Source organism: Moschus berezovskii, chromosome 14 (genome assembly GCF_049115385.1).
Source record: "Moschus berezovskii isolate FMDL1 chromosome 14, NW_MosBer_1.0, whole genome shotgun sequence".
Classification (NCBI taxonomy): Eukaryota; Metazoa; Chordata; class Mammalia; order Artiodactyla; family Moschidae; genus Moschus; species Moschus berezovskii.
Window position 1 is genome coordinate 53280775 of NC_142473.1, and position 72089 is coordinate 53352863.

At 38.4% G+C, this 72089-nt stretch overlaps 3 protein-coding genes and 3 pseudogenes across 3 annotated transcripts; 3 read left to right on the forward strand and 3 right to left on the reverse strand.

Moving 5' to 3' along the window:
- Nucleotides 1-1016: 1016 nt before the first annotated feature.
- Nucleotides 1017-1976, reverse strand: LOC148775603 (olfactory receptor 51G2-like). The gene has a single exon (XM_088843476.1). It carries the CDS (start codon nt 1974-1976, stop codon nt 1017-1019), a length of 960 nt encoding a protein of 319 aa, XP_088699602.1.
- Nucleotides 1977-9707: 7731 nt separating this feature from the next.
- LOC148775604 (olfactory receptor 51G1-like) lies at nt 9708-10798 on the reverse strand (annotated as a pseudogene).
- A 2298-nt stretch (nt 10799-13096) lies between these two features.
- On the reverse strand, nt 13097-13979 carry LOC148775605 (small ribosomal subunit protein uS5 pseudogene; annotated as a pseudogene).
- Nucleotides 13980-27741: 13762 nt separating this feature from the next.
- LOC148775606 (olfactory receptor 52D1-like) lies at nt 27742-28682 on the forward strand (annotated as a pseudogene).
- Nucleotides 28683-51674: 22992 nt separating this feature from the next.
- LOC148775607 (olfactory receptor 52M1-like) lies at nt 51675-52700 on the forward strand. Its single transcript, XM_088843478.1, has one exon. It carries the CDS (start codon nt 51675-51677, stop codon nt 52698-52700), a length of 1026 nt encoding a protein of 341 aa, XP_088699604.1.
- Nucleotides 52701-64361: 11661 nt separating this feature from the next.
- On the forward strand, nt 64362-65306 carry LOC148775608 (olfactory receptor 52D1-like). Its single transcript, XM_088843479.1, has one exon. The coding sequence runs from the start codon at nt 64362-64364 to the stop codon at nt 65304-65306; it is 945 nt and encodes a 314-aa protein (XP_088699605.1).
- The last annotated feature ends 6783 nt before the right edge of the window (nt 65307-72089 follow it).

Sequence of the window (72089 nt, forward strand, 5' to 3'; positions counted from 1 at the left end):
AGTTATAAAGCATCCTTAAAGGCTTTTTTTTTCTTCATTTATTTGTCTTTGAACAAGTGTAGACATGTGAATTAAGAAATTTCAACTAGAATTACAAGTTTCTTATACAACCCTATGCATAGCCATGCACTAGATCATTTGAATAATATGAAAAGACAGTTTATAACCCAAAAAAACTGTAGAAAAAGATTTATATTTCATGATTCATACTGTCACAAACATAAGTAGTTGTACTTCAGTCAGATTTTTTTGTGTTTGAATATTATATCCTAAATTATTGTTAGATACACTTAATCCAGTGAATTATAATTACTGGCTTCATAAGACATCTCAGGGATTTCAAAAACTACTGAGTTTCAGCTTTCTGTAAGATTAAAATTATTTCTGAAAATTAAGTAAAAAAAAAAAAAAACTATGAAGGTTGCCCATTTCTATACCTTGTGAAATTCAATTTCTTGAGAAAATACAGAACATGTGTATAAAATTTTAAAAGATGCTGCTGATGCACCGTGAAGATAGATAAAATGCTGTGAGCTCTAATATATACTTTTATATCAAGATATGGTCATTACCATCTTTAATAAAAGTAACTTCAGCAGATTTACAAACACACTTATAACAAGAAAGGTAATGAAAGATTCCCAGACAAATGCAGTATGTCAAGAAGCACAGAAATATGGGTTTAGAATAATCAAGGAAAACTTCATGGACAGGAAACCATGAATCAGGGTTAGGATTAGAAATGAGAGACAATAGATTTAAATGGTATCTAACACATTGCATTCCAACATATTCATGCCTAGAGGAGATATAGGAAACATGTGTTAAGTCAGTCTGTATGATCCCAGTGGACACCAACTCTGTACTTTAGGACATCTGCATGATGTAATGTCAATTTTATTTCTGTCCTTCTCAGTAATATTTTATTGGCAATTCTGGTGGCAACATAGCATGTAGAAAAATCACTATATATTTACAAACTTAATATTGATGTCATCATTGTCTTGAGGACAAACCTACATCACAGAAGAATTGAGTTTTAGGGGGAAAAGAAGGCGGAGAACTCCTTGGCGGATCTGCTTTGTCTTCACACTATAGATGATTGGGTTGAGCACAGGTGGAACTAGCAGGTAAATATGAGCCATGAAGATGTGGATGAGAGGGGATGAGTGTTTGGCAAAACGATGGACAATAGAGAGCCCAATCATAGGCACATAAAGAATAAGTACAGCACAGATGTGGGATGCACATGTGTTGAGGGCCTTAAATCTCCCCTCCTGAGAAGAAATTTTTAATACTGAGTGAAGGATGAAAACATAAGACACAAAAATACCCAGAGAGTCCATTCCCCATAGCAAAGTGATCAGAACTAACCCATAGATAACATTAAACTTAGTGTCAGCACAAGCAAGGCGGATCACGTCCTGGTGCAGACAGTAAGAATGAGAAAGGGTGTGAGAATGGCAGAAAGGAAAGAAGGCCAACCGGGCCAGAAGTGGAATCACAGGAACAGCACTTCTAAGCAGGGCTGCAATTCCAATTTTAGTGATAAGTGTAGGAGTGAGAATGGTGGCATATCTTAGTGGGTGGCAAATGGCCACATATCGGTCAAGGGCCATGGCCAAGAGCACAGATGATTCAGTGAAGGAGAAAGTGTGAATGAAAAACATTTGCACCACACAGGTATTGAACTGGATCTCCCTGGAAATGGACCACAGCACCCTGAAGAGTGATGTCATTGTGGGCAAGGACATGCCCATGTCAGTGAGAGAAAGCATGGCCAAGAAGTAGTACATGGGCTCATGGAGCCTGGGGTCTGTCCGGACAATATGTAGGATAGTACAGTTACCCATGATTCCAACAAGGTAGAGGAGACAGAATGGGATGGAAATCCAGTGGTGAAATTCCTCATATCCAGGGATACCTGTGAGATAGAAGGTGGAGGACAGGATATTGCTGGAGTTTGCAGTTGCCATAGGGCTTACTGTTAAACCACAATCCAGATTCACAATCACACTCCAGAAGGGGAACAAATGAGAAGATCAGCACCTGTGTCACAAAATCAAAACAAAACTTCAGAGTGTCCTATAATCTTTCCTAAATTAACCCTCTCAGTTTTGCTTTGTCTTTCTTAATTTCTTCACTGAGTATTGTCAGTTAAGTAAAACATCCACTTTTATAACCACAAGGATCTTCCCCTCTTCTTCTCAAATCAAATGTATTATCATGTTCTATGAATATGGGTAATCCCCTTCTAAAGACACTACCCAGAACAGTACACACGAAACCCATTCTAGACCGTGTCTTTAATTTCATACTTTTCTTCAGAAAGATCCTCAACCAGAGTCACTGGTCATACATTAGCACTTTTTCTTAAAAAAAAAAAAAAACCCTTTGGCAGTGACCTATATGAAATGTCTTTCCTGTCTTAGCTTGATAGATTTTTCAGGAATACTAGAACACCATGCAAGGCATATGATAGAATTCAGGTAAGTATTGATCAGCATAGTTTGTGCTCTTACTAATCTATCTCTGGCTATATAAGTGATGCCACAGGGTTGGTACCCAGTGAAAATCAACTCTAATATCAATTTAGTCTCAGGCTAGTATCCCCAAGAGCTAAATATAAGTTAAGATAGACAGAAGAATGTATGATTTTTAAAAATTATAACTATGTAATTTTTCTATGTAATATAAGCAAAGTACAATTGACTGACTCTATATTTAAAGATTCAAAACCTTCTTCCTATTATGTTTAGGAGCTGATTTATTATTTAGAGGCTCTATCTGCAGAAAAACACAAAATAATAGATATATAAGGGTTGGGGAAAGATCGAGTAGAAACTCGTGATTCAAAGCAAAATCAAGAGAAAACAAAATAACAAAAAGATTGAATGACCAAAAAAAAGCCTACTGTGTCTAATCGTGACACTAAATATTTTCTACTTGGATGAATGAGTTAATATATTTTCACCTGTTAGATTCCAGTACTTCTTCTGTAGTCAATAGCAATACCTCTGAGGTAAGAAGATGAGCCACCACTTGCCCTTCTTTTGACAGGCATCCATGCTTACCAAAATTCTAATCCATGGGACAGATTGCCTCTAACTGTAAATTAATAAATTGTCATCATGCTATCTTGGAAAGTCTACTTTGGCTTTTGGGAGATCAAATCCTCCCAGTCTCCTGTTGCTGTTGTTATTTTAGTTGCTAAGTCATGGCCAACTCTTTTGTGACCTCATGGACTGTAGCATACCAGGCTCTGTCCATGGGATTTTCCAGGCAAGAATACCGGAATGGGTTGCCATGTTTCCCTTCAGGGGATTTTCCTGACCTAGGGACTGAACCCATGTCTCCTGCACTGGTACGAGGATGCTCTACCACTGAGTCATCTGGAAAGACTGCAGTCCCTTCTGCTGCTGCTGCTGCTGCTGCTAATTCGCTTCAGTCGTGGCTGACTCTGTGCAACCCCATAGACGGCAGCCCACCAGGCTCCCCCGTCCCTGGGATTCTCCAGGCAAGAACACTGGAGTGGGTTGCCATTTCCTTCTCCAGCAGTCCCCTCTAGTTACATGTAAATAAACCCTGATTGCAAAAGATTCTTGCCTTGTATTTTTAATAACTTTCTAGGAACTGAAAGATTTATAATCAAGACACCAAATATGTATATTACAGAAACAAATTCAGGTTTTTAAACTCTTATTACAATTAAGTTCTACACACACATAGTATGAACTGATACCTCTTATAGCCATGCAGTTTAACTCGCCAAATTCCTATCTACTTCATCTTCCTGTCTACACCTGCATTATTATTACCTTTAATGCCCAGATTTTCCAATATTATCCCTTCTTCTGTTCTTTTCTAATTTCTACACCATAATCCAAATTTAGAAATCTGGTTTTCCTTTCACTGCCCACTTGATTTAGATACTTTTTTGATTTCAGAAGGTTTCTTTGAATCATCAAAAAGAAGTAAACATGAAGTTTCATTGAAAACTGGAAAGATACACGATCTAGAGTATGTCTTTTGTCATCTTACTGACACTTCACCGAGATTTAAGGAGACAGTTATTCAACATCTTCCTTATTTAGAATCTGTTTCTCTCCTTCTGCAATCACTTTAACCTAAGCTGTATTCTGGTTTCAATGTTTTGCTCAGTTTAATTTTGACCATGTCACTTTTTCTTCTCGCTGTACCAAAGTTGCCTCCTCTCTGAACTGAAGAAAGTAACAATTTGAAAGGATGTGCTAAGGTAAAGGATATATTGTGTGTAAAATACTTAGCAAAGAGCCTTTTGGATGATGTTGATAATGACAACAATGATGATGACAACAGTAACACCAGCAAGAATTGTTTAAAGTATAATGGGAGGAGGAATATATGGGGAGAGTATGAAGTATCCTCCTTTAGAAGAAAACATATAAACAGGCATCTCACAAGTGACCTAGGTAGCCTGAGAAGTAGAAAGTGAATTGTATCAGTTTCATTTCCTTTTCATCCAGTAAATTTCAGTATAGCCAGAGATATAAATTGCTTCTTAATATTTTTTTTTTCTATCCAGAAACTCCTCTGATATTCACTTCTCATTTTATTCAGTGTCAGATTTGGAAAAAGCAACAAAGAAAGCAGAGTCCAGGATAGAATGAGAAGGCTCATCAAGAGTAAGCATGAGATCTTTGGGACTTCAGTGAACTAGGAATTTAAGAAGTCATATTAGCATTCTGAAGTTACCACGACATAAATATTCATTATAGTCCATATTCACTAGAATCTGGTCTGTTATTTCACAACCCCCTTTAGGTAGCACCTGTTCATTTTGCTAATCCAATTCCTATTGTTCCTGATCTTACAATTTTAAATGCATTCACATTGCCCTGTGGTATCTTCCACATCTCCAGAGAAGGAGGATGGAGTTTGTGGAGTTAAGTTTATAAACTTAGAAATCTGAAAGTCTTAATGTGAATTTAGACCATAATTAATTTCATATTAAAAATCACTGGTAATTAGAATTAGAAGGGACCTCAAAGGTTATCTGGTGTAATCCCACCCATATTCTGGAATTCCTCTTTATGTCTGATAATAGTCCTTCACCCTGTGTAAGCAATGTGTCATGCAAGTCTAGGGTATACTAGGCAAGTCCTATCTGAAAACTCTGAGTCTGGCTTGAATGTTTTGCACAGGGAATGGATAATAAAGATATCTGGAGAAAGGATATCCTCTAATAAACTAAGAAACTTTTCCTTCTTGAACCATTCCCTTGGTGTTTCTTCTCACACTTTGGGTGTCTGCCCTTCTCCCTCTTGTCTCTCAGGCCCCACTTTGTGTTTTTCTATTACTTCCCACTCTCACTTTTCCCAGTCCTTACCTACTTGGAAGAATAGTTCCTCTTCACATGAGAGATTGTTTTGATTCTCAAAGAAAGATGCACGAGTTAATAAGTCTTCCTCTAATCCTTAGAGATATGAGTTACCGTGAGAAAGGCAAGACTGTGCCTGTAATGCTGTCACTGTCACTCTTTCAGTTTACAGCCCTTCCCCAAACCCTCCCTTTACCATTCCAGATACTGTAGTTTGGAAATTCAAAGGCAAAAAGGCTACAGAGAGTCTCAAGTATTTATCACTTCAATGTCTGGAACAAAGTAAGTAGTGAAACATGAGATGAAATACCAACTTGTATCCAGAATATGGTAGAGTAGTAAAGGCTGTTAGCTATGGTGTAGCCAATGAGAACAACTTATTCAGGACATACAGGTGCGAATGGCTCTAAGTTGGTACTGTTACCACATACTAGATAAAAACGAAACTTACTTGCGTGAATTGCTTCCTTCAAAACTATTGTAATAAGGAGTATATGGGAAATCTCTGTAGCTTTCACTCAAATTTGCTGTAACCTTAAAACCACACTGAAAATAAGAAACCCATTTTAAAGACCGAATGCCATTGAAACATGTATATTATCATATGTGAAACGAATCGCCAGTCCATGTTCGATGCATGATACAGGATGCTCAGGGCTGGTGTACTGGGATGAACCAAAGGGATGGGGTGGGGAGAGAGGTGGGAGGGGGGTTCAAGATGGGGAACACATGTACACCCAGGGCAGATTCATGTCAACGTATGGCAAAACCAATACAATAATGTAAAGTAATTAGCCTCCAATTAAAATAAATAATTTTTTTAAAAAAAGAAAAAAAATAATAAAGATCATAAGCAATAATGCCAAGTGTGATTCTCTGTGCCATAGAGTTTTTGCTGATGAAAGAGACTGTATAAATTTGATTTGATTATGTATAGAGGCTTTCATTCAATGAATGAAGGCCATATGTCTGTCAATGATTTTGACTTCTAAATGTCTACTGGTGATTAAGCTATGTAGCAGAGTTGGCCGGAGAAGGCAATGGCAAGCCACTCCAGTACTCTTGCCTAGAAAATCCCATGGATGGAGGAGCCTGGTAGGCTGCAGTCCGTGGGGTCACTAAGGGTCAGACATGACTGAGCGACTTCACTTTCAGTTTTCACTTTCACACATTGGAGAAGGGAATGGCAACCCACTTCAGTGTTCTTGCCTGGAGAATCCCAGGGACGGGGGAGCCTGGTGGGCTTCCGTCTATGGGGTTACACAGAGTCGGACACGACTGAAGTGACTTAGCAGCAGCAGCAGCAGCAGAGTTGGCATGTAGACTACTGAATGATAAGAAATCTCCTCTCAGGGTGAAAAAACCTGTCTTAAAAAATATTGATTTCTAACTGTTTAGTACAGGAATTTCTTTTAAAAATGTTTTTTACTGTTAATCTTTTTTGACTCTGGCTTTGAACCTTGTAATATTAATTTAAATCTTAACAAATCTATCATCGATTCACTCAAATAAGATATTGCAGATTATACATGTCATAGCTTGCTAATCTTCCTGTACTGTTATATTTAAGATATTCATTGACAATCAGCTTTTTTGGGAGTTGAAAAATACAAGTAATTACTACAACAGAAGTAATAGTTCTCATAAATAATATTTACTCAGTTATTAAAATAAATTCACCATCCAATAACCGTCCATGAAAATAAGAGGCTATTTATATCCCAATGCTAGAAAAACCTTCACACTTCCATCTTCCCATATCTTGTTGTGAAATTACCAGAGAAATGATTTGAACTTACTTCCTCCACTGGCATGGGATGCCTCAGAAATTTCCTTACACTTAACTTTTTGTAATATTATCTTAAATCATTGGAGAAGGAAAAGGCAACCCACTACAGTATTATTGTCTGGAAAATCCAAAGGACACAGGAGCCTGGGGGGCTAGAGCTCATGGAGTTGCAAACAGTCAGACACAACTGAGCAACTGAGCACAATTTAAATCACTTTGACATCATCCAAGTTGGATATGTTCAAAGATCTCAGATTTAGAGGATTGTTATTAGTCAGTGAAACCATTCTCCTTTACTATATGTCTGTATATTTCTCATGTAAAAAAATAGGAACACATTTTTAAAAAAAGCAATTTCATCTCTAAATTCTTTGACAACCAAGATCATTTTGGATAATTTACTTTAATGGTAAGAAAATGGTTTACAAATATTCACATTTACAGCTATAAATAGAGCACTACCGAGACCACAAAGCTTGAATTATACGTTCATAGTTGAGAGCAGATACAAATATGAAAGGCAGACTGCTTTCAGAAGGGCATCCTTAGGCTGTTTTCCAGATCTGCTCTGCTCTGTCTTGACCACAGTGAGCTGAATCAACAGGTCCCTTTGCTCTCTGACTTCTGGTTTGACTTGATCGCTAATGGAAATGCAGGAAGCAAGAATCCAGAATGTAAAGTTGGAATGTTTATCCCCAGGACTCCCCAACAACCCTCCATGTGGCTTCCTCATGGTGGCTGCATCTTTCTACAGAAAGAGAAAGCTCGTGCTGGGTGTCCTTCTCTACATGCTGTCCTTCCTATGATCTGGTAAAAAGTTTTGTTCCCTTGCCACTTCAGGACTAACGCTGGCATCAAATTCCTTCTGTAGTACTATATATGTCAATGATTTATTTATAAAATATGTATAAAAATATTTCTTCTTGGTTTCACCAAATCTTGTCCACATATTTTCAATGACCCCTGAAGCCTGTATCAAAGTCTTCATATTACCCAGTTTGAGAACAATTTTATTTTTTCCTGACAGAACCTTAACTAAGACAAAGGAGAGGTGTTGACCTCATACACATATGTAAACCTCTGTTACTTCCTATCTATTTGTATTTATCACCATCACTATCACTATTGGCCAACTTAATGTATGTTGAAGTTCTAATATGTATAATTTTTCCCCATTTTTACAGAAAGCCTGATGTTCATTTTTTGGTTAATCAAATGAAAAAGTCTTTTTTCTCCCAGAATGGGGGATTCACCTCAGAAATGTCAGTTGCTCAAGTGTAAGAGAGAAAGCTTCAGGTAAATCTTTGCATATTTAGTTTTTTTTTTAACACAGTTGAACACAGTTCAGTGGATCCCTTTGCTATAAAATCTACATTCATATCTGATTTAATGCTAACATAATTTTCACAGATTTTTTTTTCTCTTTCTGTTTTCAATTCACTTGGAACTGCAGAGTTTGTTCTCTATTTTTATTTTTATTCTGTTCCCTAGGCTGGTTTACTTTCTAAATGAATTTTTAAAACTATGATTCCTAATAGTTTTAATATTTAAAATTATATTATGTATTCTTTCTTTTCAGAGTATCTAGCCATAATCCTGAAAAAAATGTTTATTATGTCTTTCAGCTTCCCTTTATTTAACCAAGGGGGAGTCTTTGAGGGTGATTTAAAATAGTATTTATACAAAACAAATGTTTTACCTTTGAGCCCTCTTTCTAACTACCTTAGATATATTTCTATTCTCCCATTAGAATACATACTTTAATCTTGGGTGTTGAAAACGCGTTTCCTCTTATTTCCTAGGGAATTGTGTAAGACAACAAGATCCTTGGACGATTACAGTTTATCGTGATGGGGGGAAGGGTTCTCTCTTGCTCTATTTTTGTTTAAAGTTTTGTACATGAGATAGTACACCTAACAGGAGTGTACACTGATCAAGGGATTTTGATGTTTTCACTACATTTCATGAATATGGAGTCCCTCTATTGTGAAGTTGGGATTTCTCTTCTAATTTTCTCCATTGAAGAAAACTAACTTTATTCATTGCCCAGATTTTTTTCCGACAATCATTTCAATAGAAGTAAAGGAAATAAAGAAATGCAATGGTTACATTTATTTCATCTCTAAATTTAAACATCCACTTGCTTACAACCTGACTCAAAATGTGGAGTGTGAAGTCTACTTTGACACAATGGAAAGAAAATGTAATGAGTTATCAACATCAATTCTGCTGTGTATTACATCTTTTACCATTGAGTTGTTAGTGAATTTCTTTATTTTAGTTATAACATAGAAAACGGGACTTCCCTTCAAACTTGAAAATATCTCCATAAAATATTTGAATAAAATTATTCCCTCTTACTAATTATCCTGACACAAGGGTTTTAAGATGCTTTAAAGCTGGGAAATAATGATAGAAACTGAAATGTTTTTCTTGAAGGGACGTGTGGAATTTGAGAACTATCACGGAATTATTATGTACCAAATGTATCCAAGAATTTCTAACAGGTTAATCTTCAGAGTGAAGGTGATGGATGCAAAATTTGAAATATCAGACAATCTAAGTGTGAGCAAGCCCTATCCTTTTGGATAATAATATCCCTAGGAAGCCTTGGCGAATCTGCTTTGTCTTGATGCTATAAATAATTGGGCTGAGAACTGGTGGAACTAACAGGTAAATATCTGCCATGGTAACATGAATAATGGGAGAGGAATGTTTTGCAAAACGATGCACTAAGGACAATCCTATCATTGGCACATATAGAATGAGCACAGCACAAATATGGGAGACACATGTACTGAGGACTTTGAGTTTCCCTCCCCGGGATTCAATGCGCAACACAGAGCGGAGGATGAAAGCTTAAGAGAAAAAGATTCCTAGAGAATCTACACTTCAAAAGTATGCCACAACAAACAAGCCATACAAAACATTGAATGAGATGTCAGAACAGGCCAATTGGATGACATCTTGATGTAAGCAGGAGTGGGAGAGAACATGGGAGTGACAGAAAGAAAATGTGGGGATACAAACAAGAACAACACGGAGGACAGCGGAGCATCTATCTGATTACAATGAAGACCCCTATGTAGACAGTGCATTGTGGGGTAAGTTTGCTGGAATACCTCAAAGGATTGCAGATGGCAAGATAGCAGTCAAAAGCCATGGCTAGGAGCACAGCTGACTCCATTAGAGAAAAAGTGTGAATAAAATACATCTGGGCTACACAAGTATTCATCTCAATCTCCTTAGAATCAAACCAGAAGGTTCTCGTACCGTGGGCAGGGTGGAGATGGACATGCCCATGTCCATAAGGGTCAGCATGGCCAGGAAGTAGTACATGGGCTCATGGAGACTCTTGTCATTGTAGATGATGTGAAGATCTATACAGTTGACCACTATTCCAATCAGATAGAACACACAAAAGGGGATGGAAATAAAATGTTGAACATCCTCGTAGCCAGGAATCCCAGAGAGGTAGAATGAAGGTGCCTGTCCAATACTCGAATTAGTGCCTATTGTGACATTGTTCCAAGAAGCCATTTTTCTACCACTAGAGTATGATGTCTTAAAAGGAAGAAAAACATACAACATTGGGAAGATAGCAGGTCATGTTTTTATATTAGTTTTTTTTTTTAAATGCTTGCTTTGTAGGGGCATTATTCATACAGATTTGGAAATTACTTTGAATCATGTTAATACATTACTGTTTAATCCTTACAATGATTTATGGTTATTATACTGTTATCTGTTAATCTTTTAGGCTGCTGATTCTGGATTTTGAAAGATTCATAGATTGCCCTTTCCTCCCCTAAGTGTATAATATAGTCTCCTCCATTTTCTACTATTATTTTCATAGGTTAGTTTATTTTTATTCACTTTCAGTTGTATCATTTACTTTTATTTTTGATTGTGATGTAAAGTAAGAATATTTTCCCAGACCCTGACCTCTCTACGTTAAGCATTCATTTAGCATTCATTTCCAAATTTGCTGGCATATTGACTGCAGCACTTTCATAGCATCATCACTCAGGATTTGAACTAGCTCAACTGGAATTCTATCACCTCCACTAGCTTTGGTCATATTGATGCTTTCTAAGGCCCATTTGACTGCACATTCCAGGATGTCTGGCTCTAGGTAAGTGATCACACCCAGTCATGAAGATCTTTTCTGTACAGTTGTTCTGGGTCTTCTTGCCACCTCTTAATATCTTCTGCTTCTGTTAGGTCCATACATTTCTGTCCTTTATTGAGCCCATCTTTGCATGAAATGTTCCCTTGGTAGCTCTAATTTTCTTGACGAGATCTCTAGTCTTTCCCCTTCTATTGTTTTCCTCTATTTCTTTGCATTGATCGCTAAGGAAGGCTTTCTTATCTCTCCTTGTTATTCTTTGGAACTCTGCATTCAAATGGGTATATCTTTCCTTTTCTCCTTTGCTTTTCACTTCCCTACTTTTTACAGCTATTTGTAAGGCTTTTTTGCATTTCTTTTTCTTGGGGATGGTCTTGATTCCTGTCTCCTGTACAATTTCACGAACCTCCGTCCAGAGTTCATCAGGCACTCTGTCTATCAGATCTAGTCCCTTAAATCTATTTCTCACTTCCACTGTATAATCATAAGAGATTTGATTGAGGTCATACCTGAATGGACTAGTAGTTTTCTCCACTTTCTTCAATTTAAGTCTGAATTTGGCAATAAGGAGTTCATGATCTGAGCCACAGTCAGCACCCAGTCTTGTTTTCACTGACTGTATAGAGCTTCTCCATCTTTGGCTGCAAAGAATATAATCAATCTGATTTCAGTGTCAACCATCTGGTGATATCCATGTGTAGAGTCTTCTCTTGTGTTGTTGGAAGAGGGTGTTTGCTATGACCAATGTGTTCTCTTGGCAGAACTCTATTAGCCTTTGTCCTGCTTCATTCTGCACTCCAAGACCAAATCTGCCTGTTACTCCACGTGTTTCTTGACTTCCTACTTTTGCGTTCTACTTCAAATCCTGAAAGATGATGCTGTAAAAGTGCTACACTCAATATGCCAGCAAATTTGGAAAACTCAGCAGTGTTCACAGGACTGGAAAAGGTCAGTTTTCATTCCAATCCCAAGGAAAGGCAATGACAAAGAATGTTCAAGTTACCACACAGTTGCACTCATCTCACATGCTAGCAAAATAATGCTTAAAATTCTCCATGCCAGGCTTCAACTGTATGTGAACCGTGAAGTTCCAGATGTTCAAGCTGGTTTTAGAAAAGGCAGAGGAACCAGAGATCAAATTGCCAACATTCATTGGATCATAATAAAGCAAGAGAGTTCCAGAAAAATATCTACTTCTGCTTTGTTGACTATGCCAAAGCCTTTGACTGTGTGTATCACCACAAACTGTGGAAAACTCTTAAAGAGATGGGAATACCAGACCACCTTACCTGCCTCCTGAGAAATCTTCATGCAGGTCAAGAAGCAAGTTAGAACTGGACATGGAAAAACAAACTGGTTCCAAATTGGGAAAGGAGTACATCAAGGCTGGATATTGTGACCCTTCTTATTTAATTTGTGCAGAGTACATCAAGCAAAATGCGAGGCTGAATGAAGCACAAGCTGGAATCAAGATTGCCAGGAGAAACATCAATAACCTCAGATATACAAATTATACCACCCCTATGGCAGAATTTAAGTACTAAAGAGCCTCTTGATGAAAGTGAAAGAAGAGAGTGAAAAAGTTGGCTTGAAGATCAACATTCAGAAAACTAAGATCATGGCATCTGGTCCCATCACTTCGTGGGAAATAGATGGGGAAACCGTGGAAACAGTGTCAGACTTTATTTTTTTGGGCTCCAAAATCACTGCAGACACTGATTGTAGCCATGAAATTAAAAGATACTTGCTCCTTGGAAGAAAAACTATGACCAACCTAGGTAGCATATTTATTTATTTATTTTATTTTTCATTTTTTCATTCACTTTATTATTCCACATAAAATTATGTGGTGGCTACAGCTGGGGCCTGCGTCCTCTGCACAGAGACTCTGGTGTGGGTCTTCACAAGATGGTCAGTGAATTCCTGATATGGAGACTTGGTGAACACCGTCTCTTTCCAGAGGTCAGGGGTGAGATAACTGTAGGTCTTGGAAATGGCATCAAAAGTGGCCTTGGCAAAGTTGCCCACGAGGCGGTGCAGCCCCTGGAGGAGGTGTAGCAGTCGTCAATGCTGGCCATCAGCAGCGGCTTTTTGGGCACAGGGGCGGAGACGATGCCGGTGCCTCTGGGCGCAGGGATGAGGCGCAACAGCACAGAGCCGCAGCAGCCAGTCACCTTGCAAGGAACTGTGTGGGGCTTGCCGATCTTGTCCCCCAGTAGCCTCTTCGCACGGGGACAATGGATAGTTTGGTCAGGATGATGGCACCACGGGTGGCAGTGGCTACTTCCTTGGAGTACTTGACACCCAGACCGACATGTCCGTTGTAATCCCCGATGGCAACAAACGCCTTGAACCTGATCCTCTGGCCAGCACGGGTCTGCTTTTGCACAGGCATAATCTTCAAAACCGCATCCTTGAGGGATGCTTCCAGGAAAAAATCAATAAAGTCAGACTCCCTGATGGGCAGAGACAAAAGGTAGATCTCCTCCAGAGACTTGATCTTCATGTCATTGACCAGGCCGCCCAGCTTGGTAATGGGGAGCCACTCCTTGTCCTCGGCCTTGCCTCCGCGAGCTCCACGGCCTCTGCCCGGGCCTCGACTCTGGCCGCGACGCCACTACCGAAGCCTCTGTGGCAGCCACCGCGGCCTCCCATTTCGGGGCCCCCGGGGCCTCCAGGCCCTCCCGAGCGTCATCCGCCATTTGGTGTTTTCACAAAGAAGAAGCTAGATAGCATATTTAAAAGCACAGACATTAGTTTGCCATCAAAGGTCCGTCTAAGTCAAAGCTATGGTTTTGCCAGTAGTCAATATGGCTGTGAGACTGTAAAGAATACTAAGCACCAAAGAATTGATGCTTTTGAACTGTGGTGCTGGAGAAGACTCTTGAGAGTCCCTTGGACTGCAAAGAGATTCAACCAGTCCATCCTAAAGGAAAGCAGTTCTGAATATTCATTGGAGACTGATTCTGAAGCTGAAACTCCAATACTTTGGCCACCTGATGTAAAGAACAGACTCAATGGAACAGACCCTGATGCTGGGAAAGACTGAAGGCAGCAGGAGAAGTTGACAGCAGAGGATGAAATGGTTGAATGGCATCTCCAACTTGATGGACATGAGTTTGAGCAAGCTCTAGGAGTTGTTGATGGAGAGTGAAGCTGGCGTGCCATGGGGTCACAAGTGTCAGACACGACTGACCGACTGAACTGAACTGAACTGCAACAAGAATGCTACCTTATGAAGTTGTTGTGGTCTACAAAATATACACTCTCATTACTCTAGCATCCTGCCCAACTTCCTCCCCAAATGGAACAGTTCTACTCAAATTAATCAATAATTCCTAGTCACCAAATTCAAAAAATGTACCTGTTCTCATTATAATTCTCAGCAGTATGTGAAATTGTTGACTATGTTCTCATCTGAAAATATTTTACATATATATTATTTTTTGTAAACATGATAGTTTTATTTCCTCCTACCCTATTAATTGATCTATTTTATTTCTTTAAAACTTCATTGGTTCCTACTCCAGTGCCTGATTTCTAAATACTAAAAGTACCCCAGGTATTCCTTCTGTTTTTATTTCTAATATATAGCTACACTTTTTCCTAAAATATTCTATTCAGTAATTGCTTTTAAAAACTATCCGTTGGTAACTTCACCACACATCTCTATCCTTAACTCTCTACTGATCTCCAGAGTGATATCAAATAGTCTATCAGATGTCTCTGTTTTATGTCTAAAAGACAGAACAAAGATCACATGGCCAAGAAGGAACTCTTGGCAATAGCATTACTATTTCCATCTTAGTAAATGTAACTCATGCTACACAATTGATCAAATGTAAAAACTAGGCTTTGTCCTTGATTATTAAAATCCATGTCCTCTCATTTCAAGGTCCAGAGTACTTGAACTTATTCACTTCTATTGCTTACCTCTGTCAGTATTCCTCTTCTATTGTATTAGCCACTTAACTAATCTCATTTCTTCCATTCTTATGTCATTCCCTCAAATCAATTTTCCTTAGAGCCATGAATTCTTAAAGGCACAGGCAAGTCAGTTCATTTCTGTGTTTAAAATGTATTAATTGCTGCCTACTTATCTCTGAAGAAAAGGGAAGTCATTGTCATTACTTATAAGATCCTTCTTCCTTGTGTATGGAAAAAGGGAGGTGGATTATACATGAGATTTTTGCCCAGGCTCTCCTTTCAGTCCATCTATGGGCTCTCATGCTCAAATCCCCTAGATTGCCTCTTACACAGTTTGCTAGTTTTGACCTCATTTCCATTCTCATTCCCAAATTACATTCTTTTCTTCTTTCTTTTTGTATAAAATAACCCAAGGCCCTTTCTTTTTTTTTTAAGTAATTTATTTTTTATTGGAGGCAAATTATTTTACAATATTATATTGGTTGGTTTTGCCATATATTGATATGTATTCGCCCCGGGTTTACATAAGTTCCCCCTCCTGAACCCCCCTCCCACCTCCCTCCTCCCTTTATCCTCCCTCTGGGTCATCCCCGCACGCCAGCCCTGAGCATCCTATAACATGCATCGACCCTGAACTAGTGATTCGTTTCACATATGACAACATACATGTTTCAATGCCATTCTCCCAAATCATCCCACCCTCACCCTCTCCCACAGAGTCCCAAAGACTGTTCTATACATCTGTGTCTCTTTTGTTGTCTCGTATACAGGGTTATCATTTGCATCTTTCTAAATTCCATATATATGCGTTAGTATACACGACTCTATTCAAGTATGCTCTTCTGCTTATCTAAAATACCCAAACACATCTCATCTCACATTACTGCATTGCATTTTACAATTTTTTTCCTACAAAATTCATTATTTTTTCACCTCACTCAAATTCCCTATCTCCAACTACCCATAACCGATTTCTTTCCCTGAGCCACTGTAACCTGTCTTTCTATCAACAAAGTGATAGCTGTTTTGCCTTCCAGCTTTGCCCTTCTGCCCCATAACAGACTTATTCCTGTCTGTTGGCCACTTCTGTTTATTCATCATTTAAACAATTTTCACTGCTTTGGTTTTTTGCCCATATTTAAAGTGCTCAAGTTGGAGACAGTGTTTTCTAAGGGGTATAGAACTTTTCTAGCTTAAACATCTGTGATGAAAGAAGCTTTTCATTTTTCCTGGTTAAATAGGGTCCCTGAAAGCTTGAGTGAATCAGAGCCACTAATGGTACATTAAGGAGTAAAGACCTGTGAGCCTAAGGGATATGTTGTTCAGGATGAGACAGCAGGAATTTCCACAGGAACAAAGAAAGCGAAAAGGAGGCACAAGTGGACAAATGCAAGGAAACTCTGACTCTACCTCTGATGGCTGCTGAATTTAGATACACAATGGGAGGTTGAAGGGTTCCAACTGAAAACTCCTTGGTGGAATAAAAGTACTAAGAATAGTAAGACTACACAATAAAATAAAGGGACTACAGAACTAAAATTGATATTAGAACTGGGCAGCTTCTTATACCCGGCCTATATGGGATCTTCCCTAGATGGACCAGTGAATCACAAATAGATATGTTCTCAGAGGTACTAAAATAGGTGTCAGGGTAGTCGACGGGAAGATGGCAGAGTAATAGGACGGGGCGGCCACTTTCCCCCCAACAAAATCAACAAAAGAACATTTGAACGCTGAGTAAATCCCACAAAAAAACTTCTGAATACCGGCAGAGGACATCAGACACTCAGAAAAGCAGCCCGTAGTCATCGAAAGGAGGTAGGAAATAGATAAAAAGAAAAAAAGAGAGACAAAAGAGGGAGGGAAGGAGCTCCCTCCTGGGAAGTGAGGCTTAAAAAAAAAAAAAGAGAGAGAGAGAAGTTTCCAAACACCTGGAAACACTGGCGAGTGGAACCTCAGAGGGCCGCATAACTGGGAGACAAAAGACATAAATAATTAAAACTCACAGACTAAGTGCCCAGAGGAAACTCTCAGCGGAGAAGCGGCACAGACGCCCGTGCCCTTCACTAGCAGGCGGGGGGGGGGGGGGGGGGCGGGGGAAGGGAGGCGCCGGCAGCAGTGCTTAGAGGGAGAACGGCTGTGCGCTTAGAGGGAGAACCAGCGGCGGCGCTTAGAGGGAGAGCTGGCGCCCGCGCTTGGAGGGAGAGCCGGCGGCTGCGCTTAGAGGGAGAACAGCTGTGCGCTTGGAGGGAGAACTGGCGGCTGTGCTTAGAGGGAGAACCGGCGGCTGTGCTTAGAGGGAGAACCGGGGCTTGGGCGCCCCAGGGCAGACTGAGGCCTCAAACTTGGGATACCAGAGCAGAGGTTGCAGCTGAAGGGCGAGAGGGCTGGAAATAGCCTGTGAAAAAGCCCCAAGACAGCCCCGCCCACAGAACCGGGCGCTGAGCGGAGCCAGCCGCCCTTTCCCCAGTCCCCTCCGAAGCTGGTGGGGAGGGGAGCCAGCGCCAGGGCGGGGGCAGCTGCGGCCCCAGAGAGGCTTCCTGTGCCAATCTGCAGGTAGGCTTCCTTGCTGGCCAGGACCTCTTGGGTTCGGGACAGTCGATATCCGCCTGAGAAACTGCGCCGGTTGTACCCCCAGAAAACCAAGCGGCAGGAACCGGGAAGGCGATAAGTCGCAGAGACCGCGCTCGCCAAACGCCTGGTCACCTAAGCGGCTAGGACCGGGGAAGGCACAAAACGCAGGCCCAGCCAAGTCTGCGCCTTTGTCAAGTACCCGAGGACCTGAACCTGAGCCGCTCAGACCTGGGAAGTGGATGCAACCCAGCGCCACCCGTGGACAGCTTGCAGCAGAGCAAACTAAAGCCTAAGCAGCATAAACAGGGAAAGCACACATGCCTCGAGCGGGAGCATTCCCAGTGTAGCCGAGACACCGCGAGCACTCCCCACAGACACCAGGGATATTTGTTAGCTGTTCCTCCCTCCCTACAGCAGGACTGAATAGGAGAGCCGGGGGGAAAAAAAAAAAGTGTCCACCACCGCATCCTGGTGTCAGGATGGGAATTAGACACTGAGGAGACCAGAAAACAGAAGAGGGAGAAGCCTTGAGCCTCCTGCAAGAATAAGACTGAAAACCAGAGGCAGAGGCTTAAGGCCAAATCCTGAGAACACCAGAGATCTCCGGTTCCAGAGAACATTAATTGATAGGTACTCATCAAAGGCCTCCATACATACACTGAAACCAGGCACCACCCAAGGGTCAACAAGTTTCAGTGAAAGACATACTACGCAAGCTATCCAGCAACACAGGAAAATAGCACTGAACTTCAATATACAGGCTGCCCAAAGCCACCCCAAACCCACGGTCATCTCAGACTCATTACTGGACACTTCATTGCACTCCAGAGAGAAGAAATCCAGCTCCACCCACCAGAACATCTACTCAAGCTTCCCTAACAAGGGAACCTTGACAAGTCACCCATCCAACCCCACACACAACGAGGTAACTACATAATAAAGAGAACTCCACAAACTGTCAGAAGACGGAAAGGCCACCCCGAACACAGTAATATAAGCAAGATGAAGAGACAGAGAAATACCCAACAAGTAAAGGAACAGGATAAATGCCCACCAACACAAACAAAAGAGGAAGATATAGGGAATCTACCCAATAAAGAATTTCGAATTTTAATTGTGAAAATGATTCAAAATCTGGAAAGCAAAATGGAGTTACAGATAAATAAACTGGAGAAAAGGATTGAGAAGATGGAAGAAATGTTCAATAAGGAATTAGAGGAAATAAAAAAGAGTCAATATACTATGAATAATACAATACATGAGATCAGAAACACTCTCGAGGGCACAAACACTAGAATAACGGAGGCAGAAGACAGGATAAGCGAGCTAGAAGATATAATTGTAGAAATAAATGAAACAGAGTCGGAAAAAGAAAAAAGAATAAAAAAAAAATGAGGACAATATTAGAGACATATGGGACAATATTAAACGCCCCAACATTCGAATCATAAGAGTCCCAGAAGAAGAAGACAAAAGACAAAAAGAAAGACCGTGTTCGTGGATTGGAAGAATAAATATTGTGAAAATGAGTATACTACCCAAAGTAATTTATACATTCAATGCAATCCCTATCAAGCTACCAACGATATTTTTCACAGAACTAGAACAAATAATCTCACAATTTGTATGGAAATACAAAAAACCTCGAATAGTCAAAGCAATCTTGAAGAAGAAAAATGGAACTGGAGGAATTAATCTGCCAGACTTCAGGCTCTACTACAAAGCCACAGTCATCAAGACAGTATGGTACTGGCATAAAGACAGAAATATAGATCAATGGAACAAAATAGAAAGCCCAGAGATAAACCCACGCACCTATGGACACCTTATCTTCGACAAAGGAGGCAAGAATATAAAATGGACAAAAGACAGTCTCTTTAACAAGTGGTGCTGGGAAAACTGGTCAGCCACTTGTAAAAGAATGAAATTAGAACTCTTCCTAATACCATACACCAAAATAAACTCAAAATGGATTAGAGAGCTAAATGTAAGACCAGAAACTGTAAAACTCCTAGAGGAGAACGTAGGCAAAGCACTCTCTGACATAAATCACAGCAGGATCCTCCAAGACCCACCTCCCAGAATATCGGAAATAAAAGCAAAAATAAACAAATGGGACCTAATTAAAATCAAAAGCTTCTGCACAGCAAAAGAAACTCTAAGCAAGGTGAAAAGACAGCCTGCAGAATGGGAGAAAATAATAGCAAATGAAGCAACTGATAAAGGATTAATCTCCAAAATATACAAGCAACTCCTGCAGCTCAATTCCAGAAAAATAAATGACCCAATCAAAAAATGGGCCAAAGAACTAAACAGACATTTCTCCAAAGAAGACATACAGATGGCTAACAAACACATGAAAAAATGCTCAACATCCCTCATAATCAGAGAAATGCAAATCAAAACCACAATGAGATACCATTTCACACCAGTCAGAATGGCTGCTATCCAAAAGTCTACAAGCAATAAATGCTGGAGAGGGTGAGGAGAAAAGGGAACCCTCTTACACTGTTGGTGGGAATGCAAACTAGTACAGCCACTATGGAGAACAGTGTGGAGATTCCTCAAAAAACTGGAAATAGAACTGCCATATGATCCAGCAATCGCCCTCCTGGGCATACACACCGAGGAAACCAGAATGGAAAGAGACACATGTACTCCAATGTTCATTGCAGCACTGTTTATAATAGCCAGGACATGGAAGCAACCTCGATGTCCATCTGCAGATGAATGGATAAGAAAGCTTTGGTACATATACACAATGGAGTATTTTTCAGCCATCAAAAAGAATGCATTTGAATCAGTTTTAATGAGGTGGATGAAATTGGAGCCAATTATACAGAGTGAAGTAAGCCAGAAAGAAAAACACCAATACAGTATACTAACGCATATATATGGAATTTAGAAAGATGGTAACCTGAACCCTGTATACGAGACTGCAAAAGAGACACAGATGTATAGAACAGTCTTTGGGACTCTGTGGGAGAGGGTGAAGGTGGGATGATTGGGGAGAACGGCATTGCAGCATGTATATTATCATAAGTGACCAGTCCAGGTTCGACGCATGATACAGGATGCTTGGGGCTGGTGCACGGGGATGACATGGAGGGAGGATATGGGGAGGAGGGAGGTGTGAGGGGGGTTCGGGAGGGAGAACACATGTACACCCGGGGCGGATTCATGTCAATGTATAGCAAAACCAACCAATATATTAATGTAAGGTAATTTGCCTCCAAAAAAATAAATTAAAAAAAAATAATAAATAAACAAAAAAAACAAAACAAAAAAAATAATAAAATATGTGTCAGTAACCTATTCGTGCCAATAACCATCTGCCAGAAGTGTATACAAATCTTGTAAACTTGTGTAACATTACATGACATTATCCTAGGATTAAATTATTTCTAGTTTAATTTTACAGAAAATATTTGGCTGTAGCATAACCAGCAGAAAAGGAAACAAAGATATGTAACATAAAACTAATATAAAAAATAATAATACGAGAATAAACATACAATTTTTAGATAGGCTTTAAAGTAACTGTGAATAAACATATTCAAGAAAATAAAAAGCAAGATTTAAATATTCAGGAAGAAATTGGAATATTGTTTAAATTTCAAATGAAAATTGTATAACTGAAGAAAGATAATTATAATTGAAAACAAAATGTTCTTTTTCACAAGCTGCTGCTGCTGCTGCTGCTAAGTCTCTTCAGTCGTGTCTGACTCTGTGCGACCCATAGACGGCAGCCCACCAGGCTCCCCCGTCCCTGGGATTCTCCAGGCAAGAACACTGGAGTGGGTTGCCATTTCCTTCTCCAATGCGTGAAAGTGAAAAGTGAAAGTGAAGTCGCTCAGTTGTGTCCGACTTAGTGACCCCATGGACTGCAGCCTACCAGGCTCTCCGTCCATGGGATTTTCTAGGCAAGAGTACTGGAGTGGCTTGCCATTAGCATTAGGTATCATTCAGTTCAGTTCAGTTCAGTCGCTCAGTCGTGTCCGACTCTCCGCTTAACTCTAATTTCTTAAAAACTTTAGTGGTATAAATATGTTTACTAGTAATTTTTTGTCAAATGGATACTAAAATAAACATATATTTGAATCCTTTTTTTTTGGAAACAAAACACATAAAAATATACATAAATTCATAGGTGAAGTCACTCAGTCGTGCCAACTCTTTGCGACCCCATGGGCTTACCTACCAGGGTCCTCTGTCCATGGGATTTTCCAGCAATAGCACTGGAGTGGATTGCCATTTCCTTCTCCAGTGGATCATCCCAACCCAGGGTTATTAGTTACAATTATATATATAATTAGCTATATATTATAATTATTAATCAATACATATATGGATTGTAGTCCACTGGGCTCCTCTGTCCATGGGATTCTCCAGGCAAGAATAATGGAGTGGGTTGCCACGCCCTCCTCCAGGGGATCTTCCCAACTCAGGGATCAAACCCAGATCTCCTAAGTCTCCTGCATTGGCAGGCAGGTTCTTTACCACTAGCACGCCCTGGGAAGCCCATAACTAGTTACAATTATATATATTATTATACAATAATATATTAGTAATATACATATTTATATAATATATAAGTAACATTATATATATTATACTATATATATCACTTATTAATACATATACATATATATTTAAAATCTGTACTTGAGACAAAACATAAACACACTTTTTAAAAAAATTTATTTATTTTAATTGGAGGCTAATTATTTTACATTATTATATTGGTTTTGCCATACATTGACACACTTTTAAAAAATAATAAAAGCAACTCCTTTAGCAGGGAGAATAGTGGCTTCCTAAATATATCCACATCCAGGTCCTAGGAACTTAATGTTACTTAATGTGATAAAGGGGTATTTAAATTACTGATGTCACCTCATGCGACGAGTTGACTCACTGGAAAAGACTCTGATGCTGGGAAAGGTTGGGGGCGGGAGGAGAAGGGGACGATCGAGAATGAGATGGCTGGATGGCATCACCGACTCTATGGACATGAGTTTGAGTGTACTCCGGGAGTTGGTGATGGACAGGGAGGCCTGGCGTGCTGTGATTCATGGGGTCGCCGAGAGTCGGACACGACTGAGCGACTGAACTGAACTGAACTGAACTGAACTGAATAATGACCTGAATTTAAAATATGGAGAATGCTCTAGTTTATCTAGGCAGGTCCAATGTAACCATAAGGGTCCTTAAAAATGGCAGTGGGAAGCAGCAGAGAAATCAGCTTTAGTGATACATGGTGAAAAAAACTTAATTATTCATTGTCAGCCTTGAAGATGCAAGGAGACTCTGAGTCCAGGAATAGGAGCAGCCTCTAAAAGCTGGAAAGTCAGTATAATTGATTCTATCCTAAAACCTCTGGGAAAGAATGAAACCTTTAGTCCAGTGACATATGTGTGGAATTTCTAACATACAGAATTAAATAAAAAGTTTATGCTGTTTTAAACCACTAAATCTGTGGTAACTCACTATGGCGGCAATAGGAAACTTAATTCTGATAAGATTCTAAAGAGTATTTGGGAAGAAAAAAGACAATTAGTAGAACTGATCTAGTCACTATTTATGAAACTGCACATAAAATTACACAATTTTACTTTCAAACACACACCCCTAAAAACTGTCAGGTAACAGATCATAAAATAATTATGAAATTACTAATTAATAATCATCAGAAAATGGAAAAATTTGAATAGTTGGAGGAGTGAACTAGAATAGCCAAAAATGCATACATCAAGAAAGATAGAAGAAGGTAAATAATAAACGAGAGGAGAAAATAATTTAAAAATGAGTAACAATTACTAGAATTAAGGAAACACACATGGTATAGAAAAGAAAATAGATTTTTTTAAAACTTCAATGTTAAAGAAATTAACTGCTATCAAACTCAAGATAAAAATTCTAAGCTTTCTAGACAGCAAATTCATGTTGGAAAAGAATATTTTATTTCCTGAAATATTATGTTTCCTTGTTTATTGTTGATTTTAACCACTACACCAAATATTCCTAATATGAAGGACCTTGTCTGTTTTATTAAATTTCTAGTCTCTAGAATACTACTATGTCCTAGTACATATAAAAGAGTTTATTTGATGAATAAAATAGTTGTTTTAATGAATAAATTCAGGAATGTGAAAAATTTCCGTATGTATGATAGTGGAGCTAGAGATCATAAAATTTCTTTGCACAGCAATGTTCAGAGCAGTAGATGCACATGGTTTTGTGAATTTTTTTATTATTTCTATCATACTTACATGAATTAATCTTGATAAGTTTTCCTAGTTAGTAAAACAATAAAATAATACAAATATTCAGGAATTGGAAAATGGTTAAGTAAACTATGCAACAAAATTCAATGACATATTTTGTGCCCATTAAAATTACAATTATGAAAACGCTATCATTTCTTTTAAGAAAGATCTCTGTTCCATTATATTTTCTCAGAGGAAATTAGAAATCACCTGTACTCAAACAAGTCATAAATTATTACATAAAGCCAATGTTGCCAAAAATTTGGAAGAATTTTGTGAAACAAGCATATCTTTAAGTATTTGTGACCATCAATATATCCCTAATGAAATTACTTTTACAGTGAGACATAGTCCATTGAAAAAATTATGTTTATTTCTATCTTCCTGGCTCTTGTGACAGTGATGTGAGAATAACTCTATCCCCTGCTCAAGAAGCTCAGCTCTGGTATGTCTTAGGCTCCACAGGGAACCCATGCACACCTGGGCCACTTTCTTGGCTCCTGGGAGCCTGTGATCCTAGAACTATTAATATAATTGAGGTTAGTTGAGAAGAAGTAGATTTGAATAAAGGCAAACCTGTTCTGATGATACAGGACAGGTGGGGTGAAGGATAATACAACCACCTCAGCATCTTTCTTCATTACGAGAATTGTGGAGCAAGAGGCCCTGGGTTTTTCATCAAGGCCAAAGGGATCAGAAAACAGAGTGATATTAAAATTCAATGAAAGTGATATTAAAATTAATAGTAGGTGGTGAGAAAATGATTGAGTGATGATTAGTATATTCTGTAAATAAACATCCTTACTGAATTGACAAGATGTTATATTTTTTATTACATCTCTCTCCTTATTTCTATAAATTCATGGTTTGTATCAAAGCTGATATTCCTTGACCACTAGATCCTTCTCTTCTAGGATTTTCCTTTTCTCCAAGAGTTTAATCTTCCTATCTGATCATAGCTCTACAAAAGGCATGGCATTCAGTTGAGGTTCTCTAAGGATAAGTAATGCCACTGAAAAGAGGATGCATAACAGTAACTGCTCCTTGACCTGTTCAATCAAACTCCAGGGCAAAATACCCACATCAACATTTGGTATGTACAACAAACTCAAGAATAAGCGATGTTATTGAATATATTTATCTGGGAGCTAAGACTGAAGAAATTGAGGCTGTGCTACAGAAAGAGGTACGTGGGAGGACGGAAATTGTGTAACTATTATTTTGTTCTCAGATTCTGCAACAGGGATGCTACTTGCACATGAAGTCTAAGTATATATTATTATTGCTGAAGTGAGAAGCAGGAGCTTTGTGATCCACTGAAGAAAAGTCAGTTCCTATAGTGGCAATGGGACAAAGGAAAAAAAAAAAATTTCAAGCAAGTATGTATGGGCCTGCTCTTACTTTTATTTCTCACTTGTTGGCCATATCCCACTTTTTATTTTTTTTATCCCTTCTCATCATTTAATTTCTCCTGTTTTCTCAAAATTATTACTGGTGTTATTTTAAAATTCTATTTATTTATTTTTAACATAAATTTATTCATTTTAATTGGAGGCTAATTACTTTACAATATTGTCTTGGTTTTGCCATACATTGACATGAATCCGCCACGGGTATACACGTGTTCTTAATTCAAAGTTTTGTTATTTGATTTTATCATTTATATAACAAAAACAAGGCAGTCCAGGAATTTATTACAAATGTTAGAATTGGAATTATGCCATCAAGATGGCATGTTTTCATATTTTATATACATAAGGGGGTGTTGCTCTGAACTTGATTTACTCTTTAAATGGAGAGCTTTTCTGAAGAGGAAATTTAATTGTACAATAATGTATAAGTTTTGCCTACCCTTTACATGCTAATATCTACTTTCTAACCTTTTATTTGCTGAAGTAAAGCTATTATTCAAAGTAAATCTTAAACCATATATATTAAGACAATTTACAGCTTCATTAGCAAATAATTTTAGATTACCCTTATTGTCTTTTCTCTTATTCAATTTCAAATGAGAAAGATCCTCAGTGGTTGACAACTCCAAAACTGAGAGATATTTTTATTTCTGCCTCCATGCCATCTCCTAGGTGTTAGGACTTCTAGTCCTTTTCAGCTTCCTGGTTTACATTTGAATTAGGCAAACAGTGCAATTATGAGAAGTTATACATCTATATATTTCCTAATAGAAGCAGACTTATCTGCTTACTTAGCTCTCTGGTCATATTGGAATATGAGTGATAAAATATGAACTTATTATTTTTGCAGGCTCTACTCCCTGTATTTTCAGCTGTTTTTCCTTGTTTTGATTTATATCTCTCCAGGGGTACAATGTGCTTCCACTATTGCTCTTATATAGCTGATCTGTAAACTGTCCTCAGAATTAACAGTGGTACTTGTCAGCACGACACAATTTAGCTATATATTGCTAAATTCTGATACGTCCAGAACTCTGAAGTTTGAACTTATCAGACGGAAAGGATGGAGAAAAAGGGCAATGTTTGAAGGAGAAATGAGATATTGGTTGAAAGAGGATGATTATTACCTGGTTCAAAATAGTTACCTTCCATAGGAGGAGGGTGGCTCTTAATTTTAATATAATCTGAGGAGACAGATGCAGAATGTGTCCTAATTTAGAACTTTCTGCTTTCACTTTTATAGTTCTCATTCCATGGAAAAAGAGTCTAGAATATGTGTAATTAAAATTATTCATCAAAGCATGCTAATTGTGGCATAGTGGACAGTCAAGTGAAATTTAGGACAGAGTCTTATGTTCTCTTCATTCTGCAATGTCACTGCCATTTAAAGGGACAGTTGACACTTGAATATGAGTTTGAACTGCACAAGTCCACTTGCACACTGATTCTTTTCAATAAATACATGTAATACTACTACATGACCCACGGTTGGTTTCATGGACACACATGAGGATACAGATGGCTGACTAAGGGATTTGAGCATCTGAGGATTTTAGTATCCATGGCGGGTCCTGGCACCAATCCTCCATGCATACTGAGGGAACACTGTATTTCACAAATGAAAGTATTAGTCATTCAGTCATGCCCAGCTCTTTGTGACCCCATGGACTAGAGCCCAGCAGGCTCCTCTGTCCATGGGATTTGCCAGACAAGAATACAGGACTGGGTTGCCATTTCCTTTTGCAGGAGATCTTCCTGACCCAGGGATCAAACCCAGGTCTCCTGCATTACAAGAGGATTCTTTACCATCCGAGCCACCAAGGAAGCCCCGTTTCATAAACAGTCTTGAACAAATTAATTTTTAAGAGGGCTCATACAGTTAAGGTTAGAGTTGTCTGATTGTGAATTTACTCATGTTATAATTTTTCTTTTAAAGGTCCAGAGTGCTTCAGAAGCAAGACTAAACATCTTATCTGTGAATCCTCTGACTCACAGAAGTAGAAAAAATATCTCTACCTCTTTGTTCATAAAATGGTTTGTCATAAACCTTTTACTGCACTGATAACATGGGAGATTAATCATTGGTTTATATCAGTTTCTCCCCTATTAGAAAGTTAATCTGAAATTAGGAATTAGGTCATATTTATCATTTTATTTTTAGAGTATAAAACATTCTCAAGATTTATATTAATTAATAAATGAAGTCATCAGTAAATAAATGGTCATATGAATTTGAAAATATACACATATTCTACAACTGAACACAGCCCATATTTTTCATCATGTCACTGCCAAACACCAGTTTTCATCCCAGTACCTTCCTTCTCCTTGGCATTCCAGGGATGGAGGCCATCCACACTTGGATATCAATGCCCTTCTGCCTTGCTTATTTAAGTGCTCTCCTGGGAAATTTCTCCATTCTATTTATTATCAGAACAGACTCCAACTTGCATGAGCCCATGTACTTTTCCTCTGTATGCTCTCTGTGGCTGACTTGATCCTTTCCACTACTGCTATGCCCAAAATCCTCAGCATTTTTTGGTTCCATGACAGGGAGATCTATTTTGAAGCCTGCCTTGTCCAAGTATTTCTCATTCACTCACTATGTAGCATGGCCTCAGGGTTTATCTTGGCCATGGCCTTTGACAGGTATGTGGCAATCTGCAATCCTCTGAGACATTCCATTATCCTGACACACAGAGTCATCCAGAACTTGGGGCTGGCTATTGTCTTTCGTGGAGCTGTGCTTTACAGTCCTCAACCCTTTATGCTTCGGTGGCTTCCCTACTGCAGAACTAATGTCATCCCTCACACCTACTGTGAATTTATGGCTCTGATCAAGCTGGCTTGTGCAGAGACCAGGATCTGCAGAACATACAGCCTAACTGCTGCCTTCCTCACTGGAGGTTTAGATTTCATATTAATCCTCTGTTCCTACGTTGTCATCCTTTACACTGTCTTCCGTCTTCCATCCAAGGCTGCTCGGCTCAAGACCCTGGGCACTTGTGGATCCCACGTGTGTGTGATCCTGGTGGCCTATACTCCAGCCTTTTTCTCCTTCCTTACGCATAGATTTGGACACCATGTGGCTCCTCATATTCACATCTTTGTGGCTAACATCTATGTTCTTGTTCCACCCATGGTGAACCCCATGATCTATGGCATAAGAACCAAAAGGATCAGAGAACGATTCCTCCAAGTTTTGACTTCTCACAAATTCTAAAACAATCAACTCTTTTTGTAAACATTTTCTAAGATTCATGAAGAAAAGAGATATTAACCCTCTTTCTAGAAGACTGAATCTGTACATCTATTTGGGCTTCCCTTGTGGCTCAGCTGGAAAAGAATCCGCTTTTAATGCGGGAGACCTGGGTTCGATCCCTGTTTTGGGAAGATCCCCTGGAGAAGGGAAAGGCTACCCACTCCAGTGTCTGGCCTGGAGAATTCCATGTACCGTATAGTCCATGGGGTTGCAAAGAGTTGGACACGACTGAGCGACTTTCACTTCAGACTTATTCTTTAAAAACTTGCTTTAGATGATATCTGACTTAGATGATTTACGTTTGATATATTTGCTTGGTAATGAAATGTCTCCACAATTATGTGATCTTATTCACTATGTTCACTCATAAGATTACTCTGTTGTTCAGTCTTTATTAGAAGTGTTGCTATTTACTTACTACCTCTGACTTTCATTAAGCTGCCATGCATTTGTAGGTTTCAGTGAATGCGGATATCTATATCTCTGGAACAATAAGATTGAAATTATTTTAACTCCATAACATTAGAAATTGAGATGGTTTTTAACAAAATGTCTTCGGCAGATGAAAATTAAAAAAACTGTCATGATATGTCTTCCAGAGGCCTTCCTGTAATCTCTTTGTAACATATTCTTACATGTTTAGCTCATTTAATTACATTACTAGAATCCTTTGAAACTTTCTAAGTAAAATACATTTCCACAAATACTCCTCCAGAATGCTTAATGAATTCTAAAATTGCCCCACCATTTTTCCTTTTTTGCTTCTTCAGTTTCAATTTGATTCAGTATATTCTTTGAAAATGTCTATAGCTCTCTCCCATTAATTGACTATCTTTCATATTCTAATCTTATTTGCTACCAAACTATAATGTAAAATAGAGAAATATTCTCTTTTTCCATTTCCTCATAAATAATCTTTCTTGCTACTATTGACTCATATTTGTATAGAATATTGTGTAGGATTATTCATTGATGTAAGTCATTAATGTATAGAATATTGTGTAGGATTATTCATTAATGTAAGTCATTATGGGTACACCGGGTCATGACGAGTATATATTACAATTATGTTTCCCTTAAGATCTAAACTCTTCCTGATTATGATTCAAATAGTTTTGCCATTAGGCCACAGTAGTATATTTTACCAATCTCTTCTCAGTCTGAGTACCTCTCTCAATTACAGTTATTCAAAATCAGGCCACTTTTTCTCTTTGATTTTTAATTAATTCTTTCTAAGCAAGTGGGTACTACCTGACCAATTTCTATTGACTGTCCTATGATTTCACACTTTCTCCCTCAAAGTAAAAGTTTAACTCTGTGCTATTTCTGATATTTATTTTATTTTTGTCCATTTCAAATTCTCTTATTTAAGATGGAAAAGACCAGCATACCTAAAATTCTGAGAAGTAATAAAAGGTAGAATGTAAAACAATTGGCTTTCAAGCCATACTGCTCAGCTGACTCCAACAATCACTTACTAGCTGTGTTGATCCTCATCAAGTTATGCCACCTGTCTGCCTCAGTTTTCTGAATGGTAAAATGGAGAAAACTGATAATAGCTATCTCAGAATATAATTCTAATACTTAAAAAAAATGCCAGTTGTAATTTGGTTCCATTGGGGTTAATTTATCAAGAGCTTAAAATTTAAAGCCTAGAATTAAGAAACATTATCCAGCAAGAATGTTTACATTGGAATCCAGGAAACTGGAAATAATTTTACCATTTGGGATCTATTTTCATTAATTTCAAAACCAAATGATGAGAATTTGGCAGTGAATAAAAAACAGATTCAAAGAAAAGGGTCCCATTAGAAAAGCTGGGCTGATGAGTTCTTAGAACATCATCATGCTGCTGCTGTTGCTAAGTCACTTCAGTCGTGTCCGACTCTGTGTGACCCCATAGACGGAAGCCCACCAGGCTCCCCTGTCCCTGGGATTCTCCAGGCAAGAACACTGGAGTGGGCTGCCATTTCCTTCTCCAATGTGTGAAAGTGAAAAGTGAAAGTGAAGTCGCTCAGCCGTGTCCGACCCTTAGCTACCCTACGGACTGCAGCCTACCAGGCTCCTCCATCCATGGGATTTTCTAGGCAATAGCACTGGAGTGGCTTGCCATTGCCTTCTCCGAAACATCATCATAGTTATGCCTATACTGAGTCTACACATGCCTACATAAGAAGAAAATGAGGCTTCTGACTCATGGATCAGCTCTTACAGGTAGTTTTTATGTGTGTGAATTTTATTTAATATTGAAGAACTATCTTCACTTATTTCTAGATCAATGACAACACATAGTCTGGAGTAGTCAGGAACCTAAGCTACCAGTCACACTGTAGTTCAGCCAGGTGCTTAACTGAAGAAGATTCATTCAGCAAATGTATATTAGAATTCTACTATGGCCCAGACATATGAGCAGTAACACACAAGATTAATATGAAGCACACATGCCCCTTGAATTATATAATGTGTATCTTGGAAGGAAGGGACATTTGAGAAGTTGCTTAAAATAAGTGATTTAACACAGAGAAAATAATTTCATATTATGGAAAAATAGCATAAAAATATAAGAAGTGCTGTGCAAGAACAGAAGAGGGTTCTTCTCTAGAGGGTGTATTCATATTCCCTCTGAGAATAGGTTTAAAATATAATGAAAACATTTTTTGAAAAGGTGGGAAAGAAAAATTCATGCAAAGTAAAAAGACCTGAAGGTAGAGAATAGGTTCCTTAAGTACAGCTAGAAGAACTGTGCTTGGGGAACAAAATGGACAAAAGAGAGTCATAACACATCCATTTGGAGAAGGCTACAAAAAACCAAAACCATTAATCATAATTCTTCAGATCACAGAATTGTGTGACTATCCTGGGGACCACTGATGACATGGAAAAACGACAATGAAATGAGAACATTATTATCCATTAACTTAAGGTAAGGCTGGAAAGTCAGAGGACATCCTTGAAAGAAGGTGACAGACTTTCATTACCATACTTGGAGAGCTGAGAATGCTTCAGTTCAGTCGCTCAGTCATGTCCAACTCTTTGTGACCCCATGAATCACAGCACGCCAGGCCTCCCTGTCCATCACCAACTCCCGGAGTTCACTCAAACTCATGTACATCGAGTCGGTGATGCCATCCAGCCATCTCACTCTCTGTTGTCCCCTTCTCCTCCCGCCCCCAATCTTTCCCAGCATCAGAGTCTTTTCCAGTGAGTCAACTCTTCGCATGAGGTGGCCAAAGTATTGGAGTTTCGGCTTTAGCATCAGTCCTTCCAATGAACACCCAGGACTGATCTCCTTTAGAATGGACTGGTTGAATCTCCTTGCAGTCCAAGGGACTCTCAAGAGTCTTCTCCAACACCACAGTTCAAAAGCATCAATTCTTCGGCGATCAGCTTTCTTCACAGTCCAACTCTCACATCCATACATGACCACGGGAAAAACCATAGCCTTGACTAGAAGGACCTTTGTTGGCAAAGTAATGTCTCTGCTTTTTAATATGATATTTAGGTTGGTCATAACTTTCCTTCCAAGGAGTAAACGTCTTTTAATTTCATGGCTGCAATCAGCATGCTTAGGAATAGTGAAGCGCCAGGGAAGGTGAAATTCTCAAACCTAGTAAGCCTTCTATGCCACTTCAGGGCCGTGTTTGGGAAAGAGTGGGACAGTGAGTCATAGAATGAAGACATCTGAGCTGACACACCTAAAGAGTTTGAACCTTTTGCTTAAAAAATAAAAGAAAATGACAATATCAATAATCGGGGGGGCATATTAAAAGTTGGGTGGAGAAATCTTATTGATATAGGAGCAATCCCCTACGATATAACATTTTTTTGTAAGAACTTTTGAAATGGTACTATTATGTGGCTAGTTTGATTCTTGGAAATTTTACTAACTGAAATAAATATGCGAGAAATGCCATCGTCTCACATAACACAGAAATGTATAAAAACACTCAGAGATCTGGATATGATGGAATGGACAAATTATAAAATGCCAATAAGCCAGTAGCGAATTATATTTTATGAAAGGCAGCAGAGAGGATTTATCAAGTGAATCCACAAGTAATACACTGATGAGAGAGGAACTGCCACCACTGAGAATCTAGTGATGAATGGTCTCTATTGCCTAGAATAAAGGAGGCACATACTATTATGAACTGTGTGCCTGCTCAGTTGTGTCTGATGCTTTATGACCCCCATGAACTGTAGCCCACCAGGCTCCTCTTGTCCATAGAATTTTCCAGGCAAGACTACTGGAGTGGGTTGCCATTTACTTCTGCAGGGGAAATCTTTCCTACTCAGGGATTAAACCCACATCTCTTGTATCTCCTGTATTGGCAAGCAGATTCTTTACAAACTGAGTTACCAGGAAAGCCCTTATGTACTATTATAGAACTAGGAAATACAAGATAAAATAATATCACCTTAATATAACTTAGTCACATGAAACAAGGTGGTAAGTTTTTCTTTGTAGTGAAAGTGAAGGCCACAGAAATGGTTAAGGGTCCTGATGCAGAAAGAAATATGGAGATGGTTAATATAATACGGCATTCCTGGGGGAAGATAAATGTCAACTAAAAAAAAAAAGTATTTTTCAATGTATATAACCAAAAGAAACCAAAGATAGATCATCAGGAGGCTGAGAGCAACTACTTCAGTGGAAATGTCACAATACTTTGCTCAGTTATCAACTTGAGACAATTTCCAGATCCAGAGTCCAGATCGAGACTACAGGAGAAGCTGTGTTTCCAAGAGCAAGAATATTGCAAGAGTATTGCAAGTTTTCTTGGAAATGAATCTCCTAGTCCTTCTACAAAGGAGTCCAGTCCTATTACAAAGGTATCTGTAACTGACATGATACCAGAAACTCAAAGTATTATTATACCCCCTTATTACAATGAGAAAAAAAAAAAACAGGGAAAAGGTTAAAATGGAGGCCTGTTTCAACTTTGATTCACAGAGGAATCAAAATCCAATCACATTCACAAAATCCAGTAATTATTTACTCCCTTCTCAAAACTATAAAAGGACATATGTAGCAGATAGCAGAAACTCCACATTCATTTCCTGAACAGAAGAAGATTAAGTGAGAGACTTTCCAACGGTCCTTCTGCAGATAGTAAATAAAAACAACATTGCTTCTTGTGAGGAAAGGTAGAGGACAAAATACTCATTACAAACATAAATGTTGGAGAATGATTACCCTATTCACATCCTCATTTAATTCACCAATCTGGCCCACACACAAGTCTAACACAGTCAACCGTTTTGTCTCTACTTAAACAAACCATGAAGGTGGAGAGGGAATTATTGGACTACTGAAAACACAACCAATGAATGGCACCAATTGCAGTGCTATGCCACAAGTATTTTTTGTTTGTTTGTTTTTGCTAGATTCCTCGGGTATATAACAGATGGACATTGATCTGGAAGATTCATTATTTCCCAATTCTATCAGGAAGAAGTTTAAACGGTTCACATTCTTGGGGAAAAAGAACAAAAAAAAAGAAAAAGAACAACAAAAAAAAAAGAATAAAAACTCAGGCATGCCCAGGACTTGTTAATTGTTCTACTGTTCTGATACAGTTCAAAGGACCCTGAACAAGCAATAGATTCTGGAGAATATAAAACTGGTTTATTTTAACGAAATAGTTGAACCATTAATGGAAATTTTATTGGAGGCCTTCGTTAAGACACATTTGTTTCAAAGAGTGGGAAATAAACTTTATGAATATTAAATGGCCTGTCTCATCTGTAATTAGCCTCCAATTTAAAAAAAAAGTACTAATGAAAAAAAAAATAACCTATTGCTCTGAGACCTTTTTTTAAAGACATGTTTTAAAATAAAGGATAAATGTTTGCATCTCACACCTCCCATCGCCAAAATAAAGCACAATTTGTGGTACACCTTTTCATCTACTACGAACAACATGTACCACGCTTGGGAGTATATCTTCAAAGCATTTATCAAGTGACAGGAAAGACTTTGAGCTTTGTGCTAGTTCCAAAGCAGGAAAGAGTTATGAAGCAGGCCTTGGCTGCGTCATACAGAGCCCAACAGTTTGTGATACATACAACCTGGCAGTCTCTAATGGATTAAAACATTTATGGTGGAAAGATAGCATGTGGAATTTATGGTCTTCTAGTCAGGTATAGGCACTGTAGACCACTGCTGGTGCTGCTAAGTCGCTTCAGTCATGTCCGACTCTGTGCGACCCCATAGATGGCAGCCCACCAGGCTCTGCCATCCCTGGGATTCTCCAGGCAAGAACACTAGAGTGGGTTGCCATTTCCTTCTCCACTAGAGTTGTTGAGTAAAGCCATGGCATAATCGGCAGAAATTTTTACCCCCCAAAACAGGGGGCTTCTCTCTTGCCTGTGGCGAATACAGGTCATTACCCTTCCCTTGCATGCAATACAGAGTTCCCAAAGTCCAGGACTAGAATAATAATAATAGTAATAATAATATTCCTACCTCTGTTAGGCAAATTGCTGAGATGCACCAGGAGCAGGAGCACCCAAAGCAGGTAAAGATTCCATTTCTGACCAATTGCGTATGCCCAGGAGAAGTCAAGTGGTCCTTAGAAAGCATCACTACGAACAAAGCTAGTGGAGGTGATGGAATTCCAGTTGAGCTATTTCAAATTTTGAAAGAGGATGCTGTGAAAGTGCTGCACTCAATATGCCAGCAAATTTGGAAAACTCAGCAGTGGCCACAGGACTGGAAAAGGTCAGTCTTCATTCCAATCCCAAAGAGAGGCAATGCCAAAGAATGCTCAAACTACCGCACAATTGCACTCATCTCACACGCTAGTAAAGTCATGCTCAAAATTCTCCAAGCCAGGCTTCAGCAATATGTGAACCGTGAACTTCCAGAGGTTCAAGCAGGTTTTAGAAAAGGCAGAGGCACCAGAGATCAAATTGCCAACATCCATGGATCATGGAGAAAGCAAGAGAGTTCCAGAAAAACATCTATTTCTGCTCTATCGACTATGCCAAAGCCTTTGACTGTGTGGATCACAATAAACTGTGGAACATTGTGAAAGAGATGGGAATACCAGACCACCTGACCTGCCTCTTGAGAAACCTGTATGCAGGTCAGGAAGCAACAGTCAGAACTGTACATGGAACAACAGACTGGTTCCAAATAGGAAAAGCAGTACGTCAAGGCTGTATATTGTCACCTTGCTTATTTAACTTATATGCAGAGTACATCATGAGGAACGCTGGGCTGGAAGAAGCACAAGCTGGAATCAAGATTGCTGGGAGAAATATCAATAACCTTAGATATGCAGATGACACTACCCTTATGGCAGAAAGTGAAGAGGAACTCAAAAGCCTCTTGATGAAAGTGAAAGAGGAGAGTGAAAAGGTTGGCTTGAAGCTCAACATTCAGAAAACAAAGATCATGGCATCTGGTCCCATCACTTCATGGGAAATAGATGGAAAAACCGTGGAAACAGAGTCAGACTTTATTTTGCTGCTGCTGCTGCTAAGTCACTTCAGTCGTGTCCGACTCTGTGTGACCCCATAGACGGAAGCCAACAAGGCTCTCCCGTCCCTGAGATTCTCCAAGCAAGAACACTGGAGTGGGTTGCCATTTCCTTCTTCAATGTGTGAAAGTGAAAAGTGAATATCAGTATCAGTACAACCTTGAAATGGACTGCCTCTGTACTATAGTACCACTCTATTAGAATCAAGAGTGACCCTGATAGATAATAATAAAGGGAAATACACCTGGCATTTGGAACATCTGAATACAACAAGTGCACCCAATAGTTATAGCTTCAAGTATTTCTGATCATACATTTTGTGTTAAAAAAGTGCCCTGAGGTAAAAATGCTACAGATTCCTAGGAAGTTTGAAAGGATAATTAGTTCGAAGGTTGGATGGAGAAATAATGGAACCTTGGGAAAAGGAAATCTGGGAAAGAAATGTGTGGTTAATTCAAAGCAGAAGGCACAAGTGTAAAGATGTTTGCATTTACCGTTAATATTCAGCAGAGAGCACTGAGCACAGAAGGAACGTGGTACAACCAGTTAGACAGAATGGATTGACTGGCAGTCATCGTCTGTCACTGGTCACCTCCAGTGCTGAAACAAATGTCAAATGTATGCAGTACACATGGGAGTAGAGATGGCGGTTTTGCATGGTCTCAATTCCTTGGGTTCCCATATACAAAGGCTACTCTTGCTACTGCTGAATGTCCTACCTTCCAGACAGAGCTGATATAATTCCATACTTTGAGAAGACCATCCAGACACTTAATGGCATGGTAGTTACACCAGACCTCTTTCATTATGAAAAGATCAACAATTCATCATGATTGAAACTGACATATATTCAGCCAGTTTTCTTTATGAGATTAACTTCTCTGCTTGCAGGACCCTGGCCAGCAAAGATAACTGAGTGTTTACAAAACAATTGATATGCAAGAAAAGGACCTTACAAACTATCACATCAAACAAAGTTTACAGTAATAGGGTGCAGCTGTGGGCACATGGCCATGGCATCCACTGGTCTTCTTACATACCACGGGGCACAGAAGTTGTATGCCTAACTAAGTGATGGAACAGATTTTGAAGGTGCTGCTGAGTTGCCGATTTGGAGATAATACAAGCAAAGATTGGATGTTTTTCTGCAAGAGATAGCAAATGTCCTAAGCAAGTGGGTCCATATCCGTAGTGCCACTGGATCAGGTAGGAGAGTTTCTCCAAACCATTTATTGAAAAGATAATGCTTTCCCTATTGTATGTTGTTCTTGATTCTCTTCTCACACATCAGTTGCCTATACATGGGTGGATTTATTGCTGGGCTCTCTTTCATGTGTCTGTATTTCTGATTTATGCCAGTACTATACTGTTCTGATTACTGTAGCTCTGTAATATATTTGAAATCAGGAAGTGTGGTCCTTCCAGCTTTGTTCTTCTTGCTATAGAGTGCTTTGATATTTTTTCATCTACTTGGTTACATATGTTCCTTACTATTCTATTGTTTTTGATGCTATTGTTTTTATATATAATTTTGTATAAATTATAAAATATTAGGAAATGTTGTGCTTCCATATAAATTTAAGGGTTATTTATTTCTATTTCTGTGAAAATTCCACTGGAAATCTGAAAGGCAAGATTGCATTTAACTTGGAGATCACTTTGAATATTATGGATCTTTGAACAGTGTTATTTTTTCCATTCTATCAGCATGGGGTATTTTTTTCACTTATTTGTGTCTTCTTCCTTTTCTTTCATCATTGCTTTATAATTTTCAGTGTACTTATCTTTCGTCTACTTGGTTACATATATTCCTTACTATTATTGTTTTTGATGCTATTGCTTTTATTTAAATTTTATTTATTTTTGGCTGTGTTGTGTCTTCATTGCTATCCAGATTGTTCTCTGGTTGCAGAGAGTGGGGACTACTCTCTAGTTGTGGCGCATGGGCTTCTTATTGTGGTGGCTTCTCTTGTTGTGTAGCATGGGCTCTAGGGCTGATGCAAAGAGCCAACTCATTGGAAATGACCCTGATGCTGGGAAAAATTGAAGACAGGAGGAGAAAGGGACAACAAAGGACAAGATGGTAGGATGGTATCATGGACTCAACGGACATGAGTTTGAGCAAACTCTGGGAGAAGGTGAAGGACAGGGAAGCCTGGTGTGCTGTAGTCCATGGGGTCACAAAGAGTTGGATCCAACTGAGTGACTGAAAAACAGAAGTTACAATTAAGTGCTTGAAAATATGAAAGATGACCTGGCTACTAATCCTAGAACCCACCCTCCCACACTTAACTATAGAATCTTGCTGAGGATTTTTTGGAATATTAGAGTTCACTTGCCTATAAAGGAATAATAACCTCACTTACCTCAGTGCTAAATGAGATAATATATAGAATAGATTGGTGGTTGGCACAGTTCAGGTATTATCTATAATAGCTATGAAAAAACTGGTTATTTTACCAAGAAACAAACTAATAAAATTGAAGAAGCAAAACAAAACACACAACTGAAAACTCCTTGATTATAGAAATGGAAAAAAAAAAGAAAAAAAACTCACAAGAAGATGAAAATTCCAGAGCTTGAGAGCTTTCTTCATCTTCCTATATATAAGATTGACCACAGCCAAAATATTAAGGTGATATCTTTAGTATCATATAGTTAGGAAATGTCACATAATTTTTAAAGTGTATTTGTAATAATTACTTATTTACAAGCTTTGTGAATTAGTAGGGATAAAATGCTGTGAACCCAATGCATCTAAATTGCATTAAATACAATTAGGATGAGAAGCAATAAGGGCTTGGGTTTGATGACTTTTAGCTGTTTGTTTTAATTTATTTGTTTGTTTTAATTGGAGGCTAATTACTTTACAATATTGTAGTGGTTTTTGCCATGCATTCACATGAATCAGCCATGGGTGTACATGTGTCCCCCATCCTGAACCCCCGCCCACCTCCCTCCCCATCCCGTCCCTCAGGGTCATCCCAGTGCACCATAGCTTTTAAATAATCTCGTCACATACAGGATCATCTAATTCTTACTTATTGAGAGGAAGAGGAAGGAAAGGTGCTAATGGGTGATCTCCAATAGAAGCAAGAAGCCAGAAAGGAGATTGGATTATCTTTTGCCCCATCACAAAGAAGACTAATGTTTTGTATAAATTGATAAGATACTAAACCTTTTCAAGGCTTACAATTTTTCTATATTGTCTTACTTTCCATATCACTCAAATATATACCATATCTCCACAGACATAGATGGTCTGTTGCTCATAATTATTCTTTTTAGTTTTCGGGAAGCCAAAGAACATTAAAGTCAACAGGCCTCCAGTTGACTTGAATCCAGAATTATGGGAACCATTTTTCATACATTGTAAATTATTTGAGGACTATAAATAACAAGATGAGACTAAATTATCTGCAAAATTATTTCAAATCTAAATCATATTAATCTAGCTCCCCAACTCTCTTTTTGTTGATGAAAAATTCTAAACACAGAGGACAGAAATGACATGGCAATGGACAGAAAAATTAATGACCAAAGCAGCATTTTAAAATGTTATTCTATTTCCCTCTAGCAGAAACAGTAGGCTGAATGTGAGTGAGCACACTGCCCAGCAGGTCATTGCTGGGCTTTTTTCTGTCCCATTTACTCTAAGGGCTTAGAGTTTTAAAGGCTTAAAGTACTCTTTGGAATTACTGTTTTAGGTATACAAAGCTTTGGTATGTTCTGAAAACCCTCTGAATCTCTTAGATATATTTTTTAAAAACATTAAAGTTATTCATTATTATAAAGGAGACTTGCTGAGTGGCCAGGTTTTAAAAATGTTTTATTCACAGCTAATTATACTAATTGACTGTCACAGAAGAGTTTGATAGTTGTTAAGAGGTAAGGATGGTTGGATGATATTACCGACTCAATGGACGTGAGTTTGAGTAAGCTCCGGGAGTTGGTGATGGACAGGGAAGCCTGGCGTGCTGCAGTCCATGGGGTCACAAAGAGTCAGACACGACTGAGTGACTGAACTGAACTGAAGAGGAAAGGATCTAGGAAGACTGTCAGTAATGGGTTTTCCCTCTCAGTGGTTGCAAATGTAGACTGTTTCCTGACCCAGAGCTTTAGCAGTTCATTCACTCACTTCAAAAATCATTAATTAACTAAGATTGCAATGTGAGGATGGCAAACTGCCTTTCTGTAGCAAGCATGCAGATTGTGGGGTTTTAAGTAACAGTGACCAAAATGTGAGGATGCCCACCTAGGTAGTTTTCTTCTGAATGAGGCTCAACTGTCTGCCCTCACTTTCAATCCTCACATGATGCCATCACATTTTTGTTTATTTACTTATTTATGTGTTTATTTTGGGTATTAAGTTGTCAGTAGTTGCCCAGCCTCAGAATTATTTATCCAGCTTCAGTACACAAACAAAATCAATTTGAATTATGAGGAGAAGAAAATGCTTTCATGCACTAACAGTCATCATCTTCATTACTTTTACTATTCTTTTCTCTTCACAGTTTCCTTAGGAATTTATTCTAAAGGCTGACATCTCTCCCTTCTTCCCATCTCTTTATCTTACCTTATTTTCTCTACTTTATGATTGCTTTTCATTTTACTCCTTTATAATTGCTCGTCTTTCCCTTCTTTCTGTGTCTTTCCTTCCTTTCTTCCACTTTCTTTTTTTCTCGCTCTCTTTATTCCTATCACACTGTTTTCTCAGAGTAAAGTTTTCATCAGTTGTCCACTCTTTCTGGAATATTTGCCTCCCCACTCTCTCCTTTCTCCAATATGCATTTATCAATTTGAGATTTTCATTAAAATGATAAAATCTTCTTTAGGTGAAAAAGATTTCAGAAATGTTATTCATTGTATATGTTTATGTGTATATTTATTTAATATTCTTATTCTACAAAGAATTTGAAGCCGTTCATATACATAGAATGGCAGAATATTCATTTTTAAAGCATAAAGCAAGAAAGACAAAGATTTCTCATTTTATAGCTACATTATTGAATAGTAGTATATATATGCATAAATGTGTGTATATGTGTGTATATTCTTTGTATGTCCCATATTAATATGGTTTAGTCTTTTTTGTCTCTATTAGAATTTTACTTTCAAAGAAATACAAAATTCCCTCATGACCCAACAATTCTACTACATAGTATTTGCTAAAAAGTAACACATATAAGTCCACAGTAAGTCTTCAGTTCAGTTCAGTTCAGTCGCTCAGTCGTGTCCGACCCTTTGCTACCCCATGAATCACAGCACACCAGGCCTCCCTGTCCATCACCAATTCCCGGAGTTCACTGAAACTCATGTCCATTGAGTTGGTGATGCCATCAAGCCATCTCATTCTCTGTTGTCCCCTTCTCCTCCCACCCCCAATCCCTCCTAGCATCAGAGTCTTTTCCAGCGAGTCAACTCTTTGCATGAGGTGGCCAAAGTATTGCAGTTTCAGCTTTAGCATCAGTCCTTCCAATGAACACCCAGGACTGATCTCCTTTAGAATGGACTGGTTGAATCTCCTTGCAGTCCAAGGGACTCTCTTATATAGTAATTTTTGTAGTAGTCTTTTTCAGACTAACCCCAATGACTGAAATGTCCATCAAAAGGATAATGATTCTTAGTTTCTCAGTATAATGAACTTTTAATATATGTATACTACTCTGTAATCATTACCTAATATTTAGGTACTGAAAATTTTCAGTATCTCGGAGACTCCCTTATGCCACTTTCCAATCATCATCCAAACCTCTCTTCAATTCAAGCAACTATTAATATTTCTCTTTTTTATTACCACAGATTAATTTTACCTTGTCTTAGATTTTATTTGAATTGTAAATTGTAAATTGAAGCTTCCTGAGTGAAAAACATAATGAAGAAATTCAATCAAAGGGGTGGATATAGCAAAAGAATAGTCTTGAAACAAAGGTCATACATATATTTACATATAATTACAGTTCATTGTGATAGGAAATATTGTGGGAGATGGAGAAGTTAGTTTGTATATATATGCATATGTGTAAAAATGCATATATACGTATACACATTCAGATATATATGTACACTTATACATACACACATATATATAATCTTTCTTCTCTAGTTGTATTTCTCACAGTATTCCTCATCTATTTTGAATGGTAAAGTATTTAATATGTGGATTTGAAGGAGAAAATGTTTTAGGAAAGAATTGTAGTTAAAATTGATTAATTAGAGTTGAAAGTGAAGTCATTTAAGCAAGAATTAATGTCAACATTTTCTTGGATCAGTAGGATACACTGGAATCCTCTTCTTATTTCCTCATGTCTCTGTTGGTATTTTGCCTTCTTACTACTTATCTCTGGCCCTTATAGTCCGTGTAATACTCTTTAAAACTTCTATGTCACTACATGAATGTATACTTAATTTGGCTATACCCGTTTCCTGTGTCTGGATTGATGTTCCTTTAGGCAGAAACCTCCTTTACCTGGTACTTGGAGCTGTGATGAGTAACCAGCCACCATGTTCAGCTGTGCAGTATGAACACAAACAGTTGTTTCAAGCTGTGTTACACAACAGAGTTGTTTCAAGCTCTCTGTCGTCAGAACCACAGTTCTGATACAATCTTTTTAATGAAGCAGCCTCCTTGTACATATATGTGCTTATATACACAAACTTACTTATCCTTTAAACACAATCTTTTAAAAGATAGTGAGCCCTTTGTTATGAGCTGTACACTTGAGGCTCCCTTAGATACATCTTTTCTCTCTATGTGATTGGAAAATGGATGGTTCCAAAATTGGCAAATAAATAAATAAATAAATAAAAATCCTTCATTTCCAGGTTAGGAAGAATATATATTGAATTAAATACTTAATGAATAAATGCATATATATATGTGTGTGTGTGTGTTTGTGTATATGTCTGAATACTTAACCTCAACTTTAGTCTATAGTGTAATGTAAACCACTTTTCTTTTTCTTTTTAAAGAGTATGAAATGAGTCGTCATTAAAAAGTGGGGCATTGAGGGAAATTATTAATAAAATTCAGGGTGATATGGGATGGAATCTTCCAGTAAAATGCAGATTAGTGAGTTTAGCAGCTGTAATGGAGAGCCAATTAAAGAAAGATTAAGATGGCAAGAATAAAGTGCAGAACGTATGACTACTCCTGATACTAATAAATAGTATTCTGGTTTATTAATTGTAACTATTAGAACTAGTAAATTTAGTTGCACAACACAAAAGCAGTATAAGAAATCATTTTGTTTTTGTACAAAATCAGTAAACAATTCTGAAAGGAAATTGAGAAAACAATTCTGCTCAGAATACCAATAAAAAGAATAAAATAGTTATGAACAAATGTAACCAAAGAGGCAAAAAACTTGAACAATGAAAATTATAAAGCTTTGGAGAAAAAAGTGATATAAGATCCAGGTAATTGGAAAGACTGCTGAGTTTTTACAAATTTGCGGGCATATTGAGTGCAGCACTTTCACAGCATCATCTTTCAAGATTTGAAATAGCTCAACTGGAATTCCATCACCTCCACTAGCTTTGTTCGTGGTGATAGTTTCTAAGGCCCACTTCACTTCACATTCCAAGATGTCTGGCTCTAGGTCAGTGATCACATTATCATGACTATCTTGGTCGTGAAGATCTTTTCTGTACAGTTCTTCTGTGTATTCTGGCCACCTCTTCTTAATATCTTCTGCTTCTGTTAGGTCCATATCATTTCTGTCCTTTATCGAGCCCATCTTTCCATGAAATGTTCCCTTGGAATCTCTAATTTTCTTGAAGAGGTCTCTTGTTTTTCCTATTCTGTTGTTTTCCTCTATTTCTTTGCATTGATCACTGAGGAAGGCTTTCTTATCTCTCCTTGCTATTCTTTGGAACTCTGCATTCAGATGCTTATATCTTTCCTTTTCTCCTTTGCTTTTCGCTTCTCTTCTTTTCACAGCTATTTGTAAGGCCTCTTCAGACAGCCATTTTGCTTTTTTGCATTTCTTTTCCATGGGGATGGTTTTGGTCCCTGTCTCCTGTACAATGTCACGAACCTCCGTCCAGAGTTCATCAGGCACTCTATCTATCAGATCTAGTCCCTTAAAGCTATTTCTCACTTCAGATCATATCTGAATGGTCTAGTGGTTTTCCCTACTTTCTTCAATTTCAGTCTGAATTGGGCAATAAGGAGTTCATGATCTGAGCCACAGTCAGCTCCTGGTCTTGTTTTTGCTAACTGTATAGAGCTTCTCCATCTTTGGCTGCAAAGAATATAATCAATCTGATTTCAGTGTTGACCATCTGGTGATGTCCACGTGTAGAGTCTTCTCTTGTGTTGTTGGAAGAGGGTATTTGCTATGACCAGTGCGTTCTCTGGACAAAAATCTATTAGCCTTTGCCCTGCTTCATTCCATGCTCCAAGGCCAAATTTGCCTGTTACTCCAGGTGTTTCTTGACTTCCTACTTTGGCATTCCAGTCCTCTATAATGAAAAGGACATCTTTTTTGAGATGTTCTTTTGGAAAACTCAGCAGTGGCCACAGGACTGGAAAAGGTCAGTCTTCATTCCAATCCCAAAGAAAGGCAATGCCAAAGAATGCTCAAACTACCGCACAATTGCACTCATCTCACACGCTAGTAAAGTCATGCTCAAAATTCTCCAAGCCAGGATTCAGCAATATGTGAACCGTGAACTCCCAGATGTTCAAGCAGGTTTTAGAAAAGGCAGAGGCACCAGAGATCAAATTGCCAACATCTGCTGGATCATGGAGAAAGCAAGAGAGTTCCAGAAGAGCATCTATTTCTGCTTTATCGACTATGCCAAAGCCTTTGACTGTGTGGATCACAATAAACTGTAGAAAATTCTGAAAGAGATGGGAATACCAGACCACCTGACCTGCATCTTGAGAAACCTGTATGCAGGTCAGGAAGCAGCAGTTAAAACTGGACATGGAACAACAGACTGGTTCCAAATAGGAAAAGGAGTACGTCAAGGCTGTATATTGTCACCTTGCTTATTTAACTTATATGCAGAGTACATCATGAGGAACGCTGGGCTGGAAGAAGCACAAGCTGGAATCAAGATTGCCGGGAGAAATATCAATAACCTCAGATATGCAGATGACACTACCCTTATGTCAGAAAGTGAAGAGGAACTCAAAAGCCTCTTGATGAAAGTGAAAGAGGAGAGTGAAAATGTTGGCTTGAAGCTCAACATTCAGAAAACAAAATTCATGGCATATTGTCCCATCACTTCATGGGAAATAGATGGAAAAACAGTGGAAACAGTGTCAGATTTTATTTTTGGGGGCTCCAAAATCACTGCGGATGCTGATTGCAGCCATGAAATTAAAATACGCTTGCTCCTTGGAAGGAAAGTTATGACCAACCTTGATAGTATATTAAAAAGCAGAGACATTACGTTGCCAATAAAGGTCCATCTAGTCAAGGCTATGGTTTTTCCCGTGGTCATGTATGGATGTGAGAGTTGGACTGTGAAGAAAGCTGATCGCCAAAGAATTGATGCTTTTGAACTGTGGTGTTGGAGAAGACTCTTGAGAGTCCCTTGGACTGCAAGGAGATCTAACCAGTTCATTCTAAGGGAGATCAATCCTGGGTGTTCATTGGAAGGACTGATGCTAAAGCTGAAACTTCAATACTTTGGCCACCTCATGTGACGAGTTGACTCACTGGACTCTTATGCTGGGAGGATTTGGGGGCAGGAGGAGAAGGGGACGACAGAGAATGAGATGGCTGGATGGCATCACCGACTCGATGGACATGAGTTTGAGTGAGCTTCGGGAGTTGGTGATGGACAGGGAAGCCTGGCGTGCTGTGATTCATGGGGTCGCGGAGAGTCGGACACGACTGAGCCACTGAACTGAACTAAATTGGAAAGACATTACATTCATGGATTACAAGAATTGGTATTGTTAAAATTTCCAAACTGTCTAAAGTGATCTACAGATTCAATGTAATCCCTATCGAAAATTTAATGGCATTCAAACAGAAATAGAAAATAAATCTAAAATTCATATAGAATCACAAAAATTCTCAAAGAGGCAAAGCAATATTGAGTAAGAGCAAATATGGAGCTATCTCATTTCCTGGTTTCAGAAGATATTACAAAGCTATAGTAATCAAATGGAGAAGGCAATGGCAACCCACTCCAGTACTCTTGCCTGGAAAATCCCATGGGTGGAGGAGCCTGGTAGGCCGCAGTCCATGGCGTCACTAAGAGTTGGACACGACTGTACGACTTCACTTTCACTTTTCAGTTTCATGCATTGGAGAGGGAAATGGCAACCCACACCAGCGTTCTTGCCTGGACAATCCCGGGGACAGAGGAGCCTGATAGGCTGCCGTCTATGGAGTCGCACAAAGTCAGATAGGACTGAAGCGACTTAGCAGCAGCATAGTAATCAAAACAATATGGAACGGGCATAAAATCAGAGAAAGCAGATCAATGTAACAGAGAACACAACCTAGAAATAAACCCATACAGTTTACAAGGGTGCCAGAACACAATGGAAAAAAGATATTATCTTCAATAAATGGTACTGGTAAAACTAGATACCCACATGCAGAAGAATGAAATTAGAGCTTTATCTGGCATCATACAAAAAATGACCTAAAATAGATTAAAGACCTGAAACTTTAAAACTCCTAGAAGAAAATGGAGGGGAAAGGCTTCTTCACATTTGTGTGGGCAATGATGTTTTAGATATGGCATCAAAAATTAGCCAGCAAAGCAAAAATAATCAAATGGGTTTGTGTGGAACTGAAAAGATTCTGTCCTGTTAAAGGAAACAATCAACAGAATAAACAATAACATATGGAATGGGAGGAAATATTTGCAAACCAGAGTTGTTTAGGGATTAGGATCCAAAATATATGAGGAATGAATGTATTTTATGTAACTCAGTGCAGCAACAATAAGGTAACTCCATTAGAAATTAGGCAAGTGACCTGAAGAGATGTTTCTCAAAAGAAGACATGAATGGCTAATATGTATATGAAAAAGTTGTTCAACATCCCTTATCATAAGGGAAATGCAAATCAAAGTCACAATGGATATCACCTATTATGTGAGAAAAAGACAACAGCAACAAATTTTAGACAGACTGAAGAAACAGAAACCCCTGTACTCTGTGAGAATATAAATTAGTACAATAATGATGGGACACAGTATGGAGGTTCCTCAAAAATTTAAACAAAGCAAAATACAGAAGTGCCGTATTATTCAGCAACTCCACTTTTAGGAATATGTCCAAAGGAAATCGAATCACTGACTCTTGTTTCAAGTTGCAATTAAACCGTGTTAATCAAAGGAATAAACAATATGCTATTTGCCTTTTTGACCTTTTTCAGGATTTCAGGTCCTGTTAAGTGGTTGACATTAAATTATATCATATTTTTTAAGAATGGCTACATGTGGCATGAAAATCTGAGGAAATACAGAAATAAACAGCTAGCTTTCAAATTATGTAGATTATCAATTGCTTCAAGTATACAAAATAGTCTTCCTTCTGGCATTGATTCCATAGGGACCCCTTTGTGACAAATGTAATTCTTGCTTATCCTCTGAGAATATTATGTTGAGGCTACTACATATAAAAGCTAGGTCTTTGAGTTTCTTGTTGGCTCTAAATCAGTTTCTTGTACAAACGACTTAGGGTTGTTATGAAAGTAGAGAAGGGTGGAGAAAAGGGTGATCTCAGCATAACTTTCTAAGACATGAGATTCTGTAAAACACACCATCTTATTTTATGAACGACCTAAATTCAAAGAAGGAGAAATAGTCTGAGCAAAATACAAACTTATTCTCAATGGATGAAATTTTGAAAGAACCAGATTTTAGGAGGCATAGATCTTTTCTAAGGATATCATAGAAGTAAGGATTATCTCTCTATTTTAAATTATGTTGTATAATTTATTCAAAGAAATAAAACATGGATAAGAAGAAAATTGATACCTTGTGTCATCTGGACTCACAGGTTGGTATTTTCAAGCAAATGTCATCCTAGTGATCATATCATGTATGCTTGTAGAAAAAAGCACTTTGAAGACTGGTGTGCGTATCCATCAGCGCATGTACTTTTCATCTTTTGCAGTGTTCTATTTTGTATTTATGCATACAACATATATTAATAAGTCAAAGACACTGTTGTAAACATTGGATAATAAAATTCTCTGTAGGTTATACAATATATGTATTCATGTACTTTATTGCCCATAGAGTCCCATCTGTTGTGTACTCATGGAATCCAAATTACATAAAATTTTCAGTTCATTGTGTTATGATTGCTCTCCCTAATGGAACTTTGTGCTCTTATTTTTCTGATATCTATATCTGTATCTATACCTATGTCTATGTTTTGTGTATATTTATATATATACACACATGCCTATAGATGTGTGTGTATATATATGTATATACATATATTTCATGTATATATTTCAAATATATATTATCAGTTCCCAAGACCAGAAGTAATATGATCTTTAGATACCATTCTAGGTATCACTTAAGGAGACTTTCCTTTAGGCACAAAACTTAATTAGGTCTATTGCTGTTATTGCTATAGAATTCATATCCACTTGATAGTATACTGCATTACAGCTTGCTTCTTCATGGTGTGCTTTATAAGGTAAATCATTCAAAAAGTCACGTATGTGAAGCTCAAGAGTTTTTCACTAGAATAACGTTTTGGTAAATGTAGATGCCTAGAAAACAATTCTTCAGTTAGTGGTATTTGGACCACTTAGGTGTGTTTACACAATTTTGGTAAGCATATTAAGGGATAATTATTTGCTTCTTTATGAGTTCACATTATCTTCAGAAGAACTTGTTTGAGACATAAGAAAACCATATTTCTCCTCAAGAGCTGATGGCTGTACTACTCAGTGTAGCTGCCTTGATGGGAGATGGGGGAAAACAGATAACTAGTAACCAAGGGTTTCTCTACAACAAAATAATTTGTAGTGATATAAAGAGTCCTTCTTTTCCTTAACCTTCTTAGCCCCCATCTCCACACCCATCACCTTGATCTGGGGGAGATCCCAAAGGCTTCTTTGCCATGTAGGCTTAGCCCTCCACTAGAACTATGAGAAGCATAAAGCAATATGATTTATTCAATAACTGATATTTTGGACATCATTAGGTCAGTTTACAGAGAGCTTCCCAGGTGGCTCAGTGGTAAAGAATCCATCTGCCAACGCAAGAGACACGGGAGATGCAAGTTTGATCCCTGGGTTGGAAGATCCCCTGGAGGAGGAAATGACAACCCACTCCAGTATTCTTGCCTGGAGAATTCCATGAACAGAGGAGCCTGGTGGGCTACAGTCCATGGGGTTTCAAAGACTCAGGCACAATTGAGTGAGTGAGCAGGCACAGGCAGGTCAATTTACCAATCAAGTATGAACAGCTCTGATTGTATTAGAATGTGGGTTTCTGGAGGAATAAATGACGGAGCACAAAAGAGCCTATCTCTACAGTGAAATAGCCTGTTTGAAATATTGGGTATGGGAAAATATTGAATAGCATTAACCTTAATAGACATTCATATATATTCATATATATATATATTTCATGTATATATGTGTGCATATATATTTATAGGCTTCCCAGGTGGCTCTAGAACCAGCCTGCCGATGGAGGAGACTTAAGAAACCTGTGTTCTGTCTCTGGGGTTGGGAATATCCCCTGGAAGAGATTGTGGCAATCCACCCTAGTCTTCTTGCCTGGAGAATACCATGGACAAAGTAGCCTGGCAAGCTGCAGTCCATAGGGTGGCACAGAGTTGGACATGACTGAAGTGACTTAGCACACACTTACACGTATATGTACATATTCACATATGTATGTATATGTATAGTCCTTGTTTATAATTTTTTCCAAAGAACATAATGTCTTTATTTAAAGGGTATACAGTAGAAAAAACAGGAAGAAACTGACATCATAATATACCTTGCTTCATATTAGACACATAGGCAGTATGACAAATGAGATCCGGAGGCATGGGATATATTATTGTCATTTAAGAAACCAACCCAAGGGTGTCAAGATCATTCTCTCATTTGGAAATACTCCAACTGATATCACATTTTTACTGCATGCAGCCCTATGAATTTTTAGTTATCCAGATTTAATATGTAACTCCAGTAGCTTGATTGCCTGCATTTTAACTTACTTTCTCTTAAATTAGGAAGTGAAGATTGTTTATTTCTACTACTTAAATCACCTAGACTGTGGGTTGTGCAGTCTTCTAGTGAAACAAGAATTTTCAATAACTCCCAAAGAGTTTTACAATGTCTCTGCTTAATCAATTACAGCCGTGGAAAGTCTTCTCACTGGAGAGAAATACTGACTGAGAGATTAAGGAGGACTTTTCTAAGTCTTGCTCCAAAGAACATAGTTTCTGCTTATCACTGACATAAAAGCAGCTCGAAAAGGGAAGTCAAAACCCAAGATGGCTTTGGAAGACCTTCTGCATTCTGAGGAATGATATTTTGTGTTATTCACCTTGGGGAATCTGAGCATGCTTTTCTTACACTCCACTTTATCAAGTCATAAGTCCATAGTTTAAATATTAACTGTGCACTTTTCACATTGTGATACTGCATTTGGAAAGTGTGAGTATGTTAGCATATAATTTTCAGGCAACTATCACAGGAAGGAGTGGAAAGGAAATATAAATCCTATGGAACTGGAGGTATGGAGAACTCACGAGTGACGGATGAAAATGTACCAAGTCAGGTTATCTACAACAAATTTGGAACCATATAATCATTGGAAAATCAAATGTCTTTCATAAAGTTTTTACACAGGAAACTGAAGCAGATAATTTTAGAATATTCTCAAGACAGTCATTTATAAAATTGATGTTTTGCTAAAATGGACAGTGGGGAAGTGACGATAAAGTCATTGATGTGGAAAACTTGCCTTCATCGCCTCCTGCTTTCTCCTTTGATTTTTAAGTTCCCACCACTGACACTCTTGTCTGTTTCTGTTTGCTCCTGCTTCACAGTGATTTTTCTTGCTATTTCCATTCCAAGAATGTCTGATACCCGAGACAGAGCGTGAGCTCCAAAATTTAGATATCAGCTTATGTAACATTTTCATCACCATCCTATTGCGCTCTTTTTCTTGTAGAGTGTAATCTCCTTAAGAAGAATATCTGATGTGTGTTACTTTATTCCCAGTGCCTAGGACATGGTTTATTACACAGTAACTGCTTAACAAATAGTTGTTAAGTAAATAGAGAAACTTTTTCTTGGAAATAAATGGATAAGATGACCTATATGCACCTATGATAATATGCAGTGACACACGAATGATCTTTATGTATTTGCAAGCACAGTATTTGGTATGATATTACACATTTTATTTCTCTGATCCTAGTGAATTAAAATTCATGTGGTTATGAATTTTAATTGTTTTAGAAACAAATCATTAAGGGTCTTCCTCAACTAAATCTCCCATGCTTTCAGCTTCTGGTTGTGGTCATATTGGCATGGCAACTTTATCTTCAGAACTGATAAAAATCAAAGAAAAAACCATCATGCCTCCTCTCAACACTTCTCATCCCTCTCCTGTCACCTTCTCGCTGATGGGCATCCCAGGACTGGAGCACCTGCATGTCTGGATTGGGATTCCCTTCTGCTCCATGTACGTGGTGGCGGTGGTGGGGAATGTGACCATTCTGGCTGTGGTTAGGGCAGAGCGAACCCTCCACGAACCTATGTTCCTCTTTTTGTGCATGCTCTCAGTCACTGACCTGGTCCTCTCCACGTCTACACTGCCTCGCATGCTCTGTCTCTTCTGGCTTGGAGCCCATGACATTGCCATTGATGCCTGCCTGACCCAAATGTTCTTCATTCACAGCTTCACTACCATGGAATCAGGGTTTTTCCTGACCATGGCCATTGACCGTTACGTGGCCATTTGTCGTCCACTGCGCCACACCACCATACTCACCCACACTCGCATCACTATAATGGGTATTATTGTGGTGATTCGGGGAGTTGCCTTCTTTTCTCCACACCCCATTCTGCTCAGACAGCTGCCTTACTGCAGGACTCGAATCATTGCCCACACCTACTGTGAGTTTATGGCTGTGCTGAAGCTGGCGTGTGTGGACACAGGAGCCACCTCACGTTACAGCCTCAGTGTGGCTTCTATTATTGGCTCATGTGATGCGATTCTTATTGCTGTATCCTATGTCTTCATCCTCCAATCTGTATTCCACTTGCCATCTCGAGAAGCTGGCTTTAAGGCTTTGGGCACATGTGGATCTCATGTTTGTGTTATTCTTGTTTTTTACTCCGCAACTGGTTTTTCCATTTTCACTCACCGTTTTGGGAAAAATATACCTGCACATATTCATATTTTTATTGCAAATATGTATCTTTTGGTGCCCCCTTTTCTCAATCCCATTGTGTATGGAGTAAGGACCAGGAAAATACGGGAGCATGTTATTAAGGCGCTAAGTGTAAAAGTTGCTTGATTTTAGTCGGATCAATGAAATACATAGTTCAAGATATATAGAACTGTAAGAGATGGTGTTGCTAAGCTAAGCTGCTAAGTCCTTCAGTCGTGTCCGACTCTGTGCCACCCCATAGATGTCAGCCGACCAGGCTCCAACATCCCTGGGATTCTCCAGGCAAGAACACTGGAGTGGGTTGCCATTTCCTTCTCCAATGAGAGGGTGTAGGGACAATAATTAACTGCTCTCACTCCCATAAGCTGATTTGCAATTACCACCTGAAAGTTGTTATTTGTCAGATGTATAGAATATCTATGGATTCTAACTCAACACATTACTGTAACATTTTTATTTAGTAAATATTAGTGATGAAGTTGTTAATCTCACTCTAAATATGTACCTTTTGGATGTAGTTACAATCGGGAATAAAAAGTAGATAGAAGGATAGAAAACTTAAGTAGACACCTCTCCCTGCACACCCCCTCCAAAAAGGAAAAGTATGTAAGATCTACGTGCTGAATTTTATATCCAGACATTTTGAACGAATTTTGAGTCCTATATATATGGCTGTGAATATTTAAAACCAGTAATAAGTGTATCTCTGGCCTGATTGAATGAAATTAAAGGCTTGAGAAAAATGACTAGTACTAATAATACCCCAAAACTAAATAAATGTAATTAATAAGACATGAGTACTCCCCTCAAGGGAAACAAGCCAAAGCAAAAATAAATTAATAAACTCATAAACATGTATTTTTGTGAAGGTGTCAACATTGATGTTAGAGCTTCAGTGGCTTTTTAGAGCGATTATGATTGAGCCAGGAATATTGAAAAAAATAAACAATATCTTGGATTCTACTGTCTCCTAGAATGTAGTTCATATATTGCAGATTTGATATTTAGTAGTTATAATTGCCAAACTGCCACATTACCAGGGAAAGAAAATAACCAGGTGCATGGGTAAGAGTACAAGTCCCATACACTGTTGTTTTGCTTATTACTAACTCAGTGCTTCCATTAGAAGGTGGATAAGGTGATTTTAGGGCTTCTCTGGTGGCAGTAGTGGTAAAGAACCCACCTGCCAATGCAGGAAATGTAAGAGATGCAGGTTCGATCCCTGGGTCGGGAGGAGCCCCTGGAGGAGGGCATGGAAACCCACTCCGGTATTCTTGCCTGGGGAATCCCATGGACAGAGGAGCCTGGCAGGCTACAGTCCATAGGGTTGTAAAGAGTTGGGCACAACTGAAGTGACTTAGCACAGTACAGCCCGACGTGATTTTAGCAGATGAGAAATTCTGTAGGGATGGTAGTCTCTGGACACTGTTCTGGAGGTTGTCTAAGAAATATATCAACTGTATGCCTTACAGAGAAGCTTTTAGTAGGAGAGCTACTTTGATCCTTTGGCTGGACTTCGTAAAATGTCAGCAGATTCCTTAGACTCACCAAAATTTCTATATCCACTTCCCTTAAAGTTGATCTGCATTTCATAGATCACATAATCACATTCTAAATAAATTTAGAAGATACTTTCAATCTTAGAATCTCAATTTTAAAATTTGTGATGTTTAAAATTTATGTCAGTCAGTTGCTCCAAATAACACAATGATTAAGATTCCTATTCAGGAAACATTGATAATAAACAGTATGTTTTTTAATCAAAATTAGCAATCATGGATATGGGATTTCACCATATGCGAATTTCATTGTGGGTAGAATTAGCAGAAGAGATCATAGAAAAAGAGAAAAGTTGTGAACAGAAAATGATGACTGTGTAGATGGGAGGGGAAAGCACATTCAGCTGGTGGCGGGGTTTGAACAAAAACTTGAGAAGTGTGAAAAAACCTTGCTGCATATGAGAAAGAATCGTAGTGGTGCTGCAACATCATAGATCATCAGTATTTCAGGATTTAAGACACTAGACTTTATCTTATTGTATGAGTCCAGTCTCCACAATTTTCTTTCTGGGTTTGGCAGTTCTTATTCTACAGGTCTGAAATAGTATGAACCATTAGAATTTCTCAGCATCTTTCCTCAGATAAGACAAAGATCTTGTTACTTCTCATGAGAAATGTGGATAGACCTCTTAGTTTGAAACAAAGGACAATTAGGGAAACACAAAATCCAATAGTTCTTACAGGTTCAGTATATTTCCCACAGAGAAAAGGTTATGTGTATAGGGCTATATCTGTGTATCTATATCTTTATATCCCCTGGACCACAACCGAATGTGGTCCACTGGAGAAGGGAATGGCAAACCACTTCAGTATACTTGCCTTGAGAACCCCATGAACAGTATCAAAGGGCAAAATGATAGGATACTGAATGAGGAATTCCCCAGGTTGGTAGGTGCCCAGTATGCTACTGGAGCTCAGTGGAGAAAAAACTCCAGAAGGAATAAAGGGATGGAGCAAAAGCAAAACCAATACCCAGTTGTGGATGTGACCAGTGATAGAAGCAAGGTCTGGTGCTGTAAAGAGCAATATTGCATAGGAACCTGGAATGTTAGGTCCATGAATCAAGGCAAATTGGAAGTGGCCAAACAGGAGATGGCAAGAGTGAACATCGACATTCTAGGAATCAGTGAATTAAAATGGACTGGAAGGGGTGAATTTAACTCAGATGACCATTATATCTACTACTGTGGGCAGGAATCCCTTAGAAGAAATGGAGTAGCCATCATGGTCAACAAAAGAGTCCGAAATGCAGTACTTGGATGCAATCTTAAAAACGACAGAATGATTTCTGTTCATTTCCAAGGCAAACCATTCAATATTACAGTAATTCAGGCCTATGCCCCAACCAGTAATGCAGAAGAAGCCGAAGTTAATCGGTTCTATGAAGACCTACAAGACCTTTTAGAACGAACACCCAAAAAAGATGTCCTTTTCATTATAGGGGACTGGAATGCAAAAGTAGGAAGTCAAGAAACTGGAGTAACTGGCAAATTTGGCCTTGGAGCACGGAATGGAGCAGGGCAAAGGCTAATAGAGTTTTGTCAAGAGAACGCACTGGTCATAGCAAACACCCTCTTCCAACAACACAAGAGAAGACTCTACACATGGACATCACCAGATGGTCAACACCGAAATCAGATTGATTATATTCTTTGCAGCCAAAGATGGAGAAGCTCTATACAGTTAGCAAAAACAAGACCAGGAGCTGACTGTGGCTCAGATCATGAACTCCTTATTGCGAAATTCAGACTTAAATTGAAGAAAGTAGGGAAAACCACTAGACCATTCAGATATGACCTCAATCAAATCCCTTATGATTATACAGTGGAAGTGAGAAATAGATTTAAGGGACTAGATCTGATAGATATAGTGCCTGATGAACTCTGGATGGAGGTTCGTGACATTGTACAGGAGACAGGGACCAAGACCATCCCCATGGAAAAGAAATGCAAAAGAGCGAAATGGCTGTCTGAGGAGGCCTTACAAATAGCTGTAAAAAGAAGAGAGGCGAAAAGCAAAGGAGAAAAGGAAAGATATAAGCATCTGAATGCAGAGTTCCAAAGAATAGCAAGGAGAGATAAGAAAGCCTTCTTCAGTGATCAATGCAAAGAAATAGAGAAAAACAACAGAATAGGAAAAACAAGAGACCTCTTCAAGAAAATTAGAGATTCCAAGGGAACATTTCGTGCAAAGATGGGCTCGATAAAGGACAGAAATGGCATGGACCTAACAGAAGCAGAAGATATTAAGAAGAGGTGGCAGGAATACACAGAAGAACTGTACAAAAAAGATCTTCACGACCAAGATAGTCACGATAACGTGATCACTGACCTAGAGCCAGACATCTTGGAATGTGAAGTCAAGTGGGCCTTAGAAAGCATCACTACGAAGAAAGCTAGTGGTGGTGATGGAATTCCAGTTGAGCTATTTCAAGTCTTGAAAGATGATGCTGTGAAAGTGCTGCACTCAATATGCCAGCAGATTTGGAAAACTCTGCAGTGGCCACAGGACTGGAAGAGGTCAGTCTTCATTCCAATCCCAAAGAAAGGCAATGCCAAAGAATGCTCAAACTACCGCACAATTGCACTCATCTCACACGCTAGTAAAGTCATGCTCAAAATTCTCCAAGCCAGGCTTCAGCAGTATGTAAACCGTGAACTCCCAGATGTTCAAGCAGGTTTTAGAAAAGGCAGAGGCACCAGAGATCAAATTGCCAACATCTGCTGCATCATGGACAAAGCAAGAGAGTTCCAGAAAAACATCTATTTCTGCTTCATTGACTATGCCAAAGCCTTTGACTGTGTCGATCACAATAAACTGTGGAACATTCTGAAAGAGATGGGAATCCCAGACCACCTGACCTGCCTCTTGAGAAACCTGTATGCAGGTCAGGAAGGAACAGTTAGAACTGGACATGGAACAACAGACTGGTTCCAAATAGGAAAAGGTGTACGTCAAGGCTGTATATTGTCACCTTGCTTATTTAACTTATATGCAGAGTACATCATGAGGAACGCTGGGCTGGAAGAAGCACAAGCTGGAATCAAGATTGCTGGGAGAAATATCAATAACCTCAGATATGCAGATGACACTACCCTTATGGCAGAAAGTGAAGAGGAACTCAAAAGCCTCTTGATGAAAGTGAAAGAGGAGAGTGAAAAGGTTGGCTTGAAGCTCAACATTCAGAAAACAAAGATCATGGCATCTTGTCCCATCACTTCATGGGAAATAGATGGAAAAACAGTGGAAACAGTGTCAGACTTTGTTTTTTTGGGCTCCAAAATCACTGCAGATGCTGATTGCAGCCAGGAAATTAAAAGACGCTTACTCCTTGGAAGGAAAGTTATGACCAACCTTGATAGTATATTAAAAAGCAGAGACATTACTTTGCCAACCAACGTCCGTCTAGTCAAGGCAATGGTTTTTCCCGTGGTCATGTATGGATGTGAGAGTTGGACTGTGAAGAAGGCTGATCGCCGAAGAATCGATGCTTTTGAACTGTGGTGTTGGAGAAGACTCTTGAGAGTCCCTTATATTGCAAGGAGATCCAACCAGTCCATTCTAAAGGAGATCAATCCTGGATGTTCATTGGAGGGACTGATGCTAAAGCTGAAACTGCAATACTTTGGCCACCTCATGCGAGGAGTTGACTCACTGGAAAAGACTCTGATGCTGGGAGGATTTGGGGGCGGGAGGAGAAGGGGACGACGGAGAATGAGATGGCTGGATGGCATCACCGACTCTGTGGACATGAGTTTGAGTGTACTCCGGGAGTTGGTGATGGACAGGGAGGCCTGGCGTGCTGTGATTGATGGGGTCGCGGAGAGTCGGACACGACTGAGCAACTGATCTGATCTGATCTGATCTGAGGGGCATAAAACTTAGAAACACAAACAAGAGATATACATATACTTTAATCTTGGAATTCTTCCATTTATTTCTCAGGTACTATTATACCAAGTTATATAACCAACTATTTTGTCTCTGTTAAAGCAAAAAGAAAAAACATGAATATATGCCTTTATTCCTCTCTTAGAGCTTCAAAGAATTTATAAATATGTAAAAATAGTGCTTATTTAGTGCACCAAAATGCTCTATTTTAGTCATATTGATATATTAATTTGTTCATCAGACATATCACATATATGGATAGCTTTTTTTAATATAGATAATATTCTAAGTGACAGTCATACCCTCCCAACCCGCACACACTTGGAGATTTTGCCATTTCTTGTCTCTAGAGTTCAGTTCACTACTCACTTATCTTCCAAACAGATTGATAAGACATGGCTAGTCACCCATATTGCTCTGAATCCTGTACATGTCTTCCTCAGTTTCTGATGGGATTACATCCTGATAAATCCATCATAAGTTAAAAATAGCATAGTTAAAAAATGCATATAATACCCCTAACCTACTGACTGTTATAGCTTAGCCTCACTTACCTGAAATGTGCTCAGAACACTTGCATTAGCCTACAGATGGGCAAATACATTTAACACAAAGGCTATTTTATAATAAAATGTTGAATATCTTATGTAATTTATTTAATGCTGTATTGAAAGTGAAAAGCAGGATGGTTATGTGGATGTACAGTGCTTGTAAACATGTTTGCTCTCATGATCACATGGTTGACTGGGAGCTGCAGCTCACTGCCACTGCCCAGCAGCAGGAGGGTATCTTACAGCAGGAGGGTACAACCCTTCTATGGCTAGCTTTGGAAAAAATCAAAGCTCAGTATTCACTCTACTGTTTCTACTGAATGTGTACCACTTTGCACTATTATAAAGTCAAACAAAAATTCTAAGTCAAGCTATTAAGTTGCATATTGTCTATACATAAGAGGTCAAGATTCAGTACATTCATTGGGATACTCCACTTTTTATCCCATGACTAAAATTAATTTCCAGTTTTATACATTGGCATTTTTAACAGTCTTAAGCTCAGAGTGAGCTTCCCAGGTGGCACAGTGGTAAAAAAAAAATCTGCCTGCCAATGCAAGAGACTCAAGAGATGGTTCAATCCCTTGGTCAGGAAAGATCCCCTAGAGAAGGAAATAGCAACCCATTCCAGTATTCTTGCTAGGAATTCCCATGGACAGAGGTGGGCTACAGTCCATGGAGTTGCAAAGAGTCAAACATGACTGAGCATGAAACCATCTCTCTCAAGGTCACAGGAGAGAAGGATAAATAACTCCTTTGATGTTAGCTCTTAATAGAATCAATTTTCATCCAAACACCTTTCTACTCCCTAGAAACTCAGGACGGAAGTTTCCATTACCTTCCTTTACATCTGCCTAGTCTTGTTTTTCTTCCTTTTGGTTCAGGTTGAGAAATGTGTGCTTGTGTTCATCATCAAGACAGACCCTACTTGTTATAAACCCACATATCTCTTCCTGGGTATGCTCTCTGTGCATCACCTGAAGTCTAACACTGTAATCCTTCCCTTAATTATCACTCTCTTCCAGGTCAGTGACAGAGATCAATTTTAAAACTTACCTTACTTAGATATCATATATCCACTATGAGGCTACAGAAAGACAATGATGATTACCCATGAAAAAGCATAACATAAAGCAAAAGCAAAGTAGTTGAGTTGTAAGACAGAGAAGGATATATAGAACAAGTGGAGAAGTTGACAGTCCATTCATAGTAGCAGCAAGTCAGTAGTAATACATGAGCTCAGAGGCAGATAGATAGACATGTTAGTAAACATGTTGATGGGATCTTCTCTTGCTTCTTTTTTCTCAGTGAAAGTGGAATCTAGTTTATCATATAAGAGTCAGGTTAGGGGAAGTGTGACAGAAGTTTGGATTAAAAGAATACATGAAATAATTTTGAGGAGACTGAGAAATTAGAAGACTTCAAAATTAAATGTAGTATTAGGGGCCCACTTGACATAGTGAATATGAATTCAAAGTAAGACCAGTCACTTGGTTGTAGAAGATATTTTTCTCTAGCCATTTATTTTTTAGAAAACTGCAAGCTTGAGATCTCCGTTATAAAAATAAGCCAAAGATTGCCTCTGTACATGGGCCTCTCTGACCTAGGGACCATTCATATCAGAGGCTATGAGATTGGTGTCCCCATGGTTATTTAGATTACAACTTGTGGTACTGTATACTGAACACCTGGACTGGTATGACAGTCATTTAAAAATATTTACGAATGTGATAAATGAGAAAGTGGAAGAATACAAACTGTAGTAGAAAATAACATAAACAATATAGTATAAAAGAATAGTAGTCCTTATTGAAGCAGTGACATTGCATCATGACCTTAAAATGAATAGGAATGAAATGAAATGAAAAGGCCTACGGAAGTATCAGATGTAGAAGCAAAAACATGAATCAGAATCTTAAAGGAGACAGTAAAAGAAAGTCTGAACTGGTTGAGACTCAGGGAAACTTAAAGATGAGCTGTGTAGCAGAAAGTGATGCCAAGAACCAATAAGACTCTAAAGGTTCTTGTTGGTCCTTTGGGATGTTGTCAGTTATAATCCATGGAAGTTATAGACTTTAATTCAGGCATACTTCAGTTTTAAATCTTGGTCATACAGTGATTAAATAAATAAAATGTGGAGCTAGAGATATCTGAATTCAGATAAAGTCACCCTTCATTTGGTGTAAAAATTTTACTTAAATCATTTAATCTAATGTTCTCACTATTCCTTGACATTTTAGTGGTAATTTCCTATTTACAAAGGTTGTTTTTAAGATCAATGAAAGAAGGGATTTTTAGCATTAAACATAGGCCCAGAAAGTGATGACCTCTCAGCATATGAACATAATACTCTCTTATGGTTCTGAGATTTCCTAATATTTTCCCACAAATATATTTCATATCAAAGCATTCAGAAACCTTTGGGAAATAATAATGTCCTTATTTGTTACCTTAAGGGATAGTTAATATTAATTAAAGTAATTTAAGTCTTGTAGTTTGGGAAAAGGCCCCATATCCTGGAGGACCACTGATTCCCCTGCCACCTACACTGTTCAATTCAGTGGGATTTGATGCTGGATACAATCCAGTTTATATTCAATGACCACACTTCTTAGCACCTGCTCTCATGCAAGATGGCTGTCTGGATTAATCTGAACTTCTAATTTGGGTGAGTTAATAGAGATACAGGACAGAAAAAGAGAGAAGGCTACATTCAAACATCTACATTTAAATTATGAAATCCTCAAAAAGGTAATGTCCATCTCTTCAAAAATACCATAAGTAAAGTTAAGAATAAATCTTGTAGACATGTAAAACACTAAGAAGGTGTAGTGAACTCTGTTGATTATCTAAAGTATATGGAGCATATGGTCATAGATACTCCAAATGAGAGTTAAAGTAGCATTTAACTCCTTGACCAGGATAAGCTTTTAGGTCAGATTCAGCTCTGAGCAAGGAAGAGCCCAGTCAGCTTTAGATGTTGATCAGTCATAGCAAATGTCTGTGGGAGGAAGAATATTACTTTTGACCTAGATACTGCAAGAATGGTGGTTTGCAAAAGGAAATTAATGAAAAGGAGGGAGAGGAACATTACAATCACAGAAGTATGTGAAAAAGGCACAGTTTCACAAAGAAGCATGTTGTATTTGGGGAATAGTTAGAAGTTAGTTGTTACCCCCGTGGGAGATATAGAAAGAATATCTTTAAATGCTCTGTGTAAGATAATGTGCTAATTTGTTAACATGCAGTAACAACATTTTATTTTCTCCACTTTACAGTTGAGGAAACCGAGAAAAAGATATAATCAGTGTATGTGCTGTGCTGTGTGTTTAGTCACTCAGTTATGTCTGATTCTTTGTGACCCCATGGACTGTAGCCCACCAGGCTCCTCGGTCCATGGGGATTCTCCAGGCAGGAATACTGGAGTGGATCGCCATTGCCTCCTCCAAGGGATCTTCCCAACCCAGTGATCAAACCCAGGTCTCTCGCATTGCAGGCAGATTTTTTTACCATCTGAGTCACCAGGGAAGCCCATAATCACTATATAGAACACGACTAAAAGTTTTTGTGGAAATACATGCATTTAATAAAAGGGCATAGGAAGAACCTGTGATAGGAGTGAAAATAATCAGACGGACGGGAAAAAAAAAGATGAAAACAAGTTATACCATTACTTATGATAAGTGATACATTTCAAGATTTATTGAACTTTATTTCCTCTGAGTCAAATATCATGGTCATTTAAACTATTATGCAAATGATCATTTACAGAGCTCAGGTCAGACTGGAAAATTTTTCAGAAGACACTGGGAATATTTAAAATGCTGGATCATATGCATCATATTACAGTTTTGATGACACTTGATCAGACTATAAATTACAATGGAATAAATAGGACTCAATATTTGTAATTACATTAATCTCAAAAGATCCATCTCTAATTTATGGATATTATGTAGAGTATATTAGAATGGTTAAACAATTTTCTAGGATGATAAAAAGAATCTTGTTATTGGTCTATTCTTATTTCAAAATTAGATTTCAATTGCTTCATTGTAGATGTAGAATAAATACCTTTAAAATCGATAGACAATAATCATTTAATTCAGGGTGTGAATATTGATAGATGCTTAATAAAAGAAGCACAATGATTACTTAAAGTAATATCTAAAATAATACTCTATAGATTATCAAGTTTAAATGAAAAAAGCAAATGTTTAAACACTCGCTCAAAAGTGTCTTAATAAATATGACTTTAAAATTATGAAAACTCATTGTTGGTTATATTTTACTATTACTTAACATCTGTGACAGCAAATACTGATTTTGGTGTAATGGAACTAACGTGTATTTTGCAGTCATGCAGAGTTATATTAGAATTTTGATGCCTTAGCCATTCTTTCTGTGAGGCCATTGCATTATCTGTAACACTCTGAGATACTATGTTTTAATTGATAAAATTTGAAAAATGATATTTAGCTTACACTGCTTTTCCAGATACAAATGAACATATACGAAGATTTCAGGAAAATATATATATTTTTCATGTTAGGATCACTAAGTTTTAATTTCTTTCCTTACTTCATTTAAACAGTGATAGTAACTGAAATCACACTAATGTATAAATCAAGTGGTACCAAGTACAGGGATCCTTGTAGATTAGTATGTTCAGATATAAGTGATCAAAGTAAGGAACAAGGCATATTGGGGGATGCACAGAATAATAGATAAGTTAGGATTGAAAGTTAAGATAGAAAGTTAGGATTTTTGAAAATTAAGCTTAAAATAAGCAGGTATGTCAACTGGGACTATTTCGCGGAAAAGGAGAAAACTTAATGAAGGTATGACTGTTAAAGCTCAAATTTTGTGAAGACTTTTATGCACAAGACAGATAAATCTGTAGAGCTCCGTGGAAAGGGCAGTACTGTTTCACACCTCCTGAGAATAGGTTCTGTGACAGTACTAGGAACATGTGTAATGGACTGCTGCTGCTACTGCTAAGTCACTTCAGTCGTGTCCGACTCTGTGTGACCCCATAGATGGAAGCCCACCAGGCTCCCCCGTCCCTGGGATTCTCCAGGCAAGAACACTGGAGTGGGTTGCCATTTCCTTCTCCAATGTGTGAAAGTGAAAAGTGAAAGTGAAGTCGCTCAGTCATGTCTGACTCTTAGCGACCCCACGGACTGCAGCCTACCAGGCTCCTCCATCCATGGGATTTTCTAGGCAAGAGTACTGGAGTGGCTTGCCATTGCCTTCTCCATGGTGTAATGGACTAGGAAATGAGTAATCATACCTGAGCATATGTACTCTCAGAGAGTACTTCAGACATGTCCTAGAATATTATATCTCAGAATGATATTAAGAAGAAAGTTGGGTTAAATGATTTCTGAGATCCTTTCTATTTATAATGCTTGATTATTGTTTATCAAAAGATAATTTGACTAAAGCTGAAAGCAAATTGTGAATTTAAAAAGTAGTATTGAATTTTACTATACATAGATTGTTAACAGATTTAGAGCTTGTTTTGTTCTTAAATGTGTGAGATTCATGACTTGATTTAGGATTAGTACTTTGTGTCTGGTTGCAAGGTTTTTATTTTAGTAATTAGTGTTAACTAAAATTTTTCACCCTGAAGTATATAACCTTGGATGTTTTCTAATGTGATGCTTTGGGATCTCCCAGACTTGTTTTTCATTTGTTACCAGATTCGGTTGTGATGATCTTGGCACAAAGCTTTTGCCTAAAAAGGAGGATTCTATCAGCAAGGGACAGAAAGCAGCAGCGCAATGGGACCAGCCAATAAATCCCAAACATCTCCAGACACTTTCTTGTTGATGGGCATACCAGGACTAGAGCACCTGCATGTCTGGATTGGGATTCCCTTCTGCTCCATGTATGTGGTGGCGGTGGTGGGGAATGTGACCATTCTGGCTGTGGTTAGGGCAGAGCGAACCCTCCACGAGCCTATGTTCCTCTTTTTGTGCATGCTCTCAGTCACTGACCTGGTCCTCTCCACGTCTACACTGCCTCGTATGCTCTGTCTCTTCTGGCTTGGAGCCCATGACATTGCCTTTGATGCCTGCCTGACCCAAATGTTCTTCATTCATAGTTTTACTGCTATGGAATCAGGCTTCTTTTTGTCCATGGCCATTGACCGTTACGTGGCCATTTGTCATCCACTGCGCCACACCACCATTCTTACCCACACTCGCATCGCCAAAATGGGAGCTTCTGTGGTACTACGGGGAGTTGCCTTCTTTTCCCCACATCCTATCCTGCTCAGACAGCTGCCCTACTGCAGGACTCGAATCATTGCCCACACCTACTGTGAGTTCATGGCTGTGGTAAAGCTGGCATGTGTGGACACAGGGCCCACCAAGCGTTACAGCCTCAGTGTGGCCTCTGTCATTGGTTCCTGTGATGGGTTATTCATTGCTGTGTCTTATGTCCTAATCCTTCGTGCAGTCTTTCATCTTCCATCGCGGGAAGCAAGTCTTAAAGCTCTAGGCACTTGTGGCTCCCATGTCTGTGTCATTCTCGTTTTCTACTCCACAGCTGTCTTTACTTTCCTCACTCACCGTTTTGGCCACGATGTGGCCCCCCAAATTCATATCTTCATTGCCAATATATACCTTCTGGTACCACCTTTTCTTAACCCCATTGTTTATGGTATAAGGACCAAGAAAATTCGAGACCATGTTCTTAGTTCTCTAATGGTAAAGGTTGCTTGATTATACTGAAATTGTTTGCACAGATGGTATAAGAAAAAGGAGGAAAGAATATAAATGACTTATCCCTTTTTCATAACTGACATATCTTTTTCCACTGGTATTAGACATCTTATCAGATTTAAATGGGGAAGAATGACCATACATGATAGAAATTTCTCAATTCTAATTAAACTAGTACACTTAGTATATTCTGTGTGCCTATGAATTTTGGGGAGCTTACTTAAAACCTGATGAACTTAAAGGGACTCTCCTCTTTTTATGCTGCTAGTGATCATTTGTGGTGTTAACTGGGGTAGTAGTTTTCAAATAGGTAGTGATTTTAAAAGGAAGGAAATCCATGAGAACCTCAAAGAATTCCACATAAAGTATAGGCAATTGAAAAATTAATGATGACTGTAAATATCCATAGAAGAGGCAATATATCCTCTACATAGTCTTGATGTACTCTGCATACAATAAATAATTGTGTTTTATTTCTGTGAATTGACAAACTGGACAAGTTGTCAAATAAAACTGTGGAAAAGTTCAACATTGCTATAAATAATCAAGTTCACAAATCTGTAAGCATTTATTGCTCATAGAGTATTCTCTCTCCACCAAGAGTAACATGTGTCTGCAATTATTTTGTTACCTGAACCAACATGGGATCTCTAAACCTTTATCCTGAAAACAAAAATCACTTTATGCTTGATGTTACATACTTGGGAGTTTGCCCAGGGTGTAGGCAGCCCACTGAGCTAGATTCAAGTATGCTGGTTATTATATGTAACAAGTCCTTGTTCAGGGATGAAGTCTATTATTACAAATAACACAATTTAAATTTGTAGTGACTATGCTACTGCTGACATTGAATATGAAATTATTAAAAAGAATATAAATATTTTACTGGAAAAAATAAAATATTTGTAACTTTTCATTCCTTCACTTCTTGGCTTACACAGAATGGAAATTACTCTAGAGGTGTAACTGAGCAGTACCTTGTGGGGCCTTCTGGGATAGACCCTTCCCCCATATCCTCTACTTTAGCTCCTCTCAGAAGTACCTAGATAACCGTATCTAATGCACATTTCCTGAGTTGCTTTACTGATGTTAAAACCCCCGCCAAATGGAAGAAATTAACTACTTGATGACCACAGGCATTAGCCTCCAGTCCAGACCTACTGGAGCCTGAGGACTGATAATGTTAACCCTCGTGACATTGCCCTGTTACCTCACCATCAAGTAATGAGAAAATTGTGCATGAGCTAACCAAAATCCCTGCAGCTCCTCTCCTTCATCTTGCCTTTAAAAATGGTCTGCAGAAACCCACTGGGAAGTTTTGAACGTTAACTATCCCAGACTCCTTGTTTGGTGCCCTACAATAAATGCTTTTTTCACCACAACCTGGTGTCTGTAGATTGGCTTTACTGCTTGTGTGTAAGTGGACTCGAGTTTGGTTTGGTAACAGAGGTACTTAGAGTTACATGCTGAAATTCCCTGACCTGGTTTCTCTGTGTAATTTACTAAAGTATTATTTGTATTTGTTTTCTTTTCTCACTATTTTCCATCGCTTTAGTCTCAGAGCTTCATAGAGGTTAACATCTAAGTTCTCCATTCCTCTCCATTCCTCTTTGACTCTATTAAATGCCATTGTTTAAGCTTTTATCATTTCTATTATAACGTTTCAACAGTTTCCACTGATATCTTCAAGGAACTAACTTTTGATTACTATGTTCAGTACATTCTTTACATTGAGACCATAGTTATCCTCCTAACAATTTAAAACAAACAAACAAGTAATTGTGTCAGATCCATGGAAGCTCCAGGATGGCAAAGCAGAGCTTTATGAATTACCTTTTCTACTATTTCTCTTATCCTTGTATATCGTTTATACTCTTTATACTATTCATTAAAATTCTCACTTTTATTCAAACAGTAGTTCTCTTCATATCTTTGTGTTTTTGCTTAGAATGTTTCTCTCTGTCCCATCCTCTTTCTTACCTGGAGAGGATTCAGTTATCCTTCAAGATACAGCTCCTGTTTAAACTCCTCAGAAAGATTGTTTCCTTGAATCAAACTAAACAGAAATTCTCCCTATCATTATTGTAAAAAATGAAATTGTATGTTGTACTTTTGTCACTTCAACTCACTATATAGTTAGAGGTTAAATGCATTGACTCTAGAATGAGAGTGCCTGGGTTCATGTTTCAGCTTTACCACTTGCTATCTTTGTGTACCCAGGCACTTTGCTAAAACTTTCTGGGCTTTGTTTTCATAATAAAACAGGGATCATGGCATTTCCTTCTCCATAAAGTTTTAAGGATTGAATGAGTGAAAGCATGTAAGACACATTAAATTGTACCACACAGTAAGCTTTTAATAAACATACATTAGTTAACATTGTGGATTATACAGACATGTGTAATTTTTGTATATTGAATGCCTGACTTTGTGAGGCATATATGTCTCATTTAAATATGTGTATATATACATATACACACACATATATACACACACACATATATACACACACACATATATATGTATGCTTTCTTAGTGGCTCAGTGGTAAAAATACAGGAGATGTGGGTTCAATTCCTAGGTCAGGAAGATCCCTTGGAGAAGGAAATGGCAACCCACTCCAGTATTCTTGCCTGGGAAAACCCATGAACAGAGGAGGCTGGTGGGCTACAGTCCATGTGGCTGTAAAAGAGTCCGACAAAATTTAGCAACTAAAACAACTGCATTATATATATTTACATGTTTTCAAACACATATATGTAATTTAAATTATATAATTATCACCATAATCATCATAATCATAATCATTGTTAGTCTGATGATCATCATAATCATTGTTAACCTGATTTCACAAATGAGGAATTTAGACTTAGAGAGATTAAGTAATTTTCTCAGCATCACCTGTTGCTAAAGTGGTGAAGTATATATTTTTTAAAACATGAAAGTAGTTAATCCTATGGTTAAAGACTATCCTTTATTTACTTTTTATCTCCAACACCTCTCAGTGTCCTATGAACATGTGTGTTCAATGAATGCTTCTTAATCAATGAAGCCATAAGATGTTGAATTCACTTGTCATATTTCAGAGCTCCTAGTTTTGTGATAGTTATAATTAAAGTACTGAATTAAACACATAAAGATAGGTTTTAATGATATTTTTATAAGATAATGGAGAAAAATTCAATGACAAAAGGGATAGATCTCTCCCAGGCTTAAGAGAATCTCTAGGGAAATTTAATCTTTAAGACTGTTTGTGATTATGTTGGATGTTTCCAGAAGGTAAATTGCAAAGTTTGGACCTTCAAGTTGTATTTTTTTAAATTAAATTTTGTAGTATGATGGATCATTGAATCTAATTAAAATATATTTCCTGACAAGGCAATATATTTTATATGTTAAACAAGGTTGTTTATATGTTAGATTAGGAAATATGAACTAAGCAGTTAGCTTTTATAGGTTATCTACCAATGGCTCTCAAATTGCAAATGTTCAACAATAATTGAAAGAGGAAAGGAACAGGCTGAACTGACTCCATCTTGAAAAAGAAGGAAATTCCATCTTGCACTTTCAGTGAACTTTGGACTACATGCCTGGTAGCCATGGGGAAAACATACCTATGGCTGAACTGGCCTCCTGGACTGATCAACACCAGATTCTATACCAAGATTCCCCATTGCCATAAAGAATGTAATAACGCCCTATATATTCAATCACCTTTGTAATCTTTATGGCTCCCATTGGTATAGGCTACAATGTATAACCAGCTGACACTTCTGGTTATGAATCATGGCTGTAACCTGATTTATCTCCCTTTAACTCTTTCCAGCCTAGGTTTAAGGAATTTGGGGATGTGGGCTTGTGTAGTACACTTAAGGTATATAGTCAGTTCAGTCGCTCAGTTGTGTCCAACTCTTTGCGACCCCATGAATTGCAGCATGCCAGGCCTCCCTGTCCATCACCAATTCTGGGAGTCTACCCAAACCCATGTCCATCGAGTCAGTGATGCCATCTCATCCTCTGTCGTCCCCTTCTCCTCCTGCCCCGAATCCTTCCCAGCATTAGGATCTTTTCCAATGAGTCAGCTCTTCACATGAGGTGAACAAAGTATTGGAGTTTCAGCTTCAACATCAGTCCTTCTAATGAACACCCAGGACTAATCTCCTTTAGGATGGACTGGTTGGATCTTCTTGCAGTCCAAGGGACTCTCAAGGGTCTTCTCCAACACCACAGTTCAAAAGCATCAATTCTTTGGCGCTCAGCTTTCTTCACTGTCCAACTCTCACATCCATACATGACTACTGGAAAAACCATAGCCTTAACTAGACAGAGCTTTGTTGGGAAAGTAATGTCTCTGCTTTTAAATATGCTCTCTAGGTTGGTCATAACTTTCCTTCCAAGGAGTAAGTGCTTTTTAATTTCATGGCTGCAATCACCATCTGCAGTGATTTTTGGAGCCCCCAAAATAAAGTCTGACACTGTTTCCACTGTTTCCCCAGCTATTTCCCATGAAGTGATGGGAACAGATGCCATATAAGGTTTTCACAAAAGTCGGTTGGGGTCCCTGGCTAAAGAAGAAACTCTGCCTCGGACCCACCAGTGTAATAAACTGTACTCCACTATTCACACTGTCCTTCTGAGTGAATTTGTTTCCTGGGGCATTTGTCTATAAGATAGTAACAACCACACAACTATATAGTCAAGATCCCTGCATTAGATTCAAGTCAATGGGGAGAATATATACAACTTATTCATATATTCATGCAACAAACGAATATTTATGGAGTGGCTAAAATGTTCCAGTTTGTGATAGATTCTAATGAGAGTTGAGCAAAAAAGAAATCCATGTGTCAGGGATTTTATATTCTTGTTGAGGTGACATGACTTAAGTAAGTGATGTTCAAATGCATAGCTACATTGGGTACAAGTGCTATCAAGTAGAAACATGGATTTTTATAAAGGCAACTAACATCAGTTTTGATTCTGGTCTAGGGGAATCAAGGAAAGTTTCCTTTAACGACATTTATGTGAGTGTTGAATGGGAGATAACTAGCTGAGGGAAGCAGGAGAAAATGTTGGGGTGGTGTTAAAGGGAGAGAGAACAGTATATTGAACATGTGTGGATTTAAGGTAGATTTTAAGATAAATATTTAGACAGAGTCATCTTACATTTGAAGAACTGAAGGAAGTCCATTCATGGGATGGAGTACAGAGTGGAATAAAGAGTGCTGAGGACAGCTGAGAGAGTATCATGAGACTGGGGTAAGGCATGCTGAGGATTCACAATTTTATCCTAAAAACAAAAGGAAGATAATGGAAATTTTATGCACGGGAGTGACATAATCAGGTTTGTGTTTTAAAATGATCATTGTGGCTGCAATAAAGAAAATGGGTTGAGACAGAGTAGAGGGAATGACTAGAGAAAAACCTTTAGGAGGTTATAAAATTTTCAAGGACAATGTGATGATAACTTGATCCATGTTGATGGTTATCATGATGAAAAGAACTAAATGGATTTGAGTACCCTGAATATACTTTGCTGCTGCTACTGCTAAGTCACTTCAGTCATGTCCGACTCTGTGCAACCCCATAGACGGCAGCCCACCAGGCTCCCCCATCCCTGGGATTCTCCAGGCAAGAACACTGGAGTGGGTTGCCATTTCCTTCTCCATGTGTGAAAGTGAAAAGTGAAAGTGAAGTCACTCAGTCATGTCTGACTTGTAGCGACCCCATGGACTGCAGCCTACCAGGCTCCTCCGTCCATGGGATTTTCTAGGCAAGAGTACTGGAGTGGCTTGCCATTGCCTTCTCCGGAATATACTTTAGGACTTGGCTTAATGAAGACTTTGACAAGCTCACACATTTTATGACTGTTGCTTACCCTAAGCCTAAAGTTTAGAGTGGATGATTGATGAAGAACCTTTGTGTATTTATGTGTCTTTGTGTGTGTGTGTGTGGTGCATTTACTGATTTAAAAAATATTTGAAGACTTATACAATTTGCCAGGCAGTGGGGAAATAGTGAACAAACAGCGCCCCCGTCATTGTCTCCAGGATATTTACATTTGACTACTTCCCTCAACAAAATAGTTGTTAGTAATTTCTTCCGCTCTTATATTTACTCTCAAGCTGAGCTTTTGATTTCTGTCGAGTCTTTCTGAAACTCTGTCTCTCCTAAACCTAGTATTGTGCGTTTTTTTATAGAGCTCATCTCTTTCTTCTACTTGAATCTCACTTCTCTATGTTATTTTTCTTTTTACGTATCTCATTTACCAAACAATGGTCTTAATTTAGTCAATTAATATTTTATTTACTGCATACTTTTTTGCCAGCTTTTTATGGATCCTTTTTGTATCTAGGGAATCAAGACTTCTAATTTCAGTTTCAGTTTTATCTGTGGAGGTCCCAGTGCCACTGGAAATTAAAATGATTTAAACTGTTGGTTTTGGAGCAAGCCATAGTAATTTATTTTTTTTAATTTATTTATTTTAATTGGAGGCTAATTACTTTACATTATTGTATTGGTTTTGCCATACACTGACATCAATCTGCCCCGGGTGTACATGTGTTCCCCATCTTGAACCCCCTCCCACCTCCCTCCCCATCCCATCCCTCTGGTTCATCCCAGTACACCAGCCCCAAGCATCCTGTATCATGCATCAAACTTGGACTGGCGATTCGTTTCACATATGATAATTTCTATATAATTATAGTTGCAGTTGGCTCTGCCTATTGTTGTCCCAGGTGTTCTTTAACTTTAATTCTAAATAATTCTTCAATCCTTACTC

What these genes read in the sequence shown, in the direction of transcription:
- LOC148775603 (XM_088843476.1), bottom strand. Translation starts at nt 1,976, where the DNA reads ATGGCAACTGCAAACTCCAGCAATATCCTGTCCTCCACCTTCTATCTC.
- LOC148775607 (XM_088843478.1), top strand. Translation starts at nt 51,675, where the DNA reads ATGCTTTCAGCTTCTGGTTGTGGTCATATTGGCATGGCAACTTTATCT.
- LOC148775608 (XM_088843479.1), top strand. Translation starts at nt 64,362, where the DNA reads ATGGGACCAGCCAATAAATCCCAAACATCTCCAGACACTTTCTTGTTG.